Source organism: Accipiter gentilis, chromosome 14, assembly GCF_929443795.1.
Source record: "Accipiter gentilis chromosome 14, bAccGen1.1, whole genome shotgun sequence".
In the NCBI taxonomy this organism is placed as follows: Eukaryota; Metazoa; Chordata; class Aves; order Accipitriformes; family Accipitridae; genus Astur; species Astur gentilis.
This window is the reverse complement of record NC_064893.1, coordinates 26,488,581-26,560,669: the sequence shown is the minus strand read 5'-3', so window position 1 is coordinate 26,560,669 and position 72,089 is coordinate 26,488,581. Positions and strand designations below refer to the sequence as shown.

The following is a 72,089-nucleotide window of genomic DNA, read 5'->3' as shown; positions in this document are numbered from 1 at the left end:
GAAATTGTTTTTAGATGTGGATGAAACTACTTAAATTCTATGAACAATTTTGGCAGGGAAAAGAAGTAGGGAAAAGTCTTCCAATAAATGCAGAAGTTTTGTTTTCGTTTTGTAAATTCCTGACATCTGGGTTTTTTACATGGATAAGAGTGGGTTATGTAATGCATAGTTTCTGATCAAATTAAATCTTCCAGATGACCTAGCTCATTTGGGGATTTCTTTTTCGAGAATATTTTCCTTTTGAGTCAACCCTGAGTAATTTTTTCACTCACTGAAGCGCAAAGCTCACGGTTAGTTGAGAGCTGTTTCCCAGATCACCTGTGAATGCATGACAGAGCTAGACAGAAAATAAAAAAGGGGCTCCCATCTTTTAGTCTAACACCCCAAATGGAAAGCTTTGCTATCCGAAGCCAATTGGTCTTACTGGGAACATCTCACACCATTCACAGTAGCGCTATTTTGAACAGAAAGGAGCACCTGCAACCCAAAGCATCCCACCCGGGGTGGGTTTACCTGCTGAGGAAGGTCGGGGCGCTCAGCCAGCATCAGCTCCAAAGCAGATTTCCGAAACTCTCGAGTGGATGTCGCCTTTCAAACCCCAGGCACCGTTTCATTGCCGCCTCTTTTTGGTGTAAAAGCCTGAGTTTAGGGCGAGACCCCTCGTTTGCAGGCGGTCTGAGGCTGCCACCTGCCGTCAGGCTGCCCGCCGCCCGGCCCGCGACAGCTCTCATCGCGACAGCCCTCATCGCGACACAGCCCCATCTCACTCCCGCTGCTCGCACGGTGGGGACTATGTTTCCAGCAGGGTGAATTCAGCCCCGTTTTTACGTTTCACAATTGTTGCAGTATGGAAGTTGTGGGGTTTGGGGGTTTTTTAATAATTTTTGCTTTGTCTCATGCTTTATAGTTGCCATCATCTCCCTAATTCATCATTTAAAAAAAAAAAAAAAAAAAAAAACAAACAAAACAAAACAGCAAACTGCACCACTACAAAAGTAGTGTGGGTAATTCTATAATCTGATTATATTTTCCAAATAAAATCTATAGGGTAAATTACCTTCTATACGTGAATGAGTTAGGTCAGCAAAAACAACAGCCTGATCTGTGCTCTTATTCTTTGGGGAAAAAAAAAAAAAAAAAAAAAAAAAAAAGTCAGTGTCTTTAAAAAATGCTGCTAGGAGAATTTACAATTTTTAATGTTGTAGTACCCTCAAACTGCAGTTCTGGACTTGCGTTCCCCTGTGCTTTGTGCCATATAAACACCAGGTCACGTTGTTTCCTACCCCGTTCAAACTTAATGTGGGACTAAAGGCAATAGAAGAGTTGAGCAGAGAGGAATAAGAGGTGCAAAGGAGGCAACAGGCCTCTTGTAATTGTGAAAAGACATGCCAAAGGTTATCAACTTACATAAGTAAATATGCTTACTAACAGCTGGAGAAGCTTGCTAACAGGAAGATACTTAAGCCTCTGTGGTGGAAGAGGTATTAGTTAGTGAAGAATTAATTTCTCCTTGTTTATTTCTCAGCAGAAATCCAAGGTGAAAGCTTGGCTCTCTTTCAGAGGGCTGTCTGAGCTTGTAAATACCCAGAAAACAAAAATTAGAGAGCCTTGGTGCACAAAGAGCTTTCTTCCTCTTTGTCACAATATAGCTATAGAAAGCCTGGCTTTAGCATTAGTTTTGTTTAATTCATGTGATTTCTCAGTAGCCCTGACTTACCTGACAATGGCTCACCTTGTTCAAGGTAAACTTTCATTTTATTGAATTAGCAGGAAAAAATTATGTGGAGAGCAGCCACCATTTATTGCACCGCTGTAAAGAGCCTATGAAGAACCGGTTTAGAGGATAAAGAATAGTTCACACTAGAAAAAAAAACAACAGACCTAACTATGACAAAAAAACATGCTTCAAAGTAGAGACTTATGGGAGAAGAAGAAAAGCAGGTTACAATCAATATGAAAAGGCACAATTAGCAACGGATAACAAATTCATCATTCAACTTAGAGCATAAGTACGTAAAAGGCTCTTAAGCATATATCAAGCTGCATTCATAATAATAAGTTAACCTTCTTGTAGTTTCCTTTGTAATTAAGGTGACATTTATGCACTTAGTCTATGTGCATCATTTCCAAATCGGCAAATTAGAGAGAGGCTCAAGAATAATATTTGAAATGAACTGGAACTTGTCAGAAAAAGAAATAGTAAAAGAACTCCTCATGTTTAACTATCAAAGGAAAGGTTGGGTGGTTCACGGTTATCAGAGGATGATTAAAATCAATCATGGAGTGAGAAGACATATTCTTGAGTCTTAATTAGAAGCAATAAGAGAAAGTTGTCAACAAAACAATCTCTTACACATCTCTTGCCCTTAAGCTATTCCTACAAAGGGCAGATTGGGGGGGGTGGAAATTGGAAGGGTTTTGGCTCTCCTGAAAGAGCGTGCTGTGCAGGATGGCTCCCAGTGCCACATCCAGGCACATACTCCCCATTCCCTTCGCGTGAAAGAAACACACAGGTTGAGGCTACCGGGGAGTCACCTCAGGTCCTCCACTCTGAGCGGGGACACATCACGGTGCCACCCAGTTTAGTCACAACTCGAGGCAGGGCTGGACACTGGTGCACGCCTACTCCCAGCTCTGCAAACAGGTCCGTCTGGGAGCAGCCTCAGTAAAAGCTGTGCAACTGTGTTGGCAAGCAACGAGAGAGGAATAGGTGCTTGTCGATTTGGGATCCCTGTGTTTTGATCACAATGTTTCACAACGTCTAGCTTTGTGTTGTTCCTATTGTGCTGAAGTTCTCTGACGACAACCCACCCTATGTTGTTGTGTGGGGTTTTCAAGTATAGTTGCTTCCACTCAGTTATATCCTCACTTAGCCCTAATTATCCTTGTGAACACCTAGGTGCAGCCGGATACACGTCGGGGTTCACGGGGAGGCAGGAGGATGTCCTGAACTGCGCTCACACGGACTGATTCATTGTACATGGTGTTGCTGGTCAAGATATTCTGGCCATTTTCAGGTATTGGTTAGCGTTTATTGCCAGGGGAGGGCTAACTTGCATTTCTTACAATCAGCTGTGCGTAGATCTGTGCTGCTGGCATTTCACCTCCCCACCAGAGGATTAAACTAGTGGAGGCATTCACCCCAAGCCAGTACTGAAGCTAGCCAGCCAGGAGACATGCTTTTCCACCCAGAAGGCATTCCCTTTGGCACTGTTCCCAAAGGCAAAGTGCAATCACCCTGTACTAACAAGACCTGCTTTCACCCAACCCACATTTACTTCTGGGCTTTGTTTATCTGATCTATAATTTGCTTACTTTTGTGAGCGTTACTCATTCAGCTATCACCTGGATTGTTTTATTGTATTTCCTCAATGCTGATTTTCAGAGGCATGCAAGACTTTGTGATACTATACCAAAGCACTAGGGATCTGGACAATATTGGCTAAAGATGTATAATGGGAGAGAATCTTAAAGTTTATGACTTTACAAGTCCATGAAATCAAAGGGAGTGTTACTTTGGTCATGCATCTGTATGATGAGCTAGTTCCAAAGAGGCCAACTGCAAAAGGTGCATTTTCTAAATACCACACAGTCACCTCTTCAGCACCTCTAATTCAGCTGCTAATATACTCTAGAATATGTTGACAAATTAATGCAACATCTGAAGTCAAACTGATGACATCAAGTCTCTGATGCTTAGCAGAGAGGGCAGGAAGGAATCCCTGCTGTTTGCCCTTGGAGGAATACCTGCTAGGGTTTTTAACAGGCAGTCAGAACATCGCCTCTCCAAAACACACCCTCCAAAGCTTGTCTGTGAACTGAATTTTGGGTGTTAGGAGGACTGCGGCGGGGCAACAGACAGGAGAATGTCATTGCAACCGGTCCTGAAGGACAGGGAAGAAAAGACTTGGCATTAAGTTCTCATCTTAAAACACTGCATCCTAGACATCATTTTCAGGTTAATTTGTGAAGGAACACAATTCAGCTATTGAAGAGCAAACAACCAACAGAGTTTGGGGATGCACCTTTGAAATGGGGAAAGAAAAAAGTTTTTGCATTTCTTCAAGAGTCTGTATGTCTTTTTCTTGATGCCCAAGAGTAAAGACCTGGGATTTGGTTTCTCTTTGGACACTTGGGAGTCCCTTTGCAGTAATATCTTAGTGTTTCTCAAGCCTCTGCAAGCTGATGCTGAGCATGTGGTTGGAGGTAAAGTTGTCATTCCACTTTACAAGTGGGCAAAATGAAGGACAAAGTTGAAAGTTACACGGAAAGAACAAATCCCAAGCCTTGGTCATGGGGGACAGGTCAGGTCATACCCTGGTCATCAAATGGCACAGTGTGTTAGATAGTAACCTGTAAGTCCTGGAGAGCTCCACTTAAATTAGGTGAATCTTCTTCATTTAAAGCTCAAAAACTGATAGATGATTTTGAATCCAGAAGTAATTGCCCCAAGCTGCATCAGGCCTCGAGATCTTCTAATTTTGAATTCAGATGTGACAAAATCAACTCAGTTTCATTTCTACCCCAGAAATATTGCTCACTAGAAAATTAATATCAGAGAGCTTTCATGCAGCACTGGTCACTTCTGGGAGGAATCACACTAGGAGGTTAGAGCTGATACTGCAGTGTCAGAACTGTGGATGAGAGAAATTTGTTTACCTGCTAGTTTTCTTATGCATAGCTCTCACTTTTGCTTTTGAGAATTTACAGTTTTAAATATTAAATCTAGTTATGAAGTTACTATCTGGTAATATTATCTCTTTCAAAAATGTAGAATACTACTGGATTTGAGTATTACTGATTTTAATGATAATGAGTTACAGTTAGACTGTAGATTTCTTGAACTGCAGTATGAATTCTAAATATTTGATAACTCAAAAAAAAAACCAAACCCAACCAAACCTATAAAAATATTTCTAAATGCATTCAAGCACAAGCACCACTGAATCAATAAAACTATGAAATCCCAAGATGTGTGTCATGGTTTTTTATACACAAAGAAACTGGTTTCATGAACCGGAGGATTTACAAGAAGTCCTCCTGTGCTGCCTGAAATTCCTGCTTTGTTTCTCCCAGCTGACTTGTGTCAAGTTCACTATCTGCTGGTGTAATGTCATTGCTTTCTGTGGAGCTGTGCTGAAGGACAGGCCCATTCTGTTAAAGCTGGGACTTACCCTGAAACAAAGCTTTAGATCATAACAATCAAGAACTTGCTGAGTAATATGGCAGGGTCACAGAGTTTAACTGAATTGCTGAGATGATGATTTCAGAAAGGGAAAAGAGCAGTGCAGGAGCTGGCAGAGGTCATACCTGATATTTCAGTGGAAGCTCATCTCCAGTGGTAGCAATAAAATTATATAATATTCTTATACTTCACAGCTGTTCACTGAAATTAATGTTTCCTTGCATAGTTTAAAGCTTTTGTCCCTTCAGTGTAGTAAAGTTAGGGCTATCCATGCTTATGTTTTCACTTGACAGTAGTTTAGCAAATCACTTTTTTCCAGGAAGAAAAATTGGCTTCAGCCGTCCCAATCCTGCAGTGACCTAAGGGACCTCTCCTGCACTGAAGAGGAATATTAACTCTGCACACCACAGCAGGAATTCACTACTGGAGTTGTACGTAGAGTTTTCCCAGCTCATGCCCTGTGAGCATGAAGCATCAAAACAAGGTGCCTAAGAGGCCAGTCAATATTGTTTTCTTGGGAAAAGGCCAAAGAGAAGAAAATTTGGACATTTTCCTCAGCCCAAAGTCATGAGGGCAGCTGCTGGTGAAATAAAGGCTTCAAAGGGCAGCTGCTGGTGGAATAAAGGTTTCAAATCAACAGCATGACAGAAAGGCAGGACTGCCGACACCACTTCACCCTCACGGCAGTTGGCATCAGGCATTTGCCAAGCCAAAACCTGACTGTGGGGACGTGCCCTCTGCCTGAAACCAGCATTTATCCCCAGCTCAGGCCATCCTATCGTCTGCTGGCACAGTCTTAACCTCACGCCTGGCTCCTCCTCAGGATGGAAAAGCATCATAGACATGATCCGCATGGATCAAGCACCCTGGTAAAGATAATTACTTCTCTTACTGCTAATGCTGCTGCAGGTTCATGCTGATTGTGACTGGGCTAGTTTTTCACTGAAGTGAAGAATGAAATACATGATCTACAATAAGCCTTTTTTCCCCTGCTTTTTCTTTTTTAGTAAGCCAAGCTCCTCACATTTTATATTTTAGGCTTGGGAAGGGGAAGGGTGATAGACTGACAGGGGGAAAGTACAGCCAGCAGGCTTCAAAGCTGTGACAGCTGGTGAAAGTCATGACCCAGCCTTTGCAGAAGCTGTATTAATGAAGTGAAATATTTAACATAGTATTGTTATCATCAGTGCATATTTGATGGAAACATAAAATACTCATACAGGAGAGTAATTGTGGTTCAAATGCCTGTCCCACCCACTAAGGCACTATGTATACAATAACTCTCTGTTTCAGTCCTGACACACTAACTTTTTATCTGTTCTAGAAGCTCCCACATGAAGAAATAGCTGGTATATATTTTGTAATTCTCCCTCTTTTAAAAGATAGTGACAGCAGGAACCTGTTTTTTTCCTGATGGTGGAAGGAGAGACAATAACAGATTAGCAGTTCCCTTCCTACATCAACACTGTGAACCACAGTCAGCGTCTGGAGAAATTAGAGATTGCAATACATAGTTTGAAAAATTATGTTCAGGCTCTTTCTGGTAAGCAGCATGAGCGAATGTTTCTCATTCAGCATGGTGTTCCAGCTGAGGCGCGTGAGCCAAATTCTGCTTTCACATTAGTGTGAATCTGGAGGGATTCCACTGGGTTTGGAGGAGTTATTTCAGAGCAAGACCACAGTACCTCAGGCTGCAGCCTTGCTCATGGTCCCTGCTGAGAGGTATGGGGAGCATGGTAATAATTACTGATGATTCTGCTTCCCTGGAGCTCCCCGCACTGAAGCAATTATTCTCTCCTTTTCATTACCCATTCAGGCCTCATTGGCTAAATACAAGACAGATTCAACAATTAATATGGACTCCATAAGAGACAGTGGGGAAAACCTACTTGCTGAAAACATAATTCTTCAGTAATCACTAGGAATCGCTAACTGTAAAAGAGCCAGATCCAATAAAGCCTAAAACTTCAGCAGAACTTAAGCAGAAACAGTTTTCCCTGTAAGTCTGAGTCAGGCATTTCAGTCTTGGAGGCACATGAGTTCAGATGTCCTTTTCTTTGTCTTGTTCAAAATAGCACCTGCTCTCCGAAAGATGGGGATGCTTGCATTGCTGGTGTGATGTGCCTGACTCTGCCTCTGCACCATCTTTCAAGCTCATGTCTGTCCCAAGGATTATGGATTTCACTCCAGGGATCAAGTGTTTAGTAGTACCAGCATCTTATTTTGGGGTACATCAGTGATTGAAGCCCCAGGTCTGTAACAACATCAGACATTGCACTGCCTCTGAGTTTCTAGAAACATACTCTACGGTGCGTTACTGAAGTTACTTATATTGATCTGACAAATCTGAACCTCAGAAGTCTCACTCAAAGTTTCTCAGAAATGCAAAGTTACATCTGAAGACAAAGAGTTGCTGTGTTCTTTGCCGTTTGCCATCTGCACTGAAGTGTTGGAGGGGACAGAGTGTCTCCCTTTTTTCTGAAATGACTGTGCCAGCGTGCAAAACACTCACTGCCAGGACAGCCTTCCCTGAGACATGGTATTAAATGACGCATTTGCCAACATTTTCATTGGGGAAAATTCCCACTGGGATATTCAGATGATATTAAATTTGGTTTGGACGTTCAGATTAAGCTGAAGCCACAGAATGGTGGAAGGGGAGAGGGTTATGTATCTCCTGACAGATTTATTGAGTTTTCTTGAGAAACGACTCTACGTCACCAACTCCATTTACTTTGGTGTCTGCTTCCTTCCAGCGCTGGCTGGAACCAAATCACCTACTTCAGACTTGCAGGCCCGCTGGATTCCTTGTACCTCAGCCTGTTTCTCTGACCAGAGGCGGCAGAAATGCACCCAATTTACCCTTTCCACGGTCTTCTTGGACAGGAATGAAATCGAACTCGGCGACCTTGGAACTTCTCACTGTAAAAAGCATCTTTTATTTCACAACTCATCCCTGTTTACGGCTGTTACTCAGGCATCGGTGCAGGACAAACCCCGCAGGCCTCAGAGGCCGGTGTGTCACCCCTGGGGCAGTCAGCCCAATCCTGCCCGGGTGCTGAGGGTCCTGCCAGGGGCTGGCCTGGCTCTGGGATTTAGGTGGCTCACACGGCTCTCCCCGCTTGAGATCCAGGGTAAATTAAGCAATGTAAATATTGGGCTGGCCGTCCCTCATCTGAAAGAAGAAGGAAGTGCGTGACTCACTTCATCCATCCTCCTGGGACTGAAATGGGAAAGGCTGAGTCAAAGCTTCGTTTGTATTTTGTCTGAAACTGTCAGAATTTGACTGGAATTATGCCCAATTTTTTTTTTTTTCCTTAGCTGTTCTCCTGCAGGTTCCTTCTCTCAGCTCTCTCTAGTGTTGCAAAGGGTGTATTGCTGCTCATAACCTCCTGCTCGGCTAAATAAACCTTGACCGTAACAGCCAGATGGAAGTCCTCACCTTAAGTTAACACGTCAGCCCCTTTCAAGAGTATACATAGCAAAAGCAGATGCAAATATAGACCAATATTAATCTGCTCAATTGTCAATATTCCAATGGTGTTGGCTCTCATTCTGGACAGTAGTAAAAGAAGCTGGCTAATCATATATAATTGTTGGGAGCTCTGTGCCGTTAATTAACAGGAAGTTTTATGCAGCTGTCAGATGCACAAGCTGAGCATTTCCTGCAGGGGAGAAAGATTTATTTGGTGACAGTTTCATTATAGATTTTAGGTAGAAAAAATAGCATTTTGATCACTGAGAAATCATGAAAGAAGCACACAGTTCCCTCTGCTTTGGAGAGGATTCTCCTCTGTGCCCATCACCCTCCCTCCCCTGCCACCCAGCTAAATAATTCCCAAGCATGAGGCAAAACAAAACTCACCGTCTGCCCCTTTGGTCTGTCCTTGATGAATTCGTGGGATGTCTTTGAAATGGCTGTAAAGGAGTAGTAAAACCAGAGCTGAAATATACCTCAAAGAATGGATGGTTAATTGTCCATTAGGATCACATAACTGGGAAAAATTAAATCGGTATAAACCTCACTCTGATCTCTCTAATTTAATAAGGTTGCACCAGTGTAATCAAGAATAGCATCTCCACGACTGCACATCAAATTAGCTCTCAGTGTAATTGCACTAATGCTGGAGGAGTCACAGCAGAAAGACATTTCCTCTGATATTTGCTGTAGTTATTTCTGTTGTTGTAAGTGCTGCCAAACCAGGTCAGAGAAGGATGAGCAACGAGGAGGAGGGGAGAAATGGCTTTGATCTCAACACAAATGGCCTTGATACTGTGGAAAGACACATGGGGACACTGAGAGTATTCAGATTGACTGGTTGCAGGCGTCCAACTCAGCTGCCAAAATTCAGGGATTGGACTTGAGAAAGGCACTTCAGATGGCTATCACAGCAACCTCCTGATTTGTCCAGCACAGCCTATGTAGCATCCAAAGGAGGTTTCTCCCCCCACTTAAGCACTTATGTTAAATGCCCAAAGCTAGGCAGTGACCTTTTCTTTTAAAAGTATCTTAATTATTCCTGCGCAATTCAGGTCATGATGGGGAAAAAATGCCTGGATGAATAATGGCAAACACAATTCTGTGGAAAATAAAGGAAAGCATACAAACATCCTTCAGCAATAGCCCAAACTACCATCTGTTTGGGCTCAATTCTAAGAATAGCCTTTTTTGAGGAAAAGCAATATTTTTATTCTTATATTCACAGCACGTGCCGTAAGGCGAAGTACGTGATAATCCAAATTATTTTTTTCATGATGCACATTTAGTTTTTAAGGCTGAATTTTGTGACATTTTAGGAGCAAGTTGATTCATGGAAAGCAAAATATGGTGCAAACATATACTGAATCTTAATGACATTTTCTTAAAGAAATTAAGTAATTCTGGAATTAAATATTTACATCCTGCATTTCAGAATTATTTCATGATAATATTTAAACCCAAGGAGAAAGACACACACACACAAAAAAAGGTGAATGAAAACTAGTCCAGAGTCAATGAATGGTGACTGGTTTCATAGCCAGGTTGGTATTTCGTGCCTTAGCCCACAGATAAGTTTTGTTGTCACGAACACATGTGCCATCCAGAGACCCTTCACAAAATCATATCCTTTCTCTGGACAAGATTATGAGACTGAACTTGGGTATCTTCTGAGCTTGTAGTAGGCAAAGATTTGCAATACCTAAGGTGATAAAATAAGGCAAAAATGATAAAGATGCTTGACCCAATGCTTGAAGACCTCAGGGAATCAGAATATCCACTCACCTTCCCATGCACTGCTGAGGTGGTGGATGTAATCAGAAGTTCTGTTTCCATGCTTACAGTTTCCTCATTGTCCTCTGAAACATCTGACACCATTCACAGCCAGCACATCACCTTTTTTACAGATCTGTTTCTGTTTCTTTACCATGACTAACAACAGAATTATTTTAAAAACCATAAAGCAACACAGAAATGAAAGTGCCTTCTGGATGATATAAATCAATTGGGAAAAAGATCATGGGGATTGCAATGGTTTTCCAGTTTATTTGAATCTGGAGAAATATACTGCGCAGACAACGCACTACTTGAAACAAGCTGATTAATATATCTGAACACTTGAAGCTGACAGCCAAGTGATCTATGTACACCGGGCTTGGATGAAAGGAAGCTTAAAGAGAAATTCTGGGAACCCCTGGCCTCGGGATATTTCATTAATAATTAAGGAGAAGTTGACATTGTGCTTTTAGTATCTTCACATCATGACAGTGTTAACAGCATTGCTGCTGTCACCAGCTGTGCTGGGGAGGAGCATGGTCGCTCTGAGCCTTTCAACAGGAGCTCCAGCCAGTCCCCAAACTGGTTTATGGTATCGCCCTGCGTAAGTCTTTCACAACTCTTTGCTATCGCTTTCTCAAACTATAAAATAAGGAATTTTTTGTTGGTATTGTGACAGCCTGTGGGAACCCCAGTTCCCGAAACCAAGTATTATTGGCTGAGGTGGTGTGAAAACTCAGAACAAAAAGCCTGTCCTGCTCCAGACACCTCCAGTCTGAGCGTGGGCTTAGTGACTCACGTAAGGGAGCAATAAATTGTGACAATAGGTTTAAAATATAAACACTTAGTCATTTGCACATTATGGAAGGATATTAAGATCCACTTTGACTACAGCAGTCATGTCATTAAATGTACTTTGGTTTTTTCTGCCGTTGTGGGAAAAATCTGTATTTGGAAGGGGTTTTTAGGTGTTCAGCACAGTCGTGATTTCTAACAACAGACTGTCTGTGTTGAGCTGCCCTGCAGCCATAAAGTCAAGTATGTATTTGAACAGGTTTGGGTGGCCAGAATGCTCAAGACCAGAAAATATTTTGAGAAGGGCTAGGAAGGTGGACTACTCCACCCCTCTGTGTGTTGGCACCCAGTGTTTGTGAGCACTCCCTGGGCTGATTACGGGCGGCAGAGGCAGGGGCAGAGCCGTGGGGCTGGGTGAGCGGCATCTCGCTCCGACCAGCTCCTGCTCCCAGGGGTGCTGGGTGCCCCAGCTGTCCTCTCCCAGGTAACTCCTGCTGCTGGTGGTTTGGCTTTTCTTGGGTTTTTGCTTTTGCTCTTCTTCTGCTGCCACTTCTGTCCCACGCTTGAGCAGAGTCCTGCATGCGCTCTTGTGCTAAATGATCTTGGGAGCTCCTGCAAGTGCTTCGCTTATTTTGTCTGGGCTTTAAAGCGCCTGGTATAAATTTTCCCTTTCTCTGCACCGGGTTTTTCTGCAAAAGAACAGAAGAACAAAAGGATCAACTTTCTGACAGCCCGTTTCTACCAGCCAGGTTGGGATTGTTCACCTCTGCAGCACTGTTGAACTGTTCCCTCCCTGAAAGCCCAGGGTGTGAATGTTTGAACTATTTTACTTTTCCCATTTGGCTACAATGCAGAGTGGCTGAAAGAATTGTATTAAAAACTGCCCCTAGAGCCTTAAGGACTGTAATTCTGCATGTCCTGGATGCACGGGCAGCTGCCAGGTTGCTATTCATATTGTTCTTGGGTGTTCCTTGTTTGCTCTAGGTGAGTCATCTCAATCTTTCCTTCCCCTGTCCCTCCACTGCTGTCTATTGTGTGTCCGCTTCTCCCCCTTAGCCACTGACGATGCTCAGATGCGTTTGTCCCCTGGTTTCATCATACCCAACACGTGTCTGAGTTATCTTTTTTCTGCAGGAGAGCAATTGAGACCTGCACTGAAGGAAGGTAAGGAGACTTTCTAAAACTCTGTCCTATTGCTAGTCCTTCCTTGTCTCCAGATGAATCAGAGCAGGAGCTTCTGCTTTTCTAGCTGGACACTGACACGTGCCCATGTTCACCTGTTTTCGGAGAGGCAGGAGAAAGGGCAGGGACAGTCTAAAGAGCTGAGGATCCAGTCCTTGCCCTGCGGCCATAATGGAGGCTGGTTTTTGCATGAATTAACGCACGCTAGGTCCTTCCTCTGCCTCTGGAATATACACAAGTTTATTTAAGTCTTTCCGCGACACCTGCAGAGTGCACATATCTATAATGAAATGAGATGCAAAGAGAACTAAGTAAAGTTGATTATTTTTTCTGACATTTAAGTACAACATGTGGCAAGTTTTAGTGAAGAATTAATTGTGTACTTTTTTTATTAATAGATACTGTGACAGGTCATTGTAATATTCTAGGTTGGTCAGTACATTAGAAAGGTCAGGCTTATCTGGCTTTAGCCAGAGTACACAGTAGATCATGGATTTTGTCATAATTTTCTCTCATAGTTTTCAAAGGTTTTACCACTCTGCCAGGACCAAAACAATTGTTTTTGAGAGTGAGAGAAAAAGGAGAATTTTACCAAGCCTTGAGCTCATGGTCGGGGCACACTACAGTTCATCTAAAGTTAAAAAAAATCTAAAAAATACAATTATTTTCTGCATTACAATAGAAGCAGTGGAGCATAATTTGGGAAAGGAACTGTTTCAGAGCTGTGTCTGATCTGGAGGCTGGTAGTTCATGTTCCTTTTTAAACCAGTCGGGCTGCATTCCAGCTGGTCTGAATGAGCCCCCCCCCCCAGGGATAATATGTTTGAAACTTAAAAACCCCTGTATCTAGAAAGGAAGCCTAAGGATGAGAATGAGCTTACTCCCATTCCTCTCAACTTCTAAGGGTTTTCTTCTCATTTTGAAAAAAGTTCTTTCATCAGGATCATCTCTTTTCCTCTCTCAATCTCTGAAAATTGTCTTGTCTCTGTAAATGTTGTCAAATCTCCTCTCATAAAATAGATATCTTGCCAACAACACCTCCCAGGTCTAGTGGAGGTTTGCTCCATACTCACAGCTTACTACAGAGACCAGCTTTGTGCTTTTCAGACATAGAATGAAGGACACAAATAGGTCCTGCCCGGTGATTGTACCACTAATAAATAACCATGATTAACAACCGAGACAAACCAAAACCACCCAATGGAGACTCGAAGTCAGCATCCCAAGAGATAGCGTAGGGTTCCCAGCTGGACAGAGGTCCTCAGTGATTGACAGTCTCTGATTCTGCCCACTAGAAATGAGCATGTGGCCAGATCCTGAGAGTTCCCCAAGACTCGCAGTTCTCAGGCAAGTGACTCCACACTGGGAGTCCTCAGCATCTTTTACAAACCCATTTGCTTGTGAGGATTTTAGCTGGGTGCCAAGATGGGGCTTGGTGCTTAGCTTTTGGCAGCCCACGTTCAAAATGGTGGTCTTCGTAAACTCATTGGTGAAAAAAGACACCAAATGAGAGCTTTGTGGGAGCCCCTTATTTTTCAGAAAACCTCTTTGGCTCCACATTTAGTAATTTTAGCTTCAACAGAAGGTGTTTCAAATGAGAGAAAAATGGATTTGTTCATATAAACTAGAGGCCTGAACACTTAGGGAAAAAACATAACCATTTTATGTTAATGACAGAATTGGAGTAGCTTATTTATGCAGCTCTAGAGACACATATGAGTGCAATCAGGTGCAATATTCTTTACAGCAGCAATTTCTAGATGCAATGGCAGCAACGAATAGCTGTGACATTACTTGCTTGGCAACTTGAAACTCTGCCAATGTGATACCATTTTGTATGTGTGTATTATCACTTCTGCTGATACTCAGTTTTGTCTATAGGTGGCAGTGACCTTTCATTTTTTCTTTAAAATAGGGCAGAAGCACACATACATACCTATCTTCCTAATTTTACTGAAGAATCTGGGCCGGGACTGTGAGACTGTGGGGTTGACTGAGCTCTGTACCCAGAGGAATGGCCACAGGCTTGTCACCTTTCTTCAGTAGCCACTTTGCCCCAGAGCATGCCAAACGTGCAGTTGCAATACCGCTCATACAGTGTAAAACCCAGTGCAATACAATAATCAATTGCTGTTGCAAGGAAGGAAAAAGTCTGAAGACATATTATATATGTGCATGGTGGAGAACTGCATTTGGCGTTTTGGGATCATATTCCCTAGAGGGTTATGTAGCAAGTTTGTCCCATTTTTAGGAAAAATAGCCTCCAAGTCTTGTCCAGCTTTCTATGCGAGAGAGGGTTCTGGTGAGTGAAAAACCTTTAAAAATTTCACATAACCACCGTGTGTGTTTTATTTCAGTGAGAATTATAAATTCACTGTAGAGAATGGGTAATCTCTCCTAGAGCAACATATGCCAGACACCAGAGCCTGTGATCTCTGCTCTGTATCAGTTAAAGATAACTCACCTGACGTGAGTAGAGTTGCATCAACAGGAAACTGGAGCAATTGAGAATAAAGCTACAAATCATTGTCAAAATAAATAAATTATATAAAAAAAAAAGGAATTTGTTTCTCTCACTCCCTGTGGATATGTACTGATTTGACAGCACATGTGAAAAAGGAAGCACGTAACCTGCAAATACTCCATCCTCTGCTTAAGTTGTCTCCTGGCATAAACCAGGCGGCCTTGTGAATGGAAAACAAAAGTAAATCCTCCAGATTCAACCAGATACTAAATTTACCATCGAGACTAAGCAGTAGGATTTGAATCTTGTTTTCTTCTCTTCCGATAGGATAATGCTTAAAGTTGCTAGGAAACAGAATTACATAGCAAGGACAAGAGGCCATTGTACATCCATGGGGAAATGTTGGCTGTTTTCCACCATAAATCAGAAGTTCTGATTTATAGTGGAAATATCAGCTGAGAAGATAAAAACCCTGTAAAATAACTCTTTACTCTGAAATCAAGGCTCAGTCCTACAGCCACTATTTATGCAGCCATTCTCAGCAGCACACCACTGCAGTTCATGTTTCAGCATCAGTGGGGGCCGTTCAGCGCGGCATTAGGCACTTCGCAGAGAACAATAACCATCTCTGGAGAGAGGCCCAGCTTAGATTTTACATCAGCTAAGATGCAGCATAAAATAGAAGCCAGATCTGGACCATCCCTGTAAAGCAAAGGTTTGTAGATTGAGGTTAGGAAAAAAACCACAACCAGCTTGAGCTCTGTAAATAGTAACTGGAAGCAGACACCTGGGGCTGTGGGCTGAAAGGAGAGCTGCTCCCAGTTCTTGCATTCAAATTCTAGCGAGCGAGATTTAGCAAAACTACTCTTTTCCTTCTTTTCTCCAATTGCCAAGGGTTGTTTAATTAAAACACTAAAGAAGTTGCTCTCACCCTTATCTCAGCTCCTCCACTGATTCATACAGGCATAAACCAGAGCAATAATAAAACAGAAGAGCACTTGGTACCCGTGGTGGCTGTGCAGGACATCCAACAGCAAGAGCACTCAGGCTGGAGCTGGCTCCAGCCCTCTGCCTTCCTCTCTTTGGAGACCTTACTCCTTCAAGGTGTGCCTTAGAATAGTTTCTCCTTATTGTTTATTTGTGTAGCTTTAACAGTATATATACATATATATCCTGAGCCAAAGTCAATAGGAACCTTCCTCTTGACTTCAGCCTGATTTGCCCTTCAACCATGTTGTGGGGAGTGTGTTTGGTCTTGTCATGGTCTAACCCCAGGCAGCAACTGAGCACCACGCAGCCGCTCGCTCGCTTCCCCCCCACCCAGTGGGATGGGAGAGAGGATCAGGAAAAAAGTAAAACTCGTGGGCTGAGATAGGAACAGTTTAATAGGACAGAAAGGAAGAAACTAATAATGATAATAACACCAAAATTATAATGGCAATAATAATAATAATAGGAATATACAAAATAAGTGATGCACAATGCAGTTGTTCACCACTCACCAATTGATGCCCAGTTAGTTCCCTAGCAGCAATCTGCCCTGTCCCCCCGCCCCCAACCAGGTCCCCCCAATTTATATACTGGGCGTGTCATGCCATGGTATGGAGTATACCTTTGGCCAGGTTGGGTCAGCTGCCCTGGGTGTTTCACCTCCCAACTTCTTGTGCTTCTCCAGCCTTCTCGCTGGCTGGGCATGAGAAGCTGAAAAATCCTTGACTTAGTATAAACACTACTTGGCAACACCTGAAAACATCAGTATGTTATCAACTTTCTTCTCATACTAAATCCAAAAATAACACCATACCAGCTACTAGGAAGAAGAATAACTCTCCCAGCCAAAACTAGGACAGGCCCCAAAGAATTTACAGTCCTAAAGCATAGCAAGCTCAGAGGGTACATAAATGTATTCTAAATTAAGAGGAAAAGAAGAAAAAAAAAAAAAAAAAAAAAAACCAAAAAACCCAACAGGCTTGTGTGTACTCATACATAGCAAAAAGGCTAAAATTGAATCAAATGCATTGCTCCTGAACCAAAGTTTAAAGAAATCAGAACAGTTTCACTAAGTGTTGAATTATCTATGGACTAATAGTCATTAACTAGCTAAGATTATGCCTGTATTGTAGTGAGAGCCATGACTCCAGTAGGTGCGAACATAGGAAAGCCATTTTAAACTAAAAAGTTTGGGTATCAATAGTGCTGCACCTGTGGCAACGCAGGATGCTCAAAAAAGACATCCAGGACCACAGACGAACGCTGTGGTGGCTGGTTCGTGTTGTCCCCGACTTGCTGCAGCTACAGTCTTGGCAGCGTTTGAACTAGCCAAGAAAATGTAGCGGGGTTACTTCTGTGAGCTGCAGTTGACTGGCAAAGCTGTCTAGAGCAAGCCAAATACTTCCACAGCCACAGGTGAGAATTTTTCCCAGAGGTTTTGTTATACATAACCACAGGACATCAAAGGCCTAATTTTTCAGAGTTTACATGCATGATATCTTTACATGCTGCCTCTTTTTTCTCTTCTTTTTTTTTAAAATGAAACCCAAGCGAAAATATAAATCCCCACCAAGCTGCTGTAATTTATTCATATATTTTGGTCATCTTCTCTTTATTCTGCTGCTAACTCCATCTTATTATCTACTGAGTCCTAACAAATGCTGCAGGTGTGACTGCATCCAGTTTTCCTTAACAAACAAGAAAAGTTTGTTAGCTTGTACTGTTTTTAGTGACCAGCTGTGAGCCCCTGTGCTTAACTGGGTTTGAGAAGGACTGGTTGGTGCAGATTGATGACTAGGGCAGGTACCTTTGGGAAAGGAGCTGGGGGTTCATTAGGAATTTAAACAGCCTGTCAAAGTCTGTCACCATTGGCTGTTTCTTAATTTGAATTAGGTGGTAAATTCATATTAATGAGAAAGAAGGGGTTATTTGGGGTTTTTTTCCCCTCCATTTTACAGGAACTATGGGGAATACAATGAGTGTCCCAGAGGAAGCTGAAGAAGACAATATGTGCACGGTAAAGAGCTATCAGGTAAGCAAGAACTGCCCATTCTCACCTTCTCTGGTTATTGCATATTGCAAATTTTTAAATCCCATGATGTGCCTGGTCCAAAGAACTGTATTATTTGCTATTTCAGGCTCTATCTGAATCTCCTGACAATATTAAAAATGGATCTGCAGCATTTGTTCAGACGCATTCTCCTGCAATGAATGGTGAAGGTATGTACTGGGAAAGGGTGGCCTATTTGCACTTCTTTTGCCACCAGACAGGCAGAGAGGTATATAGTGGAGCAACAATAAATATTGGTGCATGGTCTCAAATTAAGATGAACCCATGTTTCAACTCTTACTTGTGAAATAGCAGATGTGGCTTTTCAGATGCTTGAAAGTTTAAAGATTACAAAAAGTAAATTAGGAAAACATTTTCCAAGTACTCTGGAAGCTGTTTGTTTAACTGTTCTAAGAATTTTGTTCTGCATCTGGTCCACAAAAAATGGTTTTATGGACTGAAGATTTTGGTTAGCATGAAGTTTTACAGGGCAGGAGTGGTTTGGCACTGGTCCCTTTCAGGTTGCTGCACAAACCTCAGGGTGTCCTGTGATAAACTACATTTGCCTGGGCTCTGGTGGAAATAGTGCCTCCAACAAGCCTTGGAGGAATTGCTGCTGCAAGGAGTACAAATTGGAGCTCTTGAAAGGGGCACGATGTAGCAATGGCACCGATGCAAGGATCAGTGGCCTGTTAGTGAGGTTTTGTGTTTGGCCGGGGGGGGGGGGGGGGCGGGCACAATGAAATGCTGGTTTGCAGACTGGAGTTAAGAGAGCAGTTTGTGGAAGGGAGAGCAAGTTGTCTTTAAATAAATGTCATGGCATCCCTGCAGCTAGCAGGGAGTTACCAGGTGATGATGTTATGCTCAGGTGCCAGATTGAAATATCCACTGGTGGGGAAACTGATGGTCTGGAGCCAGTGTAGACTATAAAAAAAAAGGGGGGTGGGGAGAGGAGGACTGAATGCATTGAAAAAAGTAAACTTATGTAGGCTAGAAACTGAATTTGTTGAGCTTTAAAATATTCCCCAACTACTGTGGAAAAGTAACCTTTGTGAGGCAAATGTTTGTGCTGTTGATCAGGCTGCTTTACTTTGCCAAACCCATTCTCCGGTCACAGTGGGCACAACTCTGGTATTATACAGAAAGTGGGCTGTTTGTATGGAGACCCCCTATAATTTTCTATTTATAAAAGAAATCAACAATGTGGCCTAGACTTAAGGGTCTATCCCCAAATTGCCTAATAGTGATGCCTGAAGATAGGCAGGCTAGAACAGTACAAAGCTTTGCAGAAAAGGAATAACTTGGGATGGATAGAGGAGCTAAGACAGTAATGGGCCAGCAAAATGACTACTGTGTTGCGCTAGGTAACGCTGAGCCACTTACCATTGAGCTCAATGCTTCTCAATTCATTTAAGCTTTGTAAGGAGCTTGAGGAAGGTGTTTCAAGGGATACCTGAGGATGGCACAACAGGAGTTCACTCTGCTGATCTGGCATTTTACCTACATGACTCTAAGGGGTGCTTACCAAGTGCCCCAGGTTGTTACCATATCGAGTGTAGGAAAGGGTGATGGAATCATGCAAGCCCAAAAGAAATGTATCAGTATAAATTATTTAAAGCACAGAGTAATATTGTATTAAGTTGAAAAAGGGAAAAAGAAGGGAGTAGGAAGCTGGTTTGGGGGGACTTATTTTAGTGAATGCAATAAAAGTCATTCTTTTGAAACATTCTGCATGCACTTGGCCTTCTGGGGGTGTTTTGAGCAATTTAACTTTAATAAAAGAAAACTTTATGAAATTCTTTGCAAGCTGGTTACCAAAAAATGAAATAAAATTTAAAATAAAATCCAGGTCCTAGCTACATGTTCTCATCCACAAGATTGTAAAATCTTGGGAACCACCTCTGCGATTTTTTGTGAAGCCATATTTCTGATACTTTCAGTAGCAATTTCAACAAATGATAAAATAAATGTGAGCATGTTTTTGTTCATCTAAACATTTCCATCTTGTTCTCTTATATCTGGTCCTGCGTTCTTGAATAGGTGCATTGCTTTGACTTCAAAGATACCAAACAATTGTTTGTTCCCAATGAAATACATGTAGGGATATTTTTTCTGTCCTGTTTGTCATTTAGAAAAAGTGACTGGCTGTGAAACCTACTGTAAGGTGGTAGGCATTATACCTGCTGTGAGGTTGTTACAACGTAATTGCCTCTGGACCTGAGGTTTTGCAGTGAAATGCCACTTCTGATCCTGAGCTGGGCCTTAGTGGTACCCTTCATAAAGAGAAACCTACCTTGCCCTCATTTTAGAGGTAGTAGACTCTCTTGAAGAGAGCAGAGCATGTCTAATCTGCAGTGAGACCTTTGTAAACAAAATTTAACTGTGTCAACTGCCCGTGTTTGAATTCCAGAGAACTTGGGTTATAGCACAGTAATTTGTAGAGCTAGATAAGTGACAGCTGGGGATGCAGCATGGCTGATGTTATTACCAAGAGGTCAGTCCTATTTACCAGAATTTATTCAAATTGTGTCACAAGACTGATGTTGTAATCCTGACCACCTCTTTCCTGTTACTGTTATAGGATATATTAGATATAACTCGACTACTGCCAGGGCAACTAGAGCATGGGGGGTGATGACAACTTGTTTCTCTTTCTCTGTACACTAATGAAATAAAATCGATATGCCCCTATTAGGTATAAGCCGTGGGTGTTAATGTAGAAATTGCATAGTTGGTGGAGGTATGGGTAAGTTGCTACTCAGTAAGGACATCCCATTTCAGACCTATTTGGGTGGTAGTCATAGCAGCACAGCAACCAAGTTTTGGAGTGATCACACCAGTGGCAGGCTGGACCCTGGGTTCCCCATGGAAAGATGCCTGTCAGCACCCGAGCCCCACTTCTAGTGCTGACATCTTGAAAATCTGGTGTGAACTACATGGCCTGAGCATTAAAAATTTAGCTCCAAGTAGTTTTGAAAAGTTATCTCCCAATATTCATGGGTAATTGCACTCATCCACAGATGTGTGTCTCTCTTCTCACCTTTCAGCACCTCATTAATTTCTCCTTCCACCTTTTGTTGGCTTTGGAGCCTTTTTCTGCAGCACTCATTTGGAGCAGTGTTGCTTCAGCTCACATCTTTGCAGATTCAGCCACATTAATTTTACCAGTGTTTTCCTTGCATTGGGTTTCTTTCTGTTTTCAGAATACAATTAAACCCAACAATTTTATCCAATCTCTGTGAGGAAAGAAAATATTATTTTATTATTCATTGTTAAAAGAACCCCCTCAGCCTGTTACATCCAGTTGAAAAAAAATCTAAGCTTAGACAAAAATAATCAGACTGGTATGGCAATATGCAGATGGTACTGATTACAGTTTAGAATCTCTGTTCCATGGCTAATTTCCTAATGCCATCAAGCTATAATAAGTCGGTTTAAACAGTTGCCTACTAGAAAATAAAAGCCTGTAGCTGTGTGTTTCTGCTGGTGTAAACCAGCAGATTTCTGGGAAGTAAATAAAAGCCAGATGATTTACACTGTCTGAAGACCTAGAAAATAAGTGTACATTTTACTCTTAATATATAAAATGAAGCATATGGCATTGTTTTACTTAAGTGGATTACCTAATTAATGCAATTACTAAATCAGTTTAAGTAGCAAGCTGAAAAATTGAACTGTCTTGTGTGATATTACTTATATTTTAACTTTATTAATGTTTAAAAAGCAGTTAAAATCATTAACTACTTAGATACCACTGAAATCTCCCTGGTTTGTATAATGTAATCAAGGTCTTGCTGAAATAAAAGTGCAAGTGCTGTTTGGACATAGAAGTTGTTCCCATAGAAAATGCAGTTGATAGTATTTCTAAAATGAAATAATGCAAGAAATCGTACTGTAATCTATTTTAAGGTCATAAAGTGAGCGCTTCTGGAGAAGACAAAAGAGCTGCAAAAAAAGCAAGTGAAGCAAGAGGATTTTATTAATAGTGTTAGATGTATGTTTGTGGTCTTTGTCTTGCTAGTTTGCATTTCTGTGATTGCCAGTGATCTGACCATGTGCTGTGCATTAAATGGTATAGTTGATAAATGAGTCTATGAAATCTATATCTGCCAATATAATGAAAAAAGAATCCAGAGAGTTAACTTAATATGACCAAAGGAAGTAATGTTATTTGGAAGAGCCCCGTCACCATCTGCTTCACATCTGGGTGAGCAGATTGGCAACTGGTTCCGTACATTTGCTGCTTCTGCTCAAACAGGCTGACAGATGTGTGGACTTAGGGATTCTTTCCATGACTTGCCTTTCCTGCTCCTAGTGATTATCAGGGCTGCAGACGTTGCATGGAGTGCCAGCATCCATCTTCTCTTCCTGTAATGCCATTTAAATAGTAGTGATGCCCTTACTGCTACTTCATGTCATGTTGCTTTGCAAGCAAAAGGATAGCATATTTGCTCCTGACTTTTCCTAATGTTTTGTGTTGGCCTTTTTGAACTTTAACTAATATAAGTACTTGGCAGACAACAGGTAGGGGGAAGAAGTCCAGAACTAAAAGCCATGTATCTCTGAGATTTGCACTACATAGAGCAGAAATGTATCAAGAGGACAAAATGGGGGGGAAAAATTGTTTGTATTTGGGTGGCAATTACACGCATATAAAAACAATGACCTGCTCATAAAAAGAAATATTACACAAGGAAGAAAAGTTCAGTTAAGATGCAACTCCTTTATTCCAGAGGATAAATCTGATTCAGCAAAATCTGCTACTAGCCAGTATCTAACAGAAAGGGTGTATTGCAATAACTCTGTGTGCCTGTAAGGTGTGAAACACAAGGCATTTTAGGGTTTTGGGTTTTGTGTTTGGTTTTTTTGTTTGTTTTTTTTTAAAGAATGATCATTACTATTCTTGCTGCTAGCTTCTCTCCCTCTATTTTCATTAATTCCAGTAAATCTGTTCGGTAAAAAACAATGCTAGCTAACAGTGAAAGAAAATTATTCTTAGAACATAAATGTACTGGCAACTTTATTTACATGGGATAGTTGAGCAAGGTTGCAAAATAATTTTAGTATCTTTTTTCATAAGAAAGGGGGAAAATGTCTTATTTTGGAATTCTTTAATGCTCCTGAAAACTCAGACTTGTCACAACAGTTTTTTGGGGTCTCCCGCACAAACACAAGGTATGCTTGGGAGATCTGAAAATTCTACATCTACTGTAGCATTGTGATACCAACTCAGTTCTAAATAACAGAAGGAAAAAATTAACCTACACAATATCTGTAAAAATATATCAGAAATGTAAATTAGAAAACTAGCTTTTCGTTGCTAGGTATTTAGATTTTTAAGCTTGGTATTTGCTACAGTAATTCATTCAGGGCTATTCTAATCCATTGTGTTGGCCTACACTGATGGACTTTAGTGCCAAATGTTGCCTTGTAGCCCATAATGGTTCCTTCCTGGCCATTAAAATCCACTGTCTCCATGATTATCTGAACTCCAGGGAACAAGATAATGCTGTGGTACTATAAATACATTGCTAAGCAAAATATGTGTTTGTAACTGGCTTGTATTCAAAATAGTGAAAGATAGTAAAACTGTATTTGTAGCTAATGGCTTGTTCAGTTTAAAAAAAAAAAACTGATTTTTTTTTCTATTGTCAAAAGCAACATCATCAGAAAACATTTTCTCCTAGCATTTATTTTTATGGCATGTTCACATGCTAGTGGCCTACAGGAGGAGATATCAATGCTGAAGACCTTGCCAATTCAAGTTGTTCCTCATTCAACAGCTGAATATTACTTGCGCTATGAAAGAGTTAGTAGGATAAATAGCAGGAGGTGAGAAGCTGCCAATGTAAGACATCACAGGACCTTATTTTATATGTTCCCTATGTGTAAGTATTAGCCATGAGGGTGCATATAACTGCTGAAACCAGACTAGCAATCAAAAGCTAAGGAAAAGGAGCATGTTTCAAGAAAGCATTTGAAGGATTTAACTTGGGCAAACTGAGCATCAAAAATAGATGCCTACCTAGTACGTAGCTTAGGCTGCTGCCAGGAATAAAAAGAGCAAACTAAGCTTCAGAGAAAATCGGGTTATAGTGAAGGAGGAGGGAAGGCAATCTGGAAGTGCTGGACAGAATTGCTTTTGGTCCCACTTGAGGGAGTTTGGCTGCCATCTGTTATGTGCACCAGCCTGAAGTCTGGTTATATTCCCACTGATTAGCAAAAGCAAATCAGCTGACAAAAGCTCAGGCAGCCTTTTCCTTTATGTCAGACTGGTGGCTCTGAACTTCTTTTCATGTCACTAGCGTCCTCAGGATTCCTGCCTGCATCTGCCATTCCCTCAGAGTGCTGTGTCTTGGTCCCAAAAACATGTGAAATAGGTGCTTTGCTGCAGGCACTCTACACTGATGCTTTCTGAGCTCTGCTGCCTGCCCATGGGCTTCTGGGTGCATTAGCTCCCATAATGAAGAGAAATAATTCCATACCTACATGGTCCATTTGGAGTTCACATGGCCTGTGCTCACCTTAAGGCTTTGTCCATTACAATATTTTATTTGCTGGCTCTGTCTATTAAAACCTAAGCACTTGCTTTTTAAAATTCAGTGCTAATTCTGCAGACTTGGTCCCAGTCTGTGTCAGCAAACAGCGCTGTTCTTCATTCTCGGCCTATGGAAGTGCCTAAAATGCTAAAGTCAAGGATACAAAAGGAAAGGGGAGAAAGTCTGTCAGCAATTCTGAGCAAGGAAATGGCATTGACATAACGTTGCACTAACCATTACTCTTATCTGTACAGTTTTTCTTATAAGTCAAGGAAAAAATGTCTGTCTTATCTAGCAAATTTCAGAAAAAATGTCCTTATTTTGAGCGTGTTCTTACAGAAGAGGGACTTTGTGCAGCTATAGTTTTGCCTTTTTAACATATCCTGACGAAGTGAAGGGGAAGGAAGGACAAATCTTCCGTAGCGTGACTGTCTTTTGTTAAATACTTGAAAGGAAAATGCCTGTGTAGTAGTAGTATGGAGTGCAACCTCACAGCAGTGCTGTAAATTGTATATTGATTTTAGTTTCAGAGCAGTTATTAATCTCATTCAGAGTGAGCAGCTTTGATCTACTTGCAGACCTGGCCTAGAATTTGGTAGGTTTTGCTTCTATTCCTAATTCTACCTCTGGATTGTGGCATAACTTTGGAAAGAATGGCACTTCTGTGTCTCTCTAAAACCAAAATATCAGGCACTTTTCATCCAAATCCTGCAATTTTAAAGCCTTTCTCCTTCACAGTTTGCTGTGAATATGGCATGAGTCAAACTCTTCTGTTCAGCCCACCACAGTAGCGTCTCCTCTCTGGTGGTGGGATCTGTTTTGCCTGGTGTCTGAGCAGACTTTCCCCAAAACAGTTTGAACTGTTTTGACACAAGAGATGCTGCAGAGCTCATGCCAGTGATGTTTTCCAGGTCTTTCATTCCTTCCATGATAATTAGAGATAAAAGGGCTTGATAGGTTCATGAGCTACTTTTTGTTTGGTTGGTTTTCTTAATGACGAGCTTATATTCCTATTTTTATACTAAAGACAGTTTTCCTGTGTTTCATTTTTTATCTGTTACATAAAGCAGAAGTTCAGCATCTGTTACAATTATTTTCCAATGGATATTGTTTCTGCTTTCTTTAGCTGGGGAAGGGTTTGCTTTCTGCTTCCTTCCCAAGTTTCCAACTATAATTAGAAGTTAGTGCTTCAGTACTTTTTCATATAGTACTACAGGAGGCTTAGGAAGCTAACTGCTACTTAGTGGCCCTGAATAGCTGAATAGGTGGTTGAGTAGCTAGTTATTTGTGCCTTTTTTTTGCATGTCAGTACGTTGAAATAGGTGCTTATGAAATATTGCAGAAGAATATTACTGGCAAAGGATTCTTGCCAGTGCGAGTTATTTTCTTACATGAATAGTAACAGACAGAATCCAGGGATAGAAATTTTCTCTATTAGAGTACACACAAAAGTGAAAATCTATTTACTTGAACAGAACAAGTTGCACCGAGGCGCACTGCGTGCTTGCATAGGCCCAAAGCACACTAAGAAAGCAAATGTCAGATTAAAAATGCTAGAAGTAAAGAAGTTAGGAGCCAGCTCCCCGGCAGCTGGTAAAATGCTGGCCGCAGTTGTGAATCCTGCCACCGCAGCCTTTACTTTGTCAGCTCCTGCCTCCACTGCTGGCAAGTATTTCAGTAAAGTCACTTGAGATTCACGCTGACATGCCGCTACACTCCGGCACTTCTCATCTCTGGGGTTTACGGGAGCTCCCACCTCCTGTTAGTCAGGACCACCCCAGAACCGCGAAAACGAGGGTCCCGTGGGGACCCTTGGTCACTGAGCGAAGGTCTTGGGGACGGGGATGTCGCGGCTGGATGCTGGGGCTCTGTCCTCCTCCTGCATAAGACCAGGGTCTTGGGCGCTGCTGCAGGAGGACGGTATCAAAGGGATACAGGCACGCGTTCGGCAGTGCCTGCTGATGCTTGTGCGTTATGCAAAATGCTTGGTGGGGGATGGTGGAAAGTTGGGGTAATTTTGCTGTGAAAAGCTAAGGGGTAGTTTTGCCAGCTGGGATCTGAAATGTTCTGCTTATCTTTAAAAGGAATTTAAAAAATGAAACTGAACACTGAAGATCTGTACTGTGGAAGACAGGCGTTTTAGTCGGGTTTTGTTGGTATCTGGGGTTTTATTTCTGTTAATGTAAAATGTGAAGGGCATAATATTGACTAGACTATTACAATTATCATTTGAAATAATTTCAATTTTGCACTGAACCTGACAATTTTAAAATTCTAATTTAGCAAGTCAGTTTGAGACTGTCAGGTTTTCACAGTTATAATTGCGTAGATCTAAATGCATCCTTGAAATCTGTGGCTATGATTGACAGGGAAATCGGATATATTCTAGTCAAAGTAGGGAAGAGAAGCTCAAGCTGAGGGAGAGCTGTAAGGTTTACCTCTTGACAAGCCACCTCTTGTTTACTGGGGTTTCACACCACATAATCTGTGATTCAGTCTCCCATTCACTGAACAGATACAAGAAAGATTTTTTTTTTCTTTTGTCTCCTGTAAAGCAGGAGTCTTCTGCTCCTGTCTGCATATACAGCATTAGGGATTTTCACTTCAGCTGTGTTATCAAAGGGCCATTGTAATATAAAATCATAAAACATACTTTTCAGATGAAAGATTTTTTTCACACCTGAAGTGTGATGGCCGTGTGTGTACACAAGGGGGAATCATTTGTGAGAGTTTTGAGGGGGTGGAAATGTAATTAAGAGCCATATTGTTTGTGGGTAAAAAGAGTCAGAAACGTAAGGATAAGAAGCCTGGCTCAGATGTGATTTATAAGTATCCAAATCAGGCTTAAACTAACCTACAGACAATAGAGGAGAAGTGCAAGTAGAAACTGCACTATGGAGAGTAGGCAGCAAGGCAAGGAACAGTGTTGGAAAAATGAATGAAATGAGTTATGACTGCACAGCCCTGTGGGGAGTTTGGCAAGCCAGGAAACGAAATCAGTCCTTGCAGTTTCCATTCTTTTTTCCCATTTAGCTTTGACGGAGGAAAGTGTAACATTAATATAGAACTGTCAAGTTTTATTGATTTTTTTATTATTTATTTATTTATTTTGCATATCACTTCTTTAGTTTTAATTGGAAAGTAAAATATCCTCAGCATGTCCACTGGGCTAAGTAGTCAAAACCCTGGGCTGTTACCTGAGCAGCTGAGAGGGGCTGTGGAGAACATAAAACTTGCACCAACTTCAGTGAGGAATGACAGGAAAGAAAATCAGATGGGCAGGTCTGATAGATGAGCAGCAGCTCGTATTTAGCACCAAAAGACAACGGGGTCTCTAAACAAGCTGCACTCTGTGTGGTCCTCCCCAAGGCTCCACGTTTCAGAATTAGTTTATTAAAGAGCAAGGTCCCCATGATTAATTGTACAACCAGTATAACTTCTTTGCTGTGTTGGATAATTACTGTTTTATGCTTCTGTTTGCAGTGGATGCAAAGGCAAGTGTTGCCCGGGATAATGTGGCCGTTTCTTCCCCAAAGACAATGGAGCAGAGCCCCGTTCCCGACGCGGGCGGGCAGAGTCTCGGGAGCGCTGCCAGGAGAGCTCTGCCATCTGCTAAATCCCGCTCTGTCTTTGCGTTTTCATGGTCTGTACCAGGGCGTACTGAAGATCCAGCTACAGATTCATCAGTTGGATCGGCGAAACTTGATGTCAGCTCAGAGGCGCCCGGAGTGAACAAAGCACCAAGTGAGAGCGTGGAGGTTCCCGCGGCAGCTGCGCGGGAGGAAGGCACGCATAAAAACCTGACCGGGGCCCCGGCAGCGGCATCGCTTCGTGACATCGATCTCACGGCCCCAGTGACACCTGAGGGAGGGGATGCGGCTGCCTCAAGGCCGAAACAAGTAACCTTCTTTGACAGGATCTTCAAACTGGAGAAGGGAAAGGAAAGGAGTAAAACGCAAATTGATACCCAGGAGGAAAGGCAGACTTCAGACCTTCCTGACGGGTGCATCACAGCGAAAGAGGCTGCTGGATTACAGAGCACATCAAACAGTGTCCCGCAGGGGAAGGCAAGTGCTTGAGTAGGAATATCCATTTCACTCTTAATGAAACCTCTTAGGAATACTAATAGCGCAGGACAACTCGATGTCATGATGGCTGTGTGAATGAATCGGTGTTGCTCTTAAAAATTATTGCAGGTAACCCCCCGCAGGGGTGGCTGAATGGAGGTATGGAAGAAGAACCCATGGTGGAGTGGTAATCACTCTGATGTCTGCCTCATGACTAAATGCTGGCATCTGACATCGAGTTTAAATTCATTTGTATTTCTACGAAAGGTTTGGGCAAGATAACTGTGTTCATGCTCCAATTGCCAGGACGATGAACAGCAGCCAGCTACATATGAAAGCAAAAATACCTGAAAGTCAAATTGTTTGTTATGCTTTAGGAGCTTGAAGTTTGACACTGGATGGTTTTAAAGAAGTTCTTTAGCATGTTTTGTGCCATTCTTAAAATAGTCACTACTTGAGCAGTAGCTGCTTGTTGCATGCCCTATGTGCCAGTAGAAGGAATATGCAGCAGCAATTTTTGCACTCCTAGGTATTGTGAATTTTTAGTCAAGGAAACATGTTCCCTTAGAATTAACGTTACAGGATGAGAATGCGATATAAGAAGTTAAGTAACTTATCTGAGAGCACACTAATCGAAGAAGGGAGCTGAAAACAAACATGAGTTTAGATTTTATGCTTCCTGCAAAGCTTGATATCAGCAAATATATTATAGGATTACTTTTCAGGTAATTAACTACTGAAAAGCCCATCCCCTCTATGGGGATAAGTGGCATAACTCTTATTAGTTCTGCTGGAGAGGTGCCAGTATACACTAGTTGACGATCTAGCTCAAATCCTGTCCAATGTCAGGAACAGGAGGGAGAACATAGTTGCATGGCTCCCTCATCAGAATCTGTGTGTAAATGCCATTTTAATAGTAACTGCTTTTATTGGCCTTGTTCAGGCTTACAAATAAGAATGCTGTATGACTGCTGATGCTTTGAATAGTGTTAGACATAGATCGCAATGTTCACTGCTTGCACTGACAATATTGCAGGTTGTCTCCAAAAGCCTCTTCAATTTCTATTCTTCTACTTTGTCTTCTCTATCTTATGCCTTCTCAAATTTGAAGATCACATTTGTTGTATAAACTTATAAATGGTAATATTTTTCTGAAGATTCATTTTTAAGACTAAATAGCTGCATTTTTGACTGTTGCCCTTCAAAAGTGGCACCCATCGCTAGTACTTCAGACAGCTATATATGCGCATTTAAAGAACTTGTAGTCTCAACCTAGCAGAATATCAAGTTATTCACTACATAAACAGAACAGGGTGAATAATTCAGAATGAATAATCTATTCAGTCCATACTGGCACTTCTGTTTGTAGCTTATAAGACTGAGTCTTTTCAACACTCTAAATTCCTGCAGATATTCTTGACTAATACACACAAAGAGTAAGTTTTGCCTGCAGCTTGCAAGAATTGTTACTTTTACAATCAAATGCAGAATTTATCATTTCCTATTTTGCTGTGATTCTGACCTTTCACACTCTAGATTGCAGTTTGTGCTGTTGAAGTAGTACAGTGTGAAACTCTAATAAAATAACAACAATGTGAAGTAGCTTTAACCAGAAGTCAGTTAAACATTTGCTGGTAACAAATAGTCATGTTGGCAAAGCTCAAGTAAGCAAGTGTTTGTAATGAGCAACCATCAGGGGATGGGACAAGATGATCTAAATCTTAGCGTGCCGGTTCAAATGGGTACTAGAAGCACTGCTCATTCAGATCAAGCTTTTTTATATCAATAATGCCTAGCTTGCTTATTAATCTTTAATTCTGTTCCAGTCTTCAGCTCTTACCTATCCACATCCTGAACCTCGCTAATGGCAATAACCTGGGAATCCCAGGCCCTCACCAGCTGTAGATTGGTATGTGTCTAAGTGGCTGCAGGATCCTAGCCCACACAACAGCTTTGTGGTGCCTGGGGTCCTGCTTGAGGACAGGTCTCCTGTTTAAAAAAGGTGCCTGTATGTCTTTCATATGTGTGCTTAAAGCTGTACCAGTGCAAATCTTTGAGGACTTGGAAAACAGGGGTTCAAGTTGCTCAGTGTAAACGAGTGGCAGAACTGTATCACAGGGGAGAGTGAAATTTTAATCTTATCCTTGAATTTCTGGACTATAATTTTTTGTCTTTCACTGTTCAAATACAAAAAGGAGTATATATTCAGGGTGGAGTGGAGTTAAGGACCTTTTCTGGGAAAAATATATCAACTAAATGCTGCTGGTATGTTGCCAAACTTACTTTAACTCTGTTTGTAAAACAAAGGCTGTGGCTCTGCCTTGCAGCACAGTTGCCTTCTGTTCCCTCTAAAGTTGCTAGTTCTCATGTGGGATGCAAGAATGACCAAGTCTAATTTAATTGCTGTTACTGTAGTAACTACAAACTGTTACCAAATAATCGTACTAAAAATCCAGATATTGCTGCCAACAGTTTCTTTTTTTTTTGGATTATGACTTGTAGTATCTGTAAAAGCTAAAAGCAAAGCAAAGTTTCCCTGAATTGAGTGCCAACACAAAACAAACAGCATTGCTGGTAAGTAAGAGAGAGGCTCCACAGTTGTAGCTTAAGAGCTGCACAAACATTCTGTGTTTGGTGAACCACTCTTTATTTTTGTGGTCTACAAAACTACATTCAGAACACAGCATAATTAAAACAAGGACAGAATTCATGAATTCATGAAGCATTTACTATGTAAGCCAAAGAAAAGATAAATTATATGCCTGAAATGTTTCACTGAGCCATGATTCATACAAACAAAAGTGCTGGCAGGAATACATTCTTTTGATATGTTTTTCTAATGACTGAGCTGAAACTACAGTGTAAGTATTTAAGGTGTTTATCACCTCTAAATTTGGCTCCTCAAAGAAATGAATTGCACATTTACATAGTATCTGTTAACTTCCAATGCTGACTTTCTTCTCTTATTTCTAGTGTTTTCGTTCATTATTTGCCTCTGGGGCTTTGTGCAGCACATTACGCAGTGAGCTGCTGCAGAGGTTTCTGTGGTTATTTGACTGTTGCTCTGAAAATGGGATATTGTAGGACTCCACATTCTCTCCCTGATTTATATGCTGATGGCCTGATCTGTGCTCCTTCTTACAGCAGTATTCCCACGAAAGCACAAGATGGATCACAGCATCTCTCAAAGTCCAGATTTGAGTTTTATCTCAGTAGCTAATGGCAGCCTTGCCTTGGGAATCCTGGCGTAGGGCTCCCCGTGCAGTAGCGGGTCATTACGGGGCCCGTTTGTGCTCTGCAAGTTGGAGTTCAGGGATTTTTGGACAGTGTCATGCCTCAAGCTCTGTACAGTCTGCAATAGCTTTCACTTCTGCGAGGCAAAGTGTGGCTTTAGCAAGGAGATAACCTGGAACAGCCGGTGCTGCTGGTGGTGGTACCTGTCACCTTTCCAGTTGTCCCAGCTGGTATCTGCTGCTGGTAGCAGCTGTTTGCTACAGTCCTTGGCACAAAGATCCCTTCCTCCTAAACAGAGCGCAGCCCAACACCAGAGCTTGGGCTTGTGTATGTAAAAACTAGTTTGCTTATTTTTGTTTGATAGCATCAGGTACTTCAGTTACGAAGCTAGTTTTGTTTACCACATACCTTCTGCCTCCTGCTTCTTTAGTCTCTTGCCTTGTGCCTTTGTTGCCCATTTAATATCTGAAATAGAGCCAGCATTTTTCATATGACGAGAGCTCTTTAGATGGCATCCCTGGAAGCAGGGCTGCCGAAGCTGGCGTGGCCACGCATGTTCTGCATGGGACACATTGTTCTTGGAGCCACTCTGGCCTGTAACTGGCAGCTGGACAAAGTGGTGTGTTAGACCCTTGTAAGAAATTTCTAAATAGCCTGTTGAAGCACTCTGTGAACTACTGTGCTGTGTTTCTTCCTGGGTAAACTTGGAAAACAGTGGGTGGAGAATTAGAAGTCTGTTCTTGCAAGTAAAACCTTGCATATTTTAATTCTTTAAATGCTGCGTGGAGACTGGCCACTCCATGCTCAACCTTCCTGATGCCAAATTAGCCCTCTGAAGTTTTAAAATGTTTATGCATCTTTGGCCTAATTCTTCCTTTAGTGACCTACAGAAACGTATGTCCTATACAAATATTGTGGGTTTTTTAATTGCCCAGTACAGGGAAAGGTTCTCAGGAGTACAATTTTATTTTAACTTTTCAGAGCAAAAATGGCATTGAACAGCTATGTCTAACTGGCAGCTTAGGAAGAAACGGTTGGTATTGCTTAGACCTCCGTGCAGTCTTTGAGAGCAGTGATTCAAAGATGCTGTTTACTGGAGACACCTGGACAGGCTCATCAGTTTTATTTCTTGTCCTGATTTTTCCTCTGGAGTAATCTGAGCATCTAGTATCCTAACAACTGCTTCTCTAGTCACTGTTTCCTAAGTGACCAGATGTGTACTGCTGTCTAAATAGTTGGGGATGATAACTTCTGCTGAAGAATTATGGCACTGCTACGATTTTCTGTTCAATAATGTCTCAAATCCCCTATCAAAGTCGAGGCCACAATCATGCTAGGCGCAATTTACTTTAATAAAAATTGACAGATCCAACCCTCTACTTACAATGTAGACAGAAGAGAGGAGGATTATTGGTAACAGACTCAGACATTACCAGCCAGATGTAGTACTCTTAAATATTACAAAAGGAAGTGCTGAATGGGACATGAGGACTTGTCTCAAGCTGCTCCCTCCTGCACAACATTTGTTGGCTTTACCTGTGCAGGCTCAAAGCAAAAGGGGCCAGAATGGCAGGCAAATTCAGTGTAAAAGGGTGCCAAGCTCTCCAAAGCTGGCCCAAGAAGAGTTTTTTAAAAAAACAGGCCTTTGTTTAGGTATCTAAACAGAAACTGAATAACTTGTAATATTACACACTTGTGAGTGTTTGAGCACTGGAAATCTATTTTTGGGCTCTAGGAACTGTAATTCCAGGAAGAGAGGAGGCAGCTCCATCTGGCTCGGAAGAATCACTTTGGGTTGTTGCTTTTTTTTCCTCCTTTTAATCTGTACCGTGTTTGTGTTTGCCAGATAAAAATTATTTCTGGAATTGCAGAATACAGAATATCGGAAGCAATCTTTGTATGGTACAATCAGACACTGAGCCATCAGAGGCCAAAATCTCAGCGTTTGTTCCTATTCACAAGTTCAGCCTTGAAAAGAGAAAAGCAGTGTTGTTTGGGATGCCGTGTGCAACTTTACTTGTGTTTGTTATACTTGGTAGCTGAGAACAATGTTCCTCCAACCAACAGCAAATGCTGAATATATTAGAAAAGAGGGGAGAGAGATGTATAAATGCTCAATTGTTCTGAATACGTAGGCTGGAGAAGTATGGTTGGAATTAGGGTTGTGACTCTCGGAGCAACATAATGCAAGTCACAAATGTTACTTTTGCATTCCACTGGAAATTAAGCAAGCTGGGACTGAGGAAACTCTGCCCCCGACCCCCCTACCCTTTTTCTTTTAGGAGATAGATGACTGCAACCAAAAAGACCTACGGCAGGACTTGGCAGGTGTCAGTGGTCTCACTGCTGAGCAACCTGAAAAAGCAGAGGTAAAACCAGACAACCCCCAACCAGCTGCTGCAGTAGATAACTCCGTCATGAGTTTCCTTAAAACACTGGTAAGCTTTTACCTTTCCTTTTCATCTTTAGGCTATGCTTTAAGTTGCTTATTAAAATCCCATGTGGACATGTTGAGTTAAATGTAACATGTTTGCTGTCAAGGGCACTGAGAAGTAATGAAGCCAAACAGATGCCTTAGAGAATGACCTGAGAGTGATAGATGTGTAGGTACAGTGCAGTTATGACCAAGTGATGATGACTTACTCTGGAAACTTCCTCTTCTGCATAGATACTTGTGGACGTGGAGGTATTAAGCTGTCTTAAGGATTTTTTGTATGATGAAACTTTATGTTGTAATAGCTCTAAAAGTTCACTTTTATGGTCAATTAGATGTATAAGCTTAAATAATATATCTTTGGTCCAGGTATTTTTCATTTTAGCCATTGACTTTAACATGTTCTCAAGAAACATTTGTAATATAAAATTTTCCCACATGGGTGGGAAACCAATATTTGTACTACTTTCACCTTTGTGCTAGAAAAAACAGCTAGTTTCAAACATATGATCTTTCAGACCTTTTGAAAGACTGAGTTGGGTGTGACTGTTTGTTTTTCTCAAATACATTTAAGGTGTCCCCAAGTAAAGCTGAAGCCAAAAGTGATTCTGAAGACAAGGTAGGCAGATTCCTCCTTCTGTCACTGGTCACTAGATGTTTTTGGCATAGTTATTTCCTCTTCACTGTGTTGCCTTTTCCCCTGTTGATGTTATCATTTGAAGTAATTTAAAATATATTTCTCCTGAATAAATTTGAAAGGAAGGTGAGCATAAACAGTGCAATTCTTCCTATCATATGTTACAATGAAGATCTGAACTGTAGCGTTTTCTGCAAGGCTGATAACCTGGTAGCGCTTTTGGTTGTTACTCTGACTCGTCCTTGATCTAAAAATTACATGTCCCTGCAGTGAAATCCTCCTGAGTCCACAGAAAACCCAGTTGGCTCGTAGGCCTGTGCAAAGCTGCTGGCTTTTCATTTCCAGTTGCGTCTATGTGTGTCTGCCTTATCTCTCTTCACACCTGCTGGAGCTGCCATGTCCTGGGGGGGGGACGACAGACATGTGAGGACCCCCTGCCTGTGGCAGCTCTGTGGCTGGGTGGGCAGGAGCCTGCTCCCACCCTCTGCCCTGCAGTGCATCCCCAGCTCCTGCTGGGTCCCCCCTTGGGGTGCAGAAGGATGGGCAAGGGTCAGCTTCCCACTGAAATCAATAAAAAGCAGAAGGAGATCCCAGCGTTTCCTCTCTGGGACTTTTCTGGGTGAAGCACCCCTGTGTGGAGTGCTCACAGCTGAGGGGCTGTTGGCATGCAGCAGCTGAAACCTCAGGAAGATGATGGAGCTGGTCTGAGCAGGACTGGGACTTGCAGGGAGAACTGTCCTTCCCTGACCGCTCGGGATTCTTCCCTTTACATGCAGAGATGAGGATCAGGGGGTTTAAGTGTGGAGAATTGAACACTCAAGCTGTTCTAATACAATGCATCAGGCTGCCAGTGTGTGTGATGTTCCTGAAATCTGTATTGTCTGGACAGGTACAGAACCAGAGAAACGCTCCTCCATGTAACAGGCAGATGTGGCCTCTTGCTTTCCTCTTTACAAACCGCTTGTTCTTAGACTCCACTGGCAAGAAGAAACTTGTTTTTAGAGTCCATGAGCAGTGATGGTCGTTTATATGCGAGTTCAGAAAAGTTTCATTATTAGAGCTTTCAATTGCTATTAGAGGTATTGAAAATTTCAGATTGATCCAATGTATTTAACAAACTTGTAAAAAAAATGGTGGAAAAACTGGACTGTAAAAATTTTAAGTTGAAAACATAATCTTCTGAAATTGAAAAATATAGGTGTTTAAAGGCTACTTCTTCCCCTTTTTTCCTCTTCTGTTAGTACCAACACTTGCAATAGTTTCAACAGAAGCAGAAGTGAGACAATTTGTATTAAGCTGCCTTCTATCTTCTCGTGTTTCAGTGGCTTACAGGCATGTTACTGACTGCATAACTGGGAACTCCCACATTAAATATCTTTACACATTGTTATGACTATAAGAACTAAAGGTTTTCTTGCAATGCCTGTGATAAAATTTAATTAACACATAAAGAATAAAACCCTAAAAAAGAAATGGTCTTTCCATGCAACTATTAAGTAGCCAAAATTACTATAGGCATCAGCATTTTTGTTTTCTATCCCATTTTCTACCATTTTTGTGGCATTCAATTTTTTTATATAGCCTGGTTCTAAAATGAAGTCAGTCTTTCCAGAAAGCTTGGTGAGTACATGGGGGATACACATCACTCCCCAATTATAGTTCAATAATTCTGGAAATTGTCAACCAGGGCTAAGGTCTTCCAAGATATTCAGATACAGTAGTTATCAAGTTGCGCTGTTTCAGTGAGACTTGTAGGTCTTTCAACAACTTCTGAAAAATCCAGTTGTTCAGTCCCGTTTGCATACTTGACTTTATCAAGTGCACCCATGTGCTTCTATAACAGGTGCAGGTGTACTGTAATTTGGAAACAAATATGCTGTTTGGGTTTGGTTTGCTATCACACCTGTGAGGGTAAACAAATCCAGATGACTAGCAGGATACGCGGACTCCATTATATAGAGGTTAAATGGGAGCTGTTTTTTACAAAGAACTCCTTTATGCTCACTATCTTCCTGATACAAAGAATGACATTTTCACTATATTCAAGGAAAAATATTAAAAAGGTTGATTTATTAACTGTCATATAGAAAAGCTGCAGATTTTTTAGCTGATGTGTATAATGAAATAAAGGTCACTTTTCCCCTGAGAAATAACTTCTGTCCAAGTGGTGAAGATGTGTTCTTGAGTGAGGCTTTCCCCTCTGTGCAGTCTGAGCCTCTCGCGAGCGCTGTGGGGCTTTCACGTGGTTTGGCTGGTGCTGGGACCTCTGTGCCTTTGAGTCCTGGTCGTGCTTTCATTTTGGCTCCTCACGCACCCCCTTTGCAGGGAGGAGCTGTGTTTTATCACACGAGGGCTGGTACGTTCCCAATGTCTCTTAGCAGAGCTCTGCCACGGCTAAGAGGACAGACGAGCTTTCTCGTAAATCTAAGACAGCCACAGCCCGCTTCAGCTTTGCAAAGCGCGGCAGCACGCTCCCTCCTGCTGAAACGCAGAGGTGTGTGGCATCAGCAAAGCTGAACTCGGTGGGTTTTGTAGCAATGTGCTGTCATCAGCGATGCCGCTGGCTCTAATCAGCTGGCTAAAGACAGGTATGCTTTCAGCAGCCTGGGCACACCCTTAACAATTATCATTTCATCTGTGTAAACACAGGAGTTCAATACGAGTTGAGTCATATTTCCTTGGATTAATTGATCCTTTGCGAGTTTATACTAACCGACATGGCATTCAGATCTGATCTGCCCCAGACCACCTATTTATCGGAGCCTTCTGTAGCAGATCCTGACTTGTTCCCGCATCACTGAATGTTTGGGAATACTAAGAATGGTACAGAGTACTGCAGGGAAAAATAGCCAGTTTTGATGCAACTGGCCACAGCCTCTTCCTAGTACAAAGCACTTTATAGGAAGCATGTAACTGCACCGAATGAAACGTTCTTGAGATCAAGATCTCAACTTCACATGCTGGTATGTGTTACATTCTGCACTCTGGACCTTTCCTCCCACCCTGTCAGTTGTGGTCAGCCACAGTGCTTGATACTTCACGCTGTAGATACAGTAGGCTGATTGTTTCTTTGGAGTTTGGGTCTCTTCATGCTTCCATAGTTCCTGCAAATTTTCATCAACTCCTTTTGAAGCTTTTTACTGGTTGAAAGCTTTTATTTTTTGCCTTGTTCAACTGTAAAAGAAAAGAGAATGAAGCTTGCAAAAGGACAAGTTAATTACCTGAAGGGTGAACACTTGAGTCATGTCACTGAAATAACTTTTAAAATTTGTATTTCTTCACTGGCCTGTTTCTTAATTAAGTTGAGAAATAAATTGCCAAAGGGAGATCAAAATGAAGTCCAGGATACTAGCAAGTAGTAAGTAAAAAAAATACTACATCCTTCTTTGTACTAGGTAATCAAAGGCATCTTACTGCTTTAAAACCTGACACTGTGAGACACTTAAGAGTGAAGAATGCTACTCCATATTATTTGTGATTAGTCATGTGTTGTAGGCATATGTACTGTGCAGTTACTGCAGAACAGACTCTTGTGTTAACTTGTTTGTAAGTTGAAGCTCAGTTAAGCAACCTCAGATACTTCTGGTTTTGTGTCTCCTCCTTTTTTTATTACTGAAAAGATGAAAACAGTGCGGAAGGAAGGGGGGGGGGAAAACCAACAACCAAACCCTCTTGTTCATAACGTGAGAACTTAAGCTTTTCTCCGGCACTGATAAATCCAGAGGGTTGTGTAGAAGACTGGGGGTAGGGCGAGGACAACAGTGACTGAAGAGTGAAGTTTTGAGAAGGTGCTTGAGTTATGATTTAAAAATATTTTTTCCAATGCTGTGAAGTTAAATGGAACACTTTAGCAAATGTTACTTAATTTTTTCCAAGACTTTTCTACAAGTCATGTATTTGAACAGGCCCACCTCTACCTTGTGCAGGGTAATTTAGTCTGCATTGAGATGCAGGTAGTCTGCTACCACTTTTGAAAAATAGTCTGATAATGCCTTTTTTTCCTATATAGACATCTATCAATATTTCTTTATTTTATAGACCTTTGTAGTGGATTTTCTGATGTGCCACCTAGTTTTTTTAGAGATCCATTCCCTAACACCAGTGGGCAATGATTTCCAAAACTGCATCCTGCAGATATTTAGAATGAAATGAAAAGGAAGCAGCACTTATTCAACACTTTTAGTATCAGTCTATCATTACTATTTTTCTGATACTTTAATTTCTAACTAGTTTCACGAACATTAGTGCAAACTTGAAATATTTTATGTAGCATATATCATTAATATTCATACTGCCCTTTTCTTAAGTAATGCATTATGCAAAACATTTTAAATTCTCTACAATACTGCGATAAAAAAGAAAGTATTTTCAAAGATTTGTATATCTGCCTATTAAAATTATAAATCCCAAATTCAGTTTGTTACTTGAATTTAAAATACAGAAATCTCAGTGTTTGTGGGATTTGGGTCTCAATTTAATGAAGATTTTAGTGGGCAAATTGTGGTTCAATTTTGAGTCAACTTGATTTCCCTAGCTTTCATATTTATTTCACTACTCCTGTGAAAGAAAGACTAAGGAGAACTGAGTGATCACTCAGAAGAAAACAGTTTGTTGTCCAGGGCAAAAAGGAAATGTTTGGTTTTAATACTACATGTATGAGTGTTTTAATGTCTTTCATGAACCAAATAAGAACTTTGCAATAAGTACTGAACTTCAAATGCTGTTGTACAAAAGGGATCGAAAGCGGAAAAAGGCCATGGTGGGCAACCTGCTCCGAAGACGGCGGCAGAATCCCAAACTAAAGGAGCCAAGAAAAAGAAGGCAGAGAGTCCCAAGCTAGGACACAGTACATTTAGTAAACTCTTTAGGCATAAGGTCTGTATGAAACTCTAGAAAGAGCAGAACCCTGAGCAGTAACAGATGGCTCCTGTCACAGAGTGAACTTATTTAATTGGTAACTGAAATCAGCATCTGGCCAGCTGTGCAGTGCTCTGAAAACTACTGGTGTGAGCCTTTCTGTGCCATGCATTATGAAAACAATTTTCATGTGCAATGTTTCTCTCTTTATACCATCTGTGAATTCAGGATTCTGAAAATGCCCCTAACCTTCCCTGCTATGTGCTTCCCAGTTACTAACACTGACTAAACATCCCTGGCCACTTAAAATAAAATAAAAGGTACGGACAAGCAATGAATTATGCAGATATGAACAGCGCCTGCAGTTGTAGGACGTGTTTAAGAGCTCAGGTCAACTACAGTTAAGGCTTTATGATCCACATTGCCTTAATATGCACTGTCATGTGGTTAAAATTGGTGGTTTTGTGAAGTTGGTCATCTGATATGGCGCAGAGAAGGTTGGAACATGGAATTTCCTTCAGAAATAGTTACCTTTTACTGAACGCAGAAAAGAAGTAATTGTTGATTGAATTCCAAGTGTAGTTTGGAGGGGAAAGAGTCTGGTTTTCAAGGATACTTTAAAGTTGTTCAAAACGCACGCTTTTTGTGCAAATGGTTGTTTCGGAGGGGATTATCTTTTATCTTTAAAAAAATCAGACAACTTTTCATATCAAAGTCCATATTTGGGCATTACTGCATTCTCTGAAGATAATCTGCCATCATGTTCTGTGGCAGGGAAGCAGAGAATTTTAGCTTTTTAGCCCAAAGAATGCAGAATCAGAGACCCTTCCACTGGGGGAGGAAAGTAATTAAATATTAATGCTCACTCAAAACACCCACATGGAATTTCTGGTGAGTAGGGGGCTTTATAATCAAGGGCACAAGGCAAAGGGAGGTCTTTAAGATATTTTTAAAACAAAAACATTCTTTCCAGTATCTCATTTTTGAGATAAAACTGTCATCTGCATATTACTGAAGGAATAATGATTTTCCCAATGACTTTAAGTTTACAGTTTTTGCCAACAGCTTAAAGTTAAGATCTCATCTAGTATATACTACCTTGATAGCTAATAGTTTTGATATTTAATACAATTAAAATATGAATTACTTATAAGGAATTAGGGCTTCCTGATAAAAAACATAGCTAGCATTTTTTTAAGGTGCTAAGCCTCTTCTCTAACAATTCAAAATCTTGCGATGAGTTGGGAGAGATGATTGGGTTTGATTAGGCTATTTTATAGAATTTTAAAGACCTTTGGTCTGGAATGTAAGCAGTTATCTTGAAGAAACACAACAGCACTAAATTTGTACAGCAATAAAATGTCTTATAAAATGTCATTATTTTTTAAACAGTTTTTTTCTTGGTTCTAAGTTTCTTTTTAACAGCTTTCCACATACAAAATACAGAAGCAATAACTGAGGTATCACTTATGACATATTAAGAATAAAGGAGGTGGATTAAAATGGTGCCAACAGTTTATAAGGATGATTGAAAGTGGAAATTCAAATCAGAGCACTGATGTGACAGGCAAGCCCTGAAGTCATCACCTCTAGTAAAAAAAAAAAAAAAGTTCAGTTTATCTCATTTCATTTGAAATGCCTTAGCATGATGTGTCAACTAGATGAATAGGTAATGAATTCCTTTATTTGAAATTATCATTTTAATATATGTATTCATATTTAATTTTAAGCACTTCACTGTCTCCTCTGAAAGTTCTTTCTCTGCAAGTCTTCCAAAATTTACTTCTCTGTACCTTAGTTAACAATAGATTGACTATTAGGTTAACAGAAACATTGGGTTTTGGTGTCCTGTGTTTACATGAATACTAACTTTAAGGCACCTTGTGAATGTTGTTCTCAAATAGCAACATGCATGCTAATATAAATCCATAACATAGTCTGATGCGATGTGATTTAGCCATTTGACCTCAAAGACTGAGTTTGGATGGCATTTAACAGTTGGGTCCCTGTCTGTCCTTTTATTCCCATTCATGTGTATTTGCCTTGCATTGCATGCCAGTTTTACAGTATAACTGTACTGATTTATGGAATTTTTACTTGGAAGAGAAGGGTTAATCATTTATTTTCAGCTTTAGTACTGAAGCCAGCTTGTGACATTACACTACTACTTATCACTTGCTCTGGATCTTGTTCATTAGAGCTAACCACAAAAAGAAGTTCTTGGCTCCTGCAAAATACCTCTCACTTATTCTTTCAAGAAATCTGCAAAGCTTGTGGTGGGCTGCCTAAACCCAGGGGTGCTGGGCTCACATTCACCTGAGTTTGTATCTTGCTGCTCCTCTTTTTGTGCAGCTCAGATACTAGTCTTCAGTGCAAGCTGTGCTGGATGTTAGGGTCAATAGATACTGGTATATATCACTGGCCAGGAAGGAGTTTAACAAACCGGATCCCTCCTTGGCTTTGTGTGTTTTGATGAAACCAGGAGACCCATTACTGTGAGTGATTTTATTTTATTTTTTTTTTAACAAAAGAGTAGATCCCACCTAATGCACCAAAGTGTGAGTGGATGGACTAAACCAACCTCCAGCACCTGCAGAGCTTCTCTTTGTAGAGCTGCAACTCCTGTTTCTAAGTTATAAAGCCACTGCTGTTCTGTGCCCTTCATTTCCAGGCAGTCATCTGCCTATGTTTTGTATCCCAGAAAGCAAAGCTTCCTGCTTTGGAGGTGATTTTAGCACGTCCCTGACTGGTATGCAACTGCCCCAGTGGAAAAGACCCAGCTCTGGCTTATAAGTGTGCACTGGAAGGTGCACATGCAGACCCAGCTCAGAAAAATCTCTGCTAATATCTGTGTAATGCCTTACCTGAAGAAACTGGGAATGCATATGTAAATACACGTATTTTTAAAGAACAGGTTGAGGACTGCAAGCACAGCAGCATGAGCACAAAGCAATTGAACACAAGGCTGCAACGCTGCTGCAGGTAGAAGGATGAGAGCTGGCAGTCCCTTCAGGCAGCCTCGCCTCTGCCAGAGATCAGTTTCCATGGTTGCAGGAGCCAGGACTTTCACAAACATTCACTAAAAATAAAATAATTTGTGACACAGACAATTCCTGAACTGTGTAACTGTGAGCACTGACATTGCCAGAGACAGACTTGTCTTTGTGTTTTGTTTCCCTTCAGGCTGCAAAAGAGACCCAACAGACAACTAATACCAAAGTGAGTAGGATGATTCAAGTTATCTGTATGAATAATGCGGTCAAAGGGTAATTATTCTTGCTATCATTTTCAGTCTCAAAGAGTGGTTTAATTTCTTTATCAATTAATCATCTCTGTTATGAAGGGTGGGTTGCTATGTAATTTGCTTCCTCTATTCAAGACATTACTTCAGTTGAAAGGACAGGAGTGCAACTCGTAAGCTGCACCTTGCGTGTCCTGGGCAGCGGTGGTCCGCTGCGCACCTACCTCTTGTACCAGGTGATGCCTGAACGTGCGGCGAGTATCTCGTCCTTCACAAGTCTCCGATAGCCTTATGTGTTCGTGTTTGTTTCTAGAGTACTGAACAGCAGCCTGTTACCTCTGTAAAATCAGACAAAAATGTCCCTTCCTCTCAAGAGCCGCAGACAACTAAGCAGAATACGAAAGTCCCCGAGCCTGCAGCCCAACAGCAGGCAGCGGCCAGTGAAGCCCCCAAAGAGGTGACGAAGGAGAAAGCATCATCCACTCCTATGCCACTGAGCAAGCTCTTTTGGAAAAAGGTATGCCTGGATTTCGGAGCTGGCCCATCCCACAGCTCCATTTTCACACAGCTTCTAGAGTTATTGCTAAGCACAGAGTTACAGTAAAGCAGTCAAATCTGCAAAGTTGAGCATATCCCATGTGCTAAATGCACAAGGAGCATGAAGGATATACACACATGTACAAATGCATACGTGAGCTTTGGGCAGTCACGTATGCATATGGCTAATAATGGCAGTTAGACTCCTGCAGAAGAATCTTACAGAACATAGTCTTTTAAACTTGTCTGTAGTATTTAAGTGATATTATGGAAGAAGGAACGGTATTGTCTGTCAATTCAACACATTTGTTAAAGATCCCACAGAGATTATAGCATTCTTTATGAAATTATATCATTAGTAGAGACGTAGCTATAAAAAAAAAAATTGTTTTTGAGAACTGTTTGCTTTAGTTCTAAATGTCTGAAAACCTGGAATCTGGTGGGTCTATTCTTACTGAATAGAAAAAGTTGCATACCAGAGTGGATCAGTCACTAAGTTTGGGGATTGAGGTCGATTGCTTGGGAAGACACGTTTTTCCTTTGTTAAATAATGGTTTTAACTAAAATTAGGACTAACTTTGAAAACACGGTTCCTGTTTCCACGGTCCTTATGGTTTATAAGCTGAAGGTTTATTCTTTTCTCGTTCTGTTTAAGAGAAGAGCTCTATTAAACTTTACTGAATCACTGTATGTTGAATAACTGCTTTCCTGGGCTTCCGTTCAAGTTCAAATCCCAGAAATTAACTGCTTCCAAACACACAGATGCTGCCTGAGCAGCTAGCCCTGCAGCTGCTTTAGCTGTATTTTCCCTACTGGGCAGTGATACTAGAGGTAGAGTTTGGGTATGTTACCTACACCGAAAAAAAGGTGTTTAGATATTTACAGAGTAAAGATGCTTGAAAACAATCTAAGCTTGAAACAAGCTTGTTACTTGGGACTTAATTTCCTGTGGAATTGAGCAAATTAGGTACTTAGAATGAGAGGAAAGTTGTGAAGAAGAGGCAGAGGGAGGGGTTTTTTATATAGTTATTACTGCTACAGAAACTTTCTCTGAGTAGTCTGGCTTATTTGAAAACAGAGATGGGAAGCAAGATGTATGCTGAACATGAAGATGAAATAAGAAAAAAAAAAAAGGCCACCTAGCAGATGGTCATATGCAGTTTCAGTGTAAAACTGAGTAATAAATCTGAAGTTCAGTAATTTCATAATGAAGTAACAAGGTCTTTTGTGTTTGAAAAGGAAAAAGCATGTAAGACAGTAACATTTTCTCACAGAAAAAACAGTGGAAATCACTTCTGTGGAGGAGAAACTGGTGGTGATGGTTGGCGTAAAAAAAAAAAATCTGATAAGGTTTTGGTAAGACTTCAAAACCTTGTTTTGAAAGATTAACCCAAACTAATGTAGTTATATTTTACTGCTCGCATAATGTAGGTTCTGCCTCCAGTGAACACCAGGTCCCCATATCTCATATTATAACTAGACTTAACTAGGTCTAGGTACATACCCTGTGTTTCTTTAACCTTACAACAATCTTCATGTGAAGTCCTGGGATCTCAAACATCTCAGGGGTATAAATCTTTTACCAAAATTGTCTTTTACTTCTGTTTGTTCATAATGCTGGGTTTAACTTATTTTACATCATCATTAGCTGCTTATGTCAGTGAATGGAAAGTGCTGTAGAGAACTTCCTACAACTCTGAGCAGGTTTTGGTTCCTACAGAAAATCTTAAGGGCTAGTTAAATCATTTATGCAAATGCACTGAACTACAACAGTGTGTGAAATCTGAACTTTGTAAAATGAGCCCATTTCTGCTTATTTAGATCTTCTTGGGTCTGGAATTGTGCTGAGACCAAATGTTTTTGCAGGTTTTCTGGAGTAAATTTCTGCAGCAGAGGACTAAATTTGGTCCTAAGAATTTAAAAAACAAACAACCCCACCCCCCCAAAACAAAACCTGCATGCTTCGGCATTGAATCCTTACCTATAAAAGGCTGATGTTGCTTTACTGGATTTTCTTGACAGAGAATAATATTATATTTCCTTTGATGAAAGACCCTGGTGACCCAGTCAGCTTGAAGCTAAAAAAAAAAAATGAGGATAGATGTAAAAAATAAAAAAAAAAAAAAAAATCCTTAGACTACAGGTTAGCCTCAAACTCAGCTTGGTTTGAAGATTCTGTCTTTTTTTTCTGCAGTGATTTTATCTTTCTGGCACACTTAATGTACTGCCCTTTTGCTAGGATAGAGAATTGAAGCTAGCAACTGTTCCAAACAGGTGTGTAATTCAGAGTCATGTGTAGTTTTTCTTTTGAACTAACAAATAGCAACCACAACACTCAATAGATCCAGGATCCAGATCTAGCTTCTCTCTTTCCAGGCAGTCTCTTAAATATCTATCTTCCGATGAGCTTTCACTTCAAAGTAAAGCTAATGAAGTGCCTGTCAACACATTGCAGTTAATGCTGCTGCTCTGACTACAGATGAATAAATATGTAAAAGCAAAAGAAAAAAAATCCTTATTCAAGTTCTCAGATACAAACCACTTCGACTGTATTTGCCCCATTTCTTGATCAGTCTGCAGAAGGATTTTCATAACAGTTACTCAAATGTTTGTCATGCTAGTGTGGTGTTTTGTTTGGGGGTTTTTTGCTAATACTAAGGAATAGTAATAGAAAATTACAGTTAGTAACTTCACATATTTGTGTTGGAAACCTGGTTTCAAGACGTTGTAGATCTCTGATCAGGGCAGAGAAACATGATGCTTCATTTATATCTGACTAAAGCATGCCAGTAAGTGATGGAGGAAAGTTATTGAGGGACTATTTAGACTGCTCTGTGAATTATCTTTAAAAGCAGATATACTTTTTAAAAACTAGGATTTTAAGCTGTTGCAATTCGGTTGTCATACAAACACAGAAAAATCGTGCCCTTTTTACTGAGGTGTATTTATGCACTATAATACAGACAGCAAACTGGTTAGATATTAAGTGAAGCAGAATAACACCTTTTATTGCTGAGCCTGCAACCGTACTCTGCTGTAGGAAAGCAAAGGTAAATATTTGGGTGGAGTGTGTGAGATAAAGTTACCCAGGACTAACTGAGTTCCTGCAGTAGTTTACCTGCTCCCATCCTGGAATATACCACCTATCAGGCAGGAGAGAAGGAGATTCTGGCCTTTTTTTGCTGGGTAAATGGATGAAGGAACTGGAAAGAGAATTGCCCCTGCCTGAGGGAGTGAGGAGGGCAATAAGCGATGGGCTTTTGGGGGCCATTTCACAACCTGACTACTGGTATAGCTGCCATCCCTACAGCAGAGAGGGGCCTTTATCTCCTCAACCCAGCAAATAAAACCAATAGGACTTGTGAGTCAGAACCACACTCCTGGCCTGTTGACAGCCCAGTGTGGTTTACCCATAAGCTGATGGTGGTTAGTACTAATTGGTTAATAGTCTGAGCTGTTATAGGTCAAGATCTGCTGAGCGGCGCCTTCAGGCAGCAGCTGCAGGTCACAGGGGGCTTCAGGGTGGAGGTCCGAGAGCATGTTGGTGGCTAAAGCTGAGCTACCTTAACTGCAGCAACCTCCGTCGTCTTTGCGTTGGCAAAGGAGGGCAGGGAGGTGGATTAAAGTCTCTCTAATCCTCCCTGCTTCCCGCCCGTGAGCCTGCGAGTGAGCGGCAGGAACAGAGCTCAAGCATGACTGCTTTTAAGTGGAAATTTCGTGAGCAAAAGGTCGTCTTTCATATGTATTGTTAAGATAAAAGAAAAGCTGCTTCATAAAGAAGGTATGACCCAGGAAAAACAGAAAACCTGTTCCTTGAGTCTAATGAAATGCAGTGGAGAGTGCCAGTTCAGACTCTAGCACAAGATCAAAGCAGGGTACGGTGTTTACCTCCAGTTTTGAGGAAAGATGCAGCAAGCAAAAGGAAAACTCCTATCAAAGTTACCCAGGTCACAGAATAAGTTAGATTCTCATAAAGCAACCATTTGTATGGTCGCGAACCTAGATAAGAAAACGATGTAGTAACAGTTCCCCAAAACAATAGGAGGGTTTTTAAGAACCAGAAGATGGCTCAATGAGCAGACACAAACTTCCCACCGCAACTGTTTTAAAGTAAGCTTATTACTAAAACAGAATTAGGGACACTGTAATTTAAGAGGTGGAAGAATGCTTCCCAAACATAGTGAAATAAAGAGTCTAGTAAAATATTCTTATAAAACACAACTTGCGAAGATAAAATATTATTTTGAAAAAGAAAACAAAGGTAGTTCTGTAATAGGAAGAACAAAGGATGGTGCTTATCTTCAAATAAGTGTATCTTGAAATGTTTTCTAAGCTTGGCAGAGTGCCTTTAAAAAAAAGAAAAATAAATAACCCAACAGCACTTCTGTCTCTGTGGTGCATAACAAAAATAGCTGCTGACTTAGGTTGAATTTATTACCATTTATGTCTAAGGAAACTAGAGGCAGAATTTGGACCCGTGAATCCAGCAACCTCAGTTGATGCAATTTATAGGTATAAGGAGAGAACTTCTATGAGAGCATTTATGCATCAAAGCATCATGAAGCTCATAGAGCTGGGCTGTTTGCAAATTATTCTTCTATACAAATTGCAGTTTCTTCCCAAAACTAGCCACAAAACTTGATATAACTTTTGGGTTTCCCCCAGGTGGAGTAAAGAATCTGAACCCGTTGCGCTAGAGAACAGTTTAGGTTAATGTAACACTGTTCAAAGTTCATTGATTTCATCTTTGTCAGGCTCTTCCTATTACACTTTCAATTCCTGCCAGAAACACCTTGGTGATTCTCTTGAATGCACAAATGGAAATTTTTCTTCTAGCTTCTTAGGGGAAACAGGAACAAAAATGAAAAACTGTTCTTAAAAGTATGCCAGAAAACCTTCTTTGCTGCAAGGGGTTTTCCCATCTACTGAAAGACTATGCATGGGTGTCCTCTGCCTCTCTGAAGTATGCAATATATCATGGTCATGTGTCATCAGTCTCCAAGAATCTGCCACCTTGGTCAGTCTTGTTTGAGAAGAAGATTTTGTGATGTCTCTAGAGTTTCCTTTTGTCCCAGTGTGTCTAAATACCCTGATCTGATTGCACAGAAGTTGTGGAACTCCAGCCTTGGAGATACTAAAAGCTCAACTTGACAAGTTCCTCAACAACTCTGAGCAGGAGGTTGGACTAGGTCTCCAGAGATATCTTTGAGATTACAAAATTGTAAAAGAATATTCAGCATTAGTTACTTCAGTCTTACAGAGGGAGATGGGTATACAAGAAGGATTCTTGGAGATGATTACAAGAAATTTATTGTAAAACTTTTAATAGCAGGCTTAAGATCTCAAACAAGATAACCTGTAACTTCTGCAACAACTTTATGCCTAATAGTACCATATGTACCTTAGATATCGAAGTGTTTTTTTTTTTAAAAAAAGCTATTTTAAAACAGGATTTAAACTTTCCTAAAGCCTCCTATGGCTTCCATCAAGAAATGTACAAAGAGCCACTGATTATTTTAAACAAATCCATCTCTCTGAATAGTTGACTATCACTTAGCTCTTTATTTAAATAGACAGTGCTTTTCAGTTAGGCATTTCGCCCCAGGATGCATTTGTTATCGGTAGTGACACTAACGCCTTTGCATAGACATAGCTTGAGAGACAAAACTCATTTGGGTTGCAGCTGTAGCAGCGTAGCAGTAATATGATCCCAAACTGTAATCTTTGAATGATGAGCTCCCAGAAGCTAGGTTGCTGCTTTATTGAGCCACTGTTTCAACTCCTGCAATGAATCATTTCCTTCAAGCAAATAGATGGTGAATTGATTAAATGTATGTGTGAATAGGCAGAAATATAGATGAAAATTATTATGGATTGATTATCTCAAAAATGTTCATAAATATAAATTAAATCTACAATTCCATGGGGAAGCAGGCTGTGCTGCAGTCATCTCAGGCAGCAGGGGACAAGGAATATTCATTCTCTCATCATTCTTCTCCTTCGCCCTACCCCATCCCAAAAAACATTTGTTTCTTCCACAAAAGAGGAGTAAAGAACAAAGCAAAATCTCTCATGCTGCGGTAGAACTCCATGGTGTGTCCTCATCTTGCATGTGGGGTCCCCTTCAACTCAAAAAGAATATGATAGAACTAAAAGGTATAATACTGAGAGAAAAATACATAAATATATTGAATGGCTTCTGTATGAAGAACTACATAAATTAGGAATATTTTTTTTTGGCTCAGAAAGGAGTTGGCAGAAAGGAAGATGACAGCAGCATACAGAATGACTACTGTAACATAAAAGGTGAACAGGAAAGAGCAGTCATTGTTCAAAATAAAAGCAGTAGAGTATCAGATCACTTTATCTGGTGACAAACAAAAATGAAGTGCTTTAAAAAAAAAGCATACTTAAGCTGTAGAATCCTTTGCCACAGGATGCTGCTGGATGTCAGAAATTTATATTTACTCAGAAAATGTTCAGCTAAATTTCTGTAGGAAAAAATCCATCAAAGGCTATTAAACTAAAGATACTACTTGGGAATCACCAAGTTGAAGACAATTGGAGAAGTAGACAAGGACAGTAGTACTGTAAGCAGCTGCTGGAGGAGGCAGCCATTTTTTACCACTCCCGAAGTCAGAATCTGGGATTCATGGGGTAAATCTTTGGTATTACCTTTTAAATTGTTTTCATGTTCACGTGGCTAAAATTAATTTGGTCGAAATGACTGCGAGTATAAATTACATGTGTGTTCTTGTAAGTACATGTAAAAACTGTGAAGTATCATTCTGAGATTTATTTACAGCAGTTGTTTCCTATGGTAACCATCGTAAGACATTTCAGCTCTAACCCTGCTGTATTTTTAAGCAGCAGCATGTGTTGAAATGCCAATACCTAGGGTAACTGCTTGTGTTTGATTCAATAATGAAGTTACGCTACTGAGGGTGTACCTTATCCTGCTTTTATAATGTTCTGCACCTTTCTGCAATAGCCTGCAAAATGATCAAGGCCTTGCTCCAGGTCAAATTACCTGGTTATTAGCATAATAGCTTCTTTTTATGGTAGAAGGGAAGAATCTTCTTTACACAGTTACAGTGGGATGGGAATTAATTAGTGGTTCTTGAGGGCAGAGAAGAATGTTATTTACCAGAGCATTTATAGAAGGCAGAATACTCAGCGAAGGAAATGCATATTTAGCCTCCTGCCCAGCTGTGCCTCCACCTCCTAGAGCAGAAATGTGCCTCCTGCTCACGTATTCTGCTCTGCACTGGTCTTGTTCAGTTAAACACATTGCGCATTCCCAGGACAGCCTTGAGAAGGCCGTGGAATGAGACATGCAGGAGATTAACCAATAAATCTTACGGGGATCCATATTTCAGAGGAATTTACCAACTGCATGCCTCTGGTTGAAGTACTATTATAACAGGAGGAACTTTCCAGTATTTCACAAAAGCTCAGTGGGACCCAAAATCCTTCTATAGAGGCAACATTGCTGAGTACCCAGCAGCTTTTCTTGAACTCAAATGAGGGTCAACGCTATCAAAGAGGGTGACTGTGACCTGTGGGATTGGGTGAAGTAATAGATGAGCTACTTAACCACCTGGTACCTCAGGAAGTCATTTATATCTTCACAACTGGGAGGAGGAGCCAGTGTTGCAAATGTGACCAAGCCTGAGAACACTGTGCCTGCGATGTTACACTTTTGTATTTCACTAAGAAGGGTGCTAGAGTTTTAACAATTAAAATATCCGTGGTGTGTTTTAATTAATGCTATTCCTGCTTTTGTGTGCAAACTCTTGGGTATGATCTTTCTTATTTTTACTGGGTTTACCTGAGTGTCATCTCCTTGGGGCACATATTACTGTATGTAACTTCATTTAAATTTCCTTTTAAAATTGTAATCAAAGTTAAATTAGTGTTTGGGAACTGGTACTGCAATTCAAGAAAGGCTATTTCTTCAATGTAAACAAGTGCTTAAAATCCCACCACCTTATATACTTTTTTTAATTGCGGTGCATCAAATTCCTGAAGAAACCTGTACAGATATAGTGAAGCTGAGAACGCTTTCATGCCACATTGGTTCCTGATGTACCAACTTACAGCGCTGCTGAAACACTTTGATTGTAACCTCTTTAAAAACAAACAAAAAACCAAACCTCACTTATTAAGTTTGTTTTCCCCACTTTCTTAATATTTACCCCAAATAACCCCAGAACGCATCAGAAGAAGCAGAGATCGTAAGCAATGAAAAAGCGGATGCATCTTTAGAAGCAGGGGCTCCTGACAAAGGTGAGAGTAAGAGCCCAGAAGCTGCAGAAGTGAAACCTAGAAGAGAAGAGAGTAAAACCCCCAAAGCAAACCTGAGGAAGTTTTTTAAACTGGTAAGCAAGACCCTCAGTTTCATGACTTGAGAGCGACGCGTTCAGTGCAAGGCTGGGGGTGGGAATTCTTGAAAAAAACCTTTGGAAAAATCAATGTGTGTAAGAGAGCAGGAGTGAAGCTATGCCCGTTTCCAGAGGTGGGTGTGTGACCTTGTCCCCTTGTCCCACTTGTCCCCTTGTCCCACTTGTCCCCTTGTCCCCAGCGCCGCCCGCCCCCCCCCCCCCCGCCGTGCGCATTTCGCGTTCTGCATCTCCCTCTGGCGGCCGCGCCCGGGAAGCGCCCGGGAAGCGCCCGGGGGCTGCTGCGGCTTCCAGGCTCCGCCGGGGCTCTTTGTCCCCCGCCGGGGGGGAGGGGGAAACAGGGCAGTTCCAGAGGTTTGAGACAGAATTTGGGGTTGCCACCGAGGCAACTTCCACTGGGCGACGCGAGACCATCTGCTATTAGCCCACCGTTGTCAAGGCCCGTGCTTGCTTCGGGGAGTCCTGTTTTTAGTAGTGAAAATTTTATTTTGGTAGCTTACGTAGGCTAGCTGAACCGGCACGTGAAAGGATACGATCGCTGCTTTAAAGATGTTGTGTGTTAGGTGGAAAAAAGAAAGGCACGAAGTGGAATCTAATCCTCCTTTCCAGAAGGAGACTGGAGGGAAGAAGGAAACCGCTGAGGCGATAACGTGGCTGGTATCGGCTCGTGGTTATAGGTATGAAGCAATCTTGCTGATTTGTGTACAAATGACAGCCAGACAGTATTCCTCAACAGAGTCTAGAAAAGTGGCCAAGAAAGAAAATAATCCCAGTCTAGAATGCTTCTCTGATTAAAATTGTAGCAGGCCTTTGAGGATTTATATAGCAATTGATCTATTTTGGCAAGGTTTACAAATGCGTATGGAAGATTTCTATTTTTAATCATGCTGGTTTATTTTCAGACAGCTACGTGTGGGTGTCAGAGTAGTTTATACATTAGAATGTGAAAAATGTAGTTTCTTATAACCCGATGTAATAAACAGCCCAGGTTGTCTGCTCACAGGTATGTGCTGGTACATACAACTGCGAACAGTCACGTTGTCAAAGGTTAAAGTTCAGAGCAAGGAAGGTACACGCAACAACCCAAATCCTGATTTATTTTTTATCTCCAAAAGATCGGTGTTTCTTTTATTTTCAGCTGTTTGTTAGCCTTAGCCCAACCCATGATGGGTGAATTTACTTCTTTTTCTTCAGAGTTACTTTACTACACAGCCACTCTGGTGTATTTGAGGATCCAAGCTAAAATTCCTACTACCAGCCAAGAATTGTGCATCCAACATGCCTTTAATTCCACATAAGATTTTACAAAACTAGTCCGTTTGGAAAAATCTCAACCTTATTCCTAAATCCAAGGGGACTTGCGGTCATCCTGCATAGAGGCTTGTTACTATGGGAGATGCTAGACATGCAGAAGGTGACTTGGGACCAACGCATATCAAACATTGACATCTGTGGCAACTGTAACTTCATGTCACCCTACCAAAAAAAATACCACCAATTAAAAAATAAAGCTGTTCCACACTCGTCTTAGTCATCATGGAATAAAACAGAGCTGTATTAAAAGCAGTAGATGTAAAGCTGCTCTAATCAGAGCAGGAGTTTAATCCAGATTTTGGCCTAGAAAGACAGAACTAATATGTAGGCAAACATCTACCCACATGGGAAACTGAATTGTATTAACTGTGTAACTGGTGTTGCAGCTTTTTGAAACCTTTAGTGTTCATCTGCTCTACTTTTGGCTATCAGTTTCCAAACAGATAGTGGATTATTTTAATATATTTATTATCCCTGAAGTACACCCCAGGCTGTTTCCTCTGAATGACTTTTGGACTACTGGATCACTGCAATGCTGTCGTGCACGATTGGAGCTATATAGCTGCCCTACAGCTTCATGCCAACAGGTCAATCAGTATTTCTGATTCCTAAGGTAGAGAGAAGGGTTTTAAGCCACTACTAAACAACTAGCTTCTGTAAAGCTTTTGAACTAATGGTGAGTGCTGAAAGTGCATGAAATGTTTAAGCCAACACAGGCTTGATTTTCTCACAAGGAAAAGCAGGGGAAGCTCCAGCGCTGTGGGGCTGAGAGCTGAGCTGAGTACTGTAGAGATGTCCAACAGGGTTCTTTTGCTCAGAATAGCTATACTGGCAGACTGTGTGCTGGAAGGTATAATTGGTATGATTTCCACTATAAGGAAGGTCCATTTCCACTGTAGTTTTCTCTGGAGGTCTGGATACCCTAAAGCAACAGCCATAAAGTAGAGGAATTCCCAAGCCAGCTTTGCAATAGCTAGCTGGCATCCTGGTAGCAGCATAATTCTGGCACTGTGGAGCTCAGAGAAGAGTAATTTGCGCGTTTTGGGGGGCTGCCATTTGCAGCCTCCCCAGTCCTCATGCTAATGTCATTAGTCTGCTGTTCACACTAATGCTAATTAATTTAAAACTAACTCAGACATATGAGAGTTTACACTGCAGCCCTGGCCACAGCGTGCGTGTATGTTTGAGGAGCACAGCAAAGAGCCTTGTATCAGACCATCCCCTTGTGCTGTCTACCTGTGTGAGGAACTTAGTCCTTAGCAGCTCTTCCCTGAAACACTGGAGATAAAATGTTGTCTTCATGTGGTTGCATCTGTTCAACCTCTTCCACTTGTGAATCTGGACAAACCTCGCCTAATGCCTAGATGTACCTTGCGGTGTACCACCTCCCAGAGGTGACACTGGGGCAGGAGGCTCCTGGAGGTGTCGGAAATGCCTTGAAGTGGCATCAGAGCCTGTACAAACCGTGCCATCCATGTGATGCAGGTCACTGACTCATCCAGCAGGTCCTCTTGGAGAACTCCTCCTGCCTTGTTGCAGATGGAGCGGGTCGTGAATTCTTGTAAGATAGGATCTTAACAAGTACAGGTACTTACAGTCTCTGAAACAAACCCCTGCTTGTTGGTGAGAAAGAATGTGGCAGGACTTCTTTGATAAAACCCAGACTCCTGTTTACTGATATACTTTGTTGTTTAGTCTCTATTCTGGCAATAGATGGATTATTGTTCTGGCTGCTGAAAGAGATTAACTTTTAATTTTACATTAATATGATTGTTTACTGGGTTTCTTTTCCACCTGCAGAAGATGACCCCAAGGGTATTCTGATAATATCCACAGTTATGTTACACAGGTCAACCACTCAACTTCTTAAGAAAAGGCAGCTTATCTTCTTAGGATTCAAGACTGGGACTCAGAAATTAAGTTTACTTCTACTTAGTCTATTGTGAGCCTCAGACCGGCAAGTCACTGATTCTCCGTGTGCCTCAGTTTTGACATATTCTGCTCAGAGAGCACGAGCACAGGCCAATAGCAAGTAGACATTTAGATCCATAGCACTACAGTTGCCACTATTGACACAAGGATAACCATTGCGAGAACTAGGAGTAATTTACTTTGGAAAAGGCAGTGTGTATCTTGAAGTCTGCCTGCTGACTTGCTCAGTACAGACATCCCTTCTTTGTGGTCTCTTTGCAATTGCAAAGGTCACAAAAGCCATTGCTGTGGTTAAAATGGGAGAGGGTTAACATGCTACAAAAACTATTGGGAAATTATAGAAAGATATAAAGTATTAGTTTAAAGCCCTGTGCTTCAATAAGAGATGAAGAAATACCACTGCTCTTTTATCTAACTAAGCCACACCTACATGAATGTGAAATCCTGTGTTGCCAGTTGAAAGTCACGCCTTATCAATGAAAATCAAATAGCTATCTTATTTACAGGGTAGGATACATCAGACCCAATGCAGATGTTTTGATAAAAAAAGGCTACACCTGAGCTATTCACCCCAGGTTCCCTTTAAAGGCACCAGTTAGGGGTGAGCAGGTCTGAGAGCCCCTTAGGATCTAAGACATGTCAGATGATGTGAGCCCTAAAAGCTCCTGCTGTTCTCCGTAGAATATAAACAGAAGCAAAGCTAGGTAAGATAAATCCTTTCAAAATGTCCGTTTTGAGGTATTTTGTGGAGATAAGGGTGTAAAATGGCATTTTTAAATCGGAATAAGCAGAATTACCAACCGTAAACTGAGGCTGTAGCCTTTGTCCTCAGCCGGGAAGTTGACTGGAAGCATGGTTGGTTTGAGATAGTGTTGAGTATGGTCTCTGCAAATAAAATATCCTATTTCTGGATTAATGAAATTGCTCCCAAGAAGAATATATCTTTCTGGAATAACAAAAAATATTTCCAAATTGTCTGCGGTGTCTGTGCTGGCCTACTTCCCCATGTAAATAAACTTTTACATAATAAATAGCATTTGGAATCAAGAATAAGTAATTTATGTTGTCCCAACTTAATTTTCCTTCATTATTCATGAAAATGTAGCAAGTCTATTGCCTGTCCCCACCCTCTTCCATTTAAAGATACACTGATCCACTCTTATTGCCCCAGAAAGCAGAAAACCCTTTCAGGAAGCTTTCAGCAGCAGCAATCCTAAATGACCAAAGGCAAGGATGAAAGGTCAGAAGTGCTCTAGAGAGAAATCCTTGTGATCGTTATGTATACATTTCACTGAAGGCAAGAGAGAACTTTGTCTAGGCAAAGACCTCAAGGTCTTTACTCTGTTATTCATGTTCTGATAAAAAAAAAAAAAAAAGATGGATTACTAAAGGTTGGCTAAAGCAGTTTTTTTCTTTTTTTCTGTTTTGTTTTAGTTTGGATTTTTTTAGGAAAAAAGGTAACAAAGAGGTTGCTGTTATAGCATAAACTTTTTTTTTTTCCCTGAAGGTATTTAAAGACCTACTGAAACAGAAATGCAAACTAGATCTTATCACGATATGTCTTCATACGCTCTGGACTGAGTTTCTATCCTGTAATGTTAAGACAGACCACACTGTGCTTCCTCCCCTCCATTTCTGCAATCTCTTACACAGATAAAGAGTCACGAGCATAAACATGCAAGAGAATGCACAGCAGCATGTTCCAGAAAGAGAATTTTTCCCACAATTTGTGACAAGTAATGAATTGTCATGGAGTGGTTTAGTTTTCTATCATGCTGTTGCTACATAGTGATTTTCTGTGGTTTTATAGGAAAATCAGAGACTGAAATAGGTCCTTGCAATAACACCATACATAGGATCAAGCTGATGCTGTTGTGCTTCAAGTAACAAATCTACAAGCTGCAGAAAACCACAAATCCGCCTGATCTATCTTTAGAACAGAAGTCACATCCTTTCATTGTTTTCATTGAACTTATGCAATGAAAAATGACATTTAAATTTGGGCACTTTGAAATTCCGGAGTTTATTTTATGCTTTACTGCTAAGCTCTGTGGCTTATATGGTACTCAAGAGAATGCCACGTTGAACCCTCCAACACACTTTTTAATTAAACATATACATATGTATTATGCCTTTCATTTCCTTTATATTAGTAATTGTAACTAAACCTTAATCTAATATTACAAGATTTGTGACAATTTACTTGTTGAGCTAGTTTTGTCAAACAGCTTTTTCTCATTTTTAAATCTAGATAGAAATGGGGGATCGTACCTTAAAAACATATTTCCAAGTTAAGGTTTGCTCTGAATGACCTGCAGGTGGTACAGCCTCAGGGTCTGCTCTGGTTGTCTGGGCTGGGAAGAGTGGGCTCCAAGAAGGGCCATTACTTAGATATATATAGAGAGAGAAGGCATAAACTGGAAAGGAAAAATGGATGCTGATGATAAAATACAAAAATATATCTATAAAGCTGAGTGGGTTTTAATTATTCACAGGGTATGCAAGCTTAGTATGATTGTTTAAATAGAAAGGAAGTCCCACTAGATCTTATAAGATAGATTTGCCTCTGAAAAGCAAGCAAAAGCTCTTTCCTAGAAAACTACAGTGGCAGGGCTGATAGCACTGTCTTGTTTACTGGCTGATATGATCTCTGGTCCACTGAGACCTCATTCATATTTCTCAGGCCTTAATGGGAAAATTGACTTGCAAGAGACAATCACTTCACATAGGAAAGAACTAGCAAAAATCTACCTTGGAGATGTGGGTATTTCAAAAATGTTGGTAGAGTTTCTGAAATGTCTGATTCTGGTTTAGCGTTGTAAAGAGTATGCTTAAATCAAACCTTGCATTTTTTGATTCATGTGTGTTTTCATGTTGAATTAATGCCTCAAACAGGAACCCAGTTAGAAGTCCTATAATCCTTTGTTATTTTAGTCAGTCAAGGGTGATGGAGGGACAACCAGTTCAGAAGAGGTAAATGGCCCAAGCCCCTGTCACCAAGTAAGTGCCTGGATTTTTTTCATCTTTTGGTGATGGGTTGTTGTCACCTACTTCCATACAACTCTAGCTTTTGAAATGTAAAAATCCCTGAACGAAAAGTGCTACATGCTCACTGAACTTCATATTTTAAAATATTTCTTTACTTATCTATTTATTTTCTCTTCATACTATTAAACAAGATTTTAAAGAGTCACTATCAGAATAAAAAATAGTGCTTTTTTCCAGGTTTGTTCCTTTTCTTAAAATAATTAGTGCCTTTATGTTCAATTTTATTCCTGTCTCTTGCTATTATTTTACTTTCTGCATGCACCTTGGCTTAGGTAGTGAAACTAAATACACACAGACAGAATAATTTTTACTTTGTTGATTTACTTGTCTGCTGAGGAAAGGATCATTTAGGTGGAAACTTCATAGAAAAGAAATTGAGAATGAAAACCATTCACTGCAATTTGACAAAAACCATGAACATATTTTCTCTTATTCAGCTTTTGCTTCTTTCATTCTATGTTCAGAAAAGCTAAACCAAAACTTTGGATGTGACCTTTACATTATAAGCTTTATGGCTTTAGAAAAAAAAATTCACATTTTCATTAGAAATACAAATACTATTACCTTTTCTGAGAGACAAACCCTTATCTGTTGCAAGTCAAGATATCCAGAATAATTACGTTCAGTAATGAGAGATAAAACACAGGTTCTGTATATAGACATAGGGTTTCCTTTAACCTGAGAGCAAAACTGAAGTCATATTGAAAACTGACCTTTCAGAATTTCCTTATTTATTTCCTTTTTTAATTAATAGTAAAATTATTTTCTCAGTCTTCCTATTTTCATGATTTTCTATGATACTAAGGTTAATCTTTATGAATTATTTCTCTAAAAGCATCCCAAATATAGAAGGTCTTGTCTTGTGACATTTATTCCTTATTTCATACAACAGCATTGTGAAATGGTCTGAGTAAGTGACTAAAGTTACAGTCCTGGATCTGTTTTTTATTATTTTAATTAGCAGCCAGTTTCCTTTCATTTTTTTTTTTAAAGCAATTTATTAGTTTCCCTACTTCTCTCATTTGCACTAGTGTAAATTAGCACGGTTTTATTATAGAGAAGAGCTCAAGGAAGACTATATCTGCTGTTGACTCTTTCCTTTTTTAGAATTTCTGTTAAATGATCTCCTTAAATTATGCTATCACATCTCTGGAATGCTGTGATTCTTCTTCACTTTTCATCACTGCTATTCTGTATCTTACAGAAATACATTAAAACACTGATCCAAAACCTGTGTAAATTTAGGGGTCTGCCTTTTGCACTTAAAATGCAGCCTTGTATTAAGGTCTCCTGTAATACGATGGGGAAAAATACTATCCTGTTAATCTTTTTTTTTTTTTTTTTTTTAGTGGCACTGTTAACATTGAGCGAGTAAAAGCAATCTGTCAGGTGCAGATCACCCTTTAGAATAAGAAACATTAACATGTTTCATTATTCATAGGCTTCACTTTGTATTTCCTGAGCTGCTCCCATCAATATAAAATATGCCAATTTCCTGCCTTTCAAGGTTAATATGAAACACCTCAAAGAGATTATCTGATTGGAATTTTTTTTCTTATTTTGCCTGGAAAATGTATTATGAATATTTTTTAAAGTGTTTTGTTTGACTAACATCAAAGGCCAAAACCTGCTCACAGAAATAGTCCTGTTGCATCCAGTTCAGATTTAGCTGCAATACTGTTGCTATCAGGCACCTACACAATCAAACACGTGTGGTGAGGAAGACTCGACTCTAATTTTACACCCGCAGAGTAAACCCACAGATTTCACAGAGTGTTAATAAGGGTTAGAAGTTGTTCTGGTACCTTTGAACTCAGACGCATCCAGTCTCATAGCTGTATTTTGGGTGCTGTGGTTATTTTTGAATTGAATGTGCACGTTTGCAATTGTACCAGAGAGAAACATTTCAAAAGCAAGCTAAGGCAAATAAGGGTAAGAAGGATCTCGTCAAACTCACCAATGGGTTCAGCAACTGAGAGCTTCCTGTCTGATAGTTAAAATGAGTCAGAAAGAAAGAGACAGAATTAAATTTGGGGGTTCATCCTTGTGCTGAGAGAGCTCCTCAGATGTGCATCCAGGCAGGAGTCTCTCCTCAGGCGAGGTGGACGAGATGCAGGTAGCGTGCACTGTCTGCAGCCCCAGATGACAGTTCTTCTGTACTCTGAGGTGGTTGAATTTGCTTGAATAAACTATTGACGCTCAGATGGTGCCTGGCCGTGGTGTATGGGGCTACTGATCACCTGCATCTCCAGGTTTCATGTGCTGTCTTCATGTATCTCCTGCAGAACTAGAGCAAAGACTAGCTTAATGACTGTATCTTTTAAGTCTAAAAGCACACAAATCCAGATGTAAGCAAATATATACCCAGGTATGTCTGTCCTTTGGAAATGGAAATAGTAAAATGCAAGAACATATTTCGTTGAGGACTTAAGCTAACCGGTCAAGACTGAATGTATTACATGGTTGTAGGTTCTATAATTTAAATATGGGGGTTTTTTTAAGATTAGGTGGGGGAAGAAAGGTGAATCAATTGAAAAAGGCCAGTGGTAGTATTGCTACCCCCTCTCATTCTTGTTTCCCCAAAATTAGAGTGGCTTGAGGTTTATTTTATTTTTTAATAGATATGAGAGGTGTATTTGCATTCTGTTTTTCTAGAGTTTCTGCTTTCAGTTTTTCCTCTGAAATCATGATGTCTAAAATTGTTGGGTGTTTTTTTTTATGAAAGCTAAGCTTGTCGTGTAAGTGTACAACCCTAGGCCTTTAGAAGAACACCAAATATTTCAAGACTAGTGGTAAAATCCCCAAAGCTGGAAAAATTACAGAACTTAAGCTCTGGGCTGTGCCTTGAAGACAGATGTAAGATTTCCAGATTTTCAACAAGGCAAATAGGTGTGCAATTTTAATTATTACGTTAATAAATAAGGAAATATTATTTTTTGCGTAAGAAAAAAAAAATTCCGTTTGCAAACAGGTGTCCTAGCAAAGTCATATCTAGTCATTTGCTACTCTAACCGTTGACAGTTTCATTGTCTTATCCTTTGTTTGCCAGATCTGATTTTTCTCCTGTGAACTTCAAACATATCCTGTACTTCTCTGAGTTTCAGAATCTTTTCCTTTACTATATATAGCTGCTCTGTCATTGTGTTTGTCTTTGGAATGTTTGCTTATCTCTTCTTTTGCATTTGTGCATGAAATTTTCTATGATGCTGCGGCCTTCCATAGCCAAGCTCTATGTTGTTAATTTTTTGGTGGAGTGTTGTGGTTTTATAGCGGAGTTGTTTTCATCCTTTGCTTTATGGTGTCTTTTACTTCCTTTCTCTCCCAAATCTTTCCCTTGCACTTTTGACAGCCTGGGATGCTAAAACTGGGGGAGTCTCAGTTGGAAGTGCATGCTTGTGACTCTCTGCATCTTTCTGTGCATGTTTTCTGCCTCCTAAAACAGCTTCAGCATAGATGTGTATGTAAATAAAGCAAGTCTATGCAGGGATGGTTTGATCTTGCAGTCTTTGCTCATATAAGTAATTCTATCGGCTCCCTGGGAGTCTTCCCCTAAGTCAAAGCTGCAGGAGTTCGTCCCAAACTCTGTAAACGAAAACCTGTTGGACAGCAGGATTTCTCCCTGCCAGGTGGCCTTTCATTTTTTAATATCTTTATGGATCGCCTTCCAAAATGTTTACATTTAACACTAAAAATAACCATTGTTTGAAACTGCTTTAGACATTAAACTCTACAGAGAAGCCAGTTGCCCCAGCTGAAAGTGAACCTGTGGGCCAAAAGAGCAAAGAGAGTTCAAAAGACAAGAAGTCTACAGTGGAGCTGAGCAAGCAGAAAGGCAGCAAACAGGAAAGCAGGGAGCAGCCAGACTCCCGGGAGCAGCAAGCAGCCGAGACCGACTCCATCCAGAACGGAGGAGATGCTTCAAAGGAACCCTCCTTCAAGAAGACAGAGAAGAGGCAGTCACTTGGAGGGTTTTTTAAGGGCCTTGTACGTTAACTTGATCTTATCTTTTTAGTCATTTTTCAGCTGATTTAAGTACCCAGCCTGCAAGCCATTAACCATGCGAGACTTGTGCTCGGATGGAGTGCAACTTCACAAGCAGCTTGCAGGACTAAGGCCAAACAACAGCAAGTTTTTGGGCAAAGGCGAGAAAACTTGGGCCTCAGGGTACTGATTCACAGGCAGGTATGGTTTACTATGGGAGAACTATTATTATTCCCACACCCCTGATTTAGAGGTTTATGCCTTGGCTACGGGGATGACTCAACTCTTCCTGTAACAGGTACTGAACCACCTACAAATTACAGTGTGTTTATTAAGGAAAAGCGGAGGTGGTGCCGGTTTACCAGAGTAACCCGCCTGCCACGAGGGTGGTTCAGCTGCTGCTTCAGAGCAGCTGGGACATCCCTGCAAGGTGGGAAATCCCTGCAAGGAAAAAATCAAGGTAGACCACTGGGTGGGTGGGAGCCAGCATGGTGGTCACAAGATAAGCACCTCGTGTTAGCCATCAGTTATAGGCTAGTTAAAGCACACACAAAAAATACATGTGGTATTTCTATTCCTGCTTTATTTTGTTAAACCTTCCCCTAAATTTGCTATGCTCCCTTCACTGATACCTGAAATGTAGAAATGAAAGTATTCAGCGTACTGAAAATTTGGGTTTCTACAAGGCTTGGTGTTACTGATGCAGCTAGAGGTTCCTCGGAGCACTAAATAGATGGAAAGCTTTTTTTTTTTTCCCCTTGTCCGTATTGAGGGGCCAATGTAGAAACAAAAGCACAGGTTAGACCTGGGACTGTCTCTCAAGCCTCTGCAAGAGGGTAGATTTCCATTGCTTTTTATAAATCAATAGGAAGGATGCAGTTTGCTCCTCTTTCCTCACACTGTCACGACGGCAATGAATCCACAGAGCTGTGGGCTCATTTTGAGCATCTTTTCGAAACCTTGTGTGTAAACTGCACTTCATCACAAATTTCAAGTGATGTAAAGAACCTAAACAGATTTGACTGTTACCTGCAATGATTCCTAGTGCAGCTGGCCCCCTGAGAGACATACAGCTTTTGTTCCTTCCTCCCTACCCTGCTTCTAGGCCGTCAGCAAAGACAGACAGGTAGGCAATCCTCCAGGCCCGAAAGAAGAAAAGTCAAGCAGTATAGATTGAAATGGTAATGCAGATTTGAAAATTAGCCCTGTTAGGACACTGGGTTATAAAGTTAGACTGCCATGCAGACCAGTATGACTCATTCAGGGGCAGATGTTCTTCCACACCATAAGAAGTGTTTATTTTGCACGCATTTCACAGAATTACTATGTATCCTACAGAGGGCAATTTGCATTACCAAAGTAATTGCACATTAGAAGGGGAATTAAGAACAAAAGAAAAATAACTTTCTGTAATATTGATTAGCGACAGTTCAGCCACTTCTGCTTTTGCCACTTCTGCCATTGTTCTGGGGTAAAATCCTGGTCTACCACAAAATCAGTGGGGTTTTCCTGTAGTCTCAATGGAGTAAGGAAGTCCTGGAGTGCACCTGGAGTAACTACCAACTTGCATTGGCTTCCAATCACCTTGACTCCCAGTGAAATCAAGGGGAGAAATCATTTTGCTTAACACAATGTGAAAAAGCCAGGGTATTGTTTTATATGCACCTGTGAATTATACTAGCTGACTGACGTTATCAAACACAGGCACTCACGTGCACTTTTCTTTCCCCACCCCCTTTGCTTCCAAATCCGATATGAAATTTCCATTGTGCGCAAGCAACATCGGTGCGTGTGTGTAACACCTGATCCGTGCTCACAAGTATGGTGTGTAGGTGTTGCATCCCACTCTGGGTATTGGCAACCTCCCCCCTGCAGTGAAATCAGGAGTTCTGTTACTTAAACCACTCAGATGATCGTAACAGATCTCTTAAATCAACTGGAGGGGAAGACAACAGCCACATTTTTCTGGCATAGGTTATCTAGAAATGGGGCAAATGTTAACTACCTCTATTATTCTAGATATAATTGAGATTTGTTTCTCTGGCCTAGAGATTTGTTGAAATTAAGCCCTGACAGCCCTCCTTTGTCAAAATTCTTACTGTAGCCACTTGTGAGAAAGCGTTTATCTGTTGACAGTTGCACTTTATGTATGGTGTCATTCATCAAAACTGTATCAAAAAAATCTTTTGTAGAGTTTAATATCAGACACAAATTTAGAATTATTCCAGAAAGGGAGATATGAGAAAGTGCAAGCTAGGGAGGAAGCATGCTTTCAAGTTGCAAGTTCATGAAAGACACAGAGAGGCAGGAAAGGTGTCTCTGATTCAGAGGGCAAGAAAAAGCTTTTTTTGAGGAAGAAAGGAGATCGTGAAGAGGTAAAAAGACCTTCTGAGGGCAAAAAAATGCAGAATAAATGTAGAGGAAGTAGAGATATTCAGTGAGATATTTTTGCTTGCTTGAGTAGTATGCCAGACAGTTTGGCTGTGTATAGTCCCTCATCTTCTGTTGCTATTATAGAGGCCAATAGTATTTCTACAGCTTCTCTCTCCCATTAACAGAAGATGGCATTTAAAAAAAAAATTATAACAGTATAGCTGATTTAGTCAGTTTATTGTGCTTTTGAACTGGGAGGGAAAAAAACCAAAACACCAAAAAACCACAACTATGAGGTCTGTGTATGGAAAATATTTCATAGAAAATGGCTACCTCTTTTTGAAGATCCCCAAGAAGATTACCCACACCTAAGAAACCTAGTTCTGCATTGCTTCTAAAAAAATAATCTCCACATCTCCTAGGTGATCATACTAAGTCCCAGGAAGTTGTAATCATTAATCTAAAAGTATTAGATCACATGCAAACCAATGCCAGAATTTCCATTTCAAGATAACTCAAATATCTGGTAACAACTCAGCAGAAATATTAAGCTTTATGCTGATAAAATGGAAGCAGGAGATACTTAACAGAGGATCCAGGAGGCCTCACTTGCTCACATAACCTGTGCCCACCAAGCTCCTCCTAAATTCTGGCGAGCTATTTCCATAGCAGCTATTTTAATACTACTCTCTCCTGAATCTGTCAATTCCTCTGGGAAAGGGCACGGAGTAAGAGGATGTCATAGTACAAGAATGCAGCTGATGAGAACACTGCAGTTCAAACATCTGCTCCCAGTTGGGCTAACAAATGCTGAAACTTTCAACACAAATGGAGCCACTTATGCAAGCAAACAGTGTTATGGCCTGGCTGCGTGGTTTTAGCACAGACGATAAGATCCAGTGGTTGTTCCTATGGTAAAAGAGATTAATTTATAAGCTATATAAAATGCAAAGGTATTTAGTGAGTCTTAGAAAGATTAGATTAGAAAGAAAATGAGGAGAAAAAAAAAGATTAATTACATTGTTTTCTGAGCTGGAATAACTCATACTTAACTTGTCAGAAGCTGGGAGTGCTTAGCATGTGGAAACTATTCTGACCTATTCTGATCAGAGTATCTGGTATACTGACACAAACTTCTCCTGAGCACAAGCTGGAAAAAAAAATATACTCTAATACCATGACATTCCTGTGTGTGCACTTTAAAGTGCTCTGTCCAAAATAATATGTTCCAGCTTAGCTGTCACAAAGGCAGACAACTTCTACTGCACTAAAAGTGGTTATGCAAAGTATCTGAGAGCAAGATGTGAGCTGGTGGTACCTGTACTTCTGAATCTGAGCGCAGAGCTGGAACTTGTCCATTAAAAGGGCAGGAACAAAGTTCTTTATTTCACATCAGGCTTGGAAATTCCAGTTTAACAAGAATCATCAGCCAGTCTCCCTCAAAGCTTCCTGCTTTAATCAGCAATCACCTTGAAAATGGGTGCAGCAGGGAGACTGTAGTGTAAGCAAATAACATATGACTCTTCTGCGAATGTGCTAATGAGTCAAAATGGGGATTATCTCAAATGAGCTCCCCCTCCTCTACTTCTCCCTCCACCTATATATAGGAAGAATGGTAAATAGTATGATCTTGTTTCCTAGATTTGTCTAGAAATGGCTTAATATCTTCATGCATCAGACAGGAACAGCTACAGCTGACAGATTCCATTACTCTTGTAATGTGGGAATTTTTTAACTGATGTGTAGGTTTTTAGGGTTGCTGGATAAATTTGGAACGACTAGCTGGTTTGGAATTGTTTGATGGATATTAGAAACTGTTACTATTTTTTATGTGTCTTCCATTTAATGCTACACGTAAGTGGCTAAAAAATTTTATTCTGTTCCAGACCATCTTCCAAACTCAATATCGGTATAAGCAGAAGCAAACCCATTGTGGCCAGTTGAGCTGCACAAGATTACAGTTAAAGACAGGGGATTCTTTTAGTCCATTATGATTTTTGGCTGCTCTTTTTTATACTTAGATTTTCAAAGGTGAAAAATTAAAAGACTATCAGTGAGGTGGAGTCTAATCAGTATAAAAACCCCACTGTTTTTACTTCCCTGAAAGGGATGAGGAAGTTTGAGATCTTTTACTCTCCCAGTCTGACACAGAATAGTCCTATGGTTACCTGAAGTCATGAGTCAGGTTTCCAGTGTGAAGCGTACTGTGTGAAAGGACAATTCCCTTATGACTGCACAGTTCCTATTGTAGGGAAAGCACATAGCAGTCACCTTTAGATTTGTCATGCTGATTTTTCTGTTTAGCATGTAATGATTTAGGCATCTGGCTACAAATAGGATTGGGATCCTACAATGTTAACAGTGACCTCTGGAACAGTGTTTGTGGATGCATTTTGCTGTCACGTTCTGAAGTTTTGATGGTTTCAAGGCCAGTAAAACTAGGTCAAGGCATCTTAAATTAAAGCCAAGTTTTTATCAATTACTAGTAAAAAATTTAGTTGGTATAACTAGATCTATGCATTTCCTTCATCTAAGCCGGATTAGTATCTTGAACCAGTTCCAAACCCAGAATTATATTTGTAGTGTAAAAAAGCTTTATCACTATAACATTGTCAAATACCTGTCATGCATAAAAATATTTAATGTTCCTTTAACTTAGAGCAGACCAAGGCTGGCTATAATACACTATTAATCATGCTTGAAGGACTCTTAGCATGGTTTCAGTGAACCATTTAGGCCGGGGAAATTTTAGAGAGAGCTATGCCAAAACTACAATAATACAAGTACACAGCAACATGTCTCTGGTATGTTAGTCCAGTTTCTAAAGACAATTGCTCTCCATGCTGACTGGGGAAATTATATTAAAATAACCAACACGTTTAGGCAAAGTTGCAAGCAGTAGCTTTCTGGGATTGTCATGATACAGATGGTGCTCATATACTTATGCATATTAAATAAAGGGCGAATAAAGAAAAGCAGAGAGGTGAAATGAGTGGGAAATATCTGGTAGCAAATAGCACATAATGACAGACTTAAATGTTCTGAAATATTTGAAAATTATTACAGATTTCTATATCTTATTCCACAGGGTTCCAAAAGGATGTCTGATGCGGAAGTGCAAACAGATCCAGTGTCTATCCTACCTGCTGGGAAATCCAAGTAATGAATACACTTGGCTGCTGAAGGATCAGCAGTTCTCTGTAAACTCCCTTGCAGTAGAGATGACTCATTATTTTCCTTTACATGGCTGTCATCAAATGCCTGAGGCTAAAGCAAACATTGGTGTATTATTTAAGGTATATCATTTGCAGGGTTTGTTCATTAAATGTTAGAAAGCAACTCTAAAGATCATCAAGCAATGTGTAGTATACTTAAAGAAAGGTCATGTGGATGATTTTAAGTCTATAGAGGGTAGAGTATGTAAGGTAAGAAAGTGGCAGTGAATTAAATAAATGGCAGAAAAAATGCATGTGACAAAGGAATGCAGTTTGTGCGGCAAGGCATGAGCAACAAATCCTCAGCTTTAGAGAGCTTTAAAGCAGCCAGGGAAAAAAAAAAAAATCTCCTTTGATAAATGTCATACTTAAATGTAAAAACAACCAAGTCACCTTTTGTGGTTTTCAATAGAGCTGAAATTAGCAAAAAGTCTGCAGTATAATAGAATCAGTGGTTATAAAGTTATGCTTCATATTGGTTATTAATGTAAATTAAAACGCTAAAATGCAAAGGCTTTACGTGATTGAGACAACTCTCTTGGCTTGGTGAGGTGGGATAACGAATTAAAAACTATTTAAGGTTCTAATAGGAACACAAGGGGGCACCCGCGTCCCCACCGTAGTCCTAACTTCAAGGCTGTACCTACAATCCTGTTATTAATGTTTTTCAGATGATAGGAAACTTAGTTGTTTCGTCAGATATTTGTTTATATCCATACTTGTAATTAATTCTAATAAAAACCAAAATCCAGGCACCTCCCTGCTTTACAAGACACTTGTAATAACTGTAGTTAATAAATTTTACAGAAAAATAAGATTTCTGTGGTTTATTCAACCCTGGGCTAACCTAGACAGGGAAATGTGGGCCTGACATTTTAATCCACACTAGCATCCGAATGATACAGTACTGTATATTTTGACCTCCTTATGATGAAATAAACAACTACTTATCCTTTAAAAAAAATCATTTGCTGTTTTAATCTTAAAACAAAGTTTGTTATTTACATCCCTGTTTTCTGATGATTGATGTGACATTAAGGCATAAATCAGCACATAAAAACCCTGCCTGCGGAGTGAATAGCTGTCATTCTTTCTTTATGTGAGTAAAGATTAAAACTGGAAATCAAGTGAGAATTCTGTAAAATCTGTAGAATTACATTTCTAACTAGTCATAGAAGACAGAGGTAAAAAAGCCTTGTTTCTCTGTACGAGCCATTGTAGGTAGATGGTATGTTTTTTCACCGGCCTCTGCAAACCTGTGGACTTGCTATGGACAACCAAAACTTGCTGCTGGTTCTATGCATAGGAGCACAGAAAAAAAGGTCCTTTAGTTATAATAGTACTTTCTGTTCTCCTCCCTAGCACAATGGGCCTTTGATGCCATATAAAGTGATATCAATCAAGAGTGACTGCTTACAGATTTCAAATCTGATTTGTAATGACCTACATCTGTGTAGGACCGGTGACTTCTGTACATCCCCATTTATGGTAGCATAAGAGAAGATTTGGGCTTGTTATATCCAGCTTTGCTCCACAAAAAAAGTCTTAGGCTTTGTCCACACTACAAGAGTATACAGCTTTAATTAAATCAATGCATGTAAAGCTACATACAGTGAGACAACCACCGTGGTTACACACTGGTATGAAAGTGCCAGATGTCAGCATAGTGAGTGTTATCAGAAAAGAGGAATAAGCTATCATGCTATTTCCTGATTTCATACTGCTGTAATTGCCTCTGTATTAGAATAGTATTTAAGCAATTTTCAAATAAAAATATGCTCTGGCTAATTCATTACATTATAGAATGTATGTATCTATATTATTATTTTATGGATAGATCAGGCTTTCTGTGGAAGAGAACAGTTCTTCCCTGGTCCATGCTTTAGGACTGGGACTGTGTTAATTGAATTCTGTATTCCCAAGGCAATTAGGACTGCTGACCACATGATTTGACTGTATCACTTGGCAATGGGGCTAATTTCAGGAATCAGGAAATCCTCTTGGCAGAAAAACAAGAAAAACAGTAAGTTTGGCTGTGGGTGCCCCTTATGCCACTGCGCTATTATTGCAGATGAAATAACGGTTAGTGTTGGCACTGCCTCCCACGTGGAAACTCCCCTTTTTGTTTGATTCCTCTCTGATAACAGGAACAACACAAGCTTTGAAGAAGCAAGTCAGCCTTCTCATAAAGCAGCAACACGTGGAGCCCCAAGAGGAAGAAAGGTCTTAGGAGATGCATCCACAGTTAAGTTGAGCTTCCCCATTCCACACGCCGCATAAGAAACATAAAAGTACAGCTTTTATGTTCAGGCCCGGTAAAGCTTAACAAGTCATTTGGAAATCAAAGCTTTGGAAGAAGCTGCAATCCAAGGCAAAGGAGAAGAACAGCCAAAGCAATACATTGCGTTTAGACTCTGTTGTCAACAAATAAGCTCTGGTTTTGTGCATAGGATCTTTTGAGGGGAACTGAAGCAGATCACAGCATTTCAAGGATCTTAAGGTGTGTTTCATGTAGGCATTTCGGAAGAATTTTGAGAAGCTAATGCAATCTCATAAATATAAAAATCCCAGGGAACGGATCTGAATTGCTATTTTTTGTGTAAGAAACGCTTCCCTCCGATGGACAGGTGTATACCTTCCCCCCTCCCATGGAAAAGCATGTTCCCGGGCGAGATTCGGGGCTCTGCCGCGCGTGTCCCGCTGTCTCCAGGATGAGCCTTCCGGGAGCCAAGCGCGCCATCGCGGCACGGAGAAGCGAGCGGCTTCGTAGCAGGTTGGGTGCCGCAGGTTTCGTAACCTGAAAGCAAATGATCTCCTGCGAAAGTATAGCTGAGCTCAATTGTTCTGCTCTGGAAGCTGTCCAGATGCTTAACCTCACTGCACTTCAAGAAGGTTTTTATAGATAACTCCTGGCAAAACTGCCCCGTGCTGACTCTTAACAACGCGCAGCCTGAATAGAACAATGCGATTTCCGGTATTAAACAGTCCGCCCATTAATTGTGCGCGCGTAACCAGCAGCTAATTACCAGCACACACAAAACAGGTAATAGCACTTTAGCAGCTATTATTATTTGGCGTAAGCATTGTCTGCTGACCCTTGTCTAAAAAAAAAACCAAAAACAAAAGCCTGGTGTTTTTTCAGCCTGCCCTGTCTACCGGTTGTCTTGCGCGTGTCTCTGAGGGGGCCCTGCTGGAGGCCGAGGCCTGGCCAGCCCTGTCTCCATGACCAGGCCTGTCCCCATGGCCAGCCAACTTCTGCTGGCCCGAAGTTGCGTGTCCCCAGGGTTGTCACACTTCCCCGCACATGTTAGGGGATGGAGGGAAACTGAGGCAGTGGTGAGGGCCGTGCCTGGCCCTCAGGGACAGTAGGTTTGTGATGGCTGCCATGACCCTGCCTGGCTTTCCTCTGGTGGGAGTGCTGGGATGGGGCCTGTTGGCATCTGCAAAATGCCCATGAAGTATAAGGAATCGCTTGGTGGGTCGCAGAAAGAAAGAGGCCTTGCTGCACGCGAGCTGTGGGGGCCGAGGTGTTGATTTAAAGGCTGGTGCCAGAGCAGTGCCGGCTGTTTGTGTGGGCAGGCACCACACCTCGGTGGCCCGTGTCCTGGCCCACAGGCTTTCAGGCCCCCTCGGCCTCCTCCGCCTGCCGCTCCTGCCCCGGCCAAAGCGGGGGGACTGCCGAGGAGTTTCTGCGTGTCCTAGCTCCTGCAGAATATATGCCTGAAAATATCATAATTACACTCTTGTTCCTGTACAATAGGATCTTCGGAGATTCCTGTTGGGCCACCCGTCTGCTGAAAGCGTTTGTTCTGTTGAATTGTGTGCATCCATCAATCACGCTGTATTTGCATTCCCAGGGAGGTTTGCGAAGCGATAAACACCTCTGAGAGTATCTAGAAAGCACAGACTTTCTCCCTGTTGACCGTGCCAGACCTGTATCTACCCTCAGCCTGGTGTTAAGCTGGAGCGGCTTTCCAGTTGGGAATCTGATTAGGATCTTGCCCCTTGTAGGTACAAGATTCTTCACTTCAGGAGACGAGGGGTTGGTCTGCTCACACCGGGACCAGGATCTGACATTTCAGGGAGTAACAAAGCTGCTTCCAAGGTTTGTGTGTTTCACATTGCTCTGCACCCATTAGAACATGTTTTAAGACTACCTTAATACCTTTTTATATGTAAATGTTTACAGCTGGCTTTCAGGCGACTTATGCAACAAAATCCATGGTTTCATACATAGAAAAGATAGCACGACAGAAGATAAACAGAAAGGGTTAGTGCACAGATGAGTTGGGGCTGTGGGAACTGGCCCCATTTGTGAGGTTAGAGATGGAATACCTCTAACTTCAGTATACTCATTT

At 40.8% G+C, this 72,089-nt stretch overlaps 1 protein-coding gene across 1 annotated transcript; it reads left to right on the top strand.

The window, feature by feature from the left end:
• Window positions 1–12,306: 12,306 nt before the first annotated feature.
• Window positions 12,307–68,045, top strand: BCAS1 (brain enriched myelin associated protein 1). Its single transcript, XM_049816292.1, has 13 exons — window positions 12,307–12,398; window positions 17,829–17,902; window positions 18,009–18,090; window positions 27,943–28,526; window positions 34,043–34,198; window positions 34,769–34,813; window positions 39,566–39,706; window positions 42,872–42,907; window positions 43,243–43,446; window positions 51,680–51,847; window positions 58,049–58,114; window positions 61,880–62,146; window positions 67,605–68,045. The coding sequence occupies exons 1-13, from the start codon at window positions 12,308–12,310 to the stop codon at window positions 67,677–67,679; spliced, it is 1,989 nt and encodes a 662-aa protein (XP_049672249.1). The 5' UTR covers window position 12,307; the 3' UTR covers window positions 67,680–68,045.
• Window positions 68,046–72,089: the final 4,044 nt, after the last annotated feature.

Coding starts and splice junctions, on each gene's coding strand:
- BCAS1 (XM_049816292.1), top strand. CDS start 12,308: ATGCGTTTGTCCCCTGGTTTCATCATACCCAACACGTGTCTGAGTTAT. Junction 34,814..39,565: donor AAAGTGATTCTGAAGACAAG/GTAGGCAGATTC, acceptor GTTGTACAAAAG/GGATCGAAAGCGGAAAAAGG. Junction 42,908..43,242: donor AACAGACAACTAATACCAAA/GTGAGTAGGATG, acceptor GTTTGTTTCTAG/AGTACTGAACAGCAGCCTGT.